The following is a 68,207-nucleotide window of genomic DNA, read 5'->3' as shown; positions in this document are numbered from 1 at the left end:
GGGCTCAATAGAGGGGGGTGAAATTCCATGGCTTGTTTGCAATGCAGGAGATCAGACTACTACATGAATCTATGAAACATACAATATTAAAAATGTACGGAAAGTCACAGATCAGCCTCCTCCTCGTCTTTCTGCCCTTTTTCATTGCTATTTTTGCTATGGTTGTGGGGCATTATTTTGTGTGACTCTAACAGGCTTCCACGGGGACCTTGGGATCTGTCCTCTGATCCAGGAGCAGGATCCAAGACTGGACCCACAACAGACCTAATTGGACTTCATCAATAACAGCATGTTGTTGAGAAATAAAACCAGCCCGCCTTCCTTACGTTGCTGCAGAGAGCCCTGGAACCCAGTTCATCAGACTCTGAGCAAACAGCAACCTGTCAAATAAAATAGAATAATAATTCACAGCATCAAAAGCTTTAGCCAAGCCAGCAAAGGGGGATACCCAGCTTGCTGCTTACTGACAGCATGGATAATACCTTCAAGAAAAGCTGAAACAGAGCCATGATGCCTGGAATCATGGCTGATGGACAGCAAGAACAACAGCCTAAAAAGCCAACATGCCTGTTATTGACTAATCTTTCCGTAATACAGGAACAGGCTGAGAGAACATATCGGAATCTGAAGCATTCCCACTTCAGAACAATGCTACATACTGCTGCAATAGCCTGGGTTCCACTCTAAAATGGCGAAGTAACCAATGAAGTGGAGCAAAAAGAATGTATATGCTAGTAATTTTATAAAAAGCCTAAGGGTGGACAGTGGAAGGGGAAAGAGTAAGTTGAATCACACCCAGGTGATTTTCCTGAAACTAAGACCAGCAGTCAACAAGATGAACTTCAATAAAGACCATTGCAAAGGACTATACTTAGGAAGGAAAAAATCAAATGAAAAACTACAAAATGGGGTATAACAGTCTAGGCAGGAGTACTAATGAAAAGGATCTAGGGGTTACGGTGGATCCCAAACTGAATATAAAAGTCAACAATATGATGCAGTTGTGAAAAAAACATTCTGGGGTATATTAATGAAAGTGTATGTGAAACACAGGAGGTAACTGTCCTGCTCTACTCCACACGGGTGAAGCCTCAGCTGGCGTACTCTTTCCCATCCTGGGCACCACGCTTTAAGAAAGATATGGACAAATTGGAGATACTCCAGAGGACAGCAACAAAGATTTTAAAAAGCTTTAGAAAACCTGACGTATGAGGAAAGGTTAAAAAGAAACAGGGTATGTTTTGTCTGGAGAAAAGAAGACTGCAGGGCGGGGAGGAACCTGATGATAGTCTTCAAATATGTTAGGGCAGTGGTAGGCAAACTACGGCCCGTGGGCCACATCTGGTCCGCGGGACCGTCCTGCCTGGCCCTGGAGCTCCCTGCTGGGGAGGCTAGCTCCCTCCCCCACAGCCACACCGCTGTGCGGGCAGTGTTGTGTGCGGCGGGGCTGCGCGCTCCTGCAGGGCAGTGTGGCAGGCTCTGGCCAGGCGGCGCAGCTGCCAGACATGCTGTTCTGAGCAGCACGGTAAGGAGGCCAGGGGCCCTGGGGGGCAGTCAGGGGACAGGGAGCAGGGGGTAGTTGGATAGGTGTGGGAGTCCCGGGGGGGCCTGTCAGGGGGCAGTGGGATGGGGAGGAGGTTCTGGAGGGAGAGAGGGGGGCGGTCAGGGACAGAGAGGGTTGGATAAGCATGGGAGGGCCTGTCAAGGGGAAGGGGGGGTGGATAGGGGTTGGGGCAGTCAGGGAGCGGGACAGGGGGTTGGATGGGGGGGGTCCCGGGGGGAAGAGGTCAGGGGACCAGGAGCAAGGGGGGTTGAATGGGTCGGGGATTCTGGAGGGACCGTCAGGGGACAGGGAACAGGGTGGGTTGGATAGGCGTGGGAGTCCCGGGGGACCTGTCGGGGGGCAGGGGGTTGGATAGGGGGTGGGGTCCTGGGGGGGAGGCAGTCAGGGGACAAGGAGCATGGGGGGTTGGATGGGTCGGGAATTCTGAGGGGGGCAGTCCAGGGGCGGGAAGTGGGAGGGGTCGGATAGGAGGAGGGAGTCAGGCTGTTTGGGGAGGCACAGCCTTCCCTACCCTACCCTACCCTCCATACAGTTTTGCAGCCCCAGTGTGGCCCTCGGACCAAAAAGTTTGCCCACCCCTGTGTTAGGGCCTATCATAGAGGTCAGTGATCAACTGTTCTCTGTGTTCACTGAAGTCGGACAAAAAGTAATGGGTATAATCTGCAGCTAGGAAGATTTAGGTTAGATATTAGGAAAAACTTTCTAACTATAAGAAAATTAAGATCTGGAACAGGCTTCCAAAGGAGGTTCTGGAATCCCCATCACTGGAAGTTGTTTTGTTTTTGTTTTTAACTATTCATTTATTTAGGAAGTTTCAACAAGTTTACAAATCCTTGCCATGTAAATAACAGAAACAAAACAAGCATTACAACAGTTCTCTTTTGTGTAAAGAGACATTGCACAAAAATACGGTCATCAGATCTTCCTGTTTAACAGTGTTACCATATTATAGAGTGAGTATCATTACAACACATGTCATATCGAGTGGTTTTATTAAAGCAAGTGACATCTCTACATACATATATTTAGCAGAGCCAGGCATGTCTATCAAATGTTAATATCCAAAATAATTGGACAGGTGTGCTGGTTTTATTGCAGGTTAATGTACTCTGAGTATTGAATAAAAGGTAACCAGATACCTAAGTATCTGTCTGTCCTCTGTCTATTTTGATGTGGACGTAATTGGCGTGTTTACTTTTCCAAAACCACAACCTCCCATATTTGTTTGGAACCATTCCTCTGTGGCTAAGGAATTCCCTGACTTCTCCACACGCAACATGGATTGTGGCTCATTTAAACTTCGCATTCCATCAAGGAAAACGACCTGGTAAATCCCTTCTTTCAAAAACTTTAGAACCTAATACCAGAAGATGAATTTCTCTGGAGTTCTTTGAAATGGAAAGGAAATAGAATTAAACTGAGCAACACTCTCTCTCTCTCTCTCTCTCTCGTCTCAGCCTTTGGACTTAATACAGAGATAAGAGAGGCACCCTTGCCCAGCCCAGCCCAGCCCAGCCCAGCCCAGCCCTAGCTGCCACAGTCTGGGGAGAGGCGCCCCTCCCCAGGCCCGGCACAGCCCAGAGCTGCCATGGCCATGGAGAGGCACCTCCCCCCAGTCCCGAGCTGCTGTTGCAAGAGAGGGCTGGAGGGAGTCCTCGCTCCCCGCCGCAGCCCCAGGGCAGCCTGTATGCCAAACCCCACATCTCTGACCCCACCAGAGAGCCCACACCCCCATCCCGAGCCCTCACTCCCGTACACCCAACCCTCTGTCCCCTCCCGCACCCTGAACCTCTCATCCCCAGCCCCACCCCAGAGCCTTCACCCCTAGCTGGAGCGCTCACCCCCTGCACCAGCCCTGAACCACCTCCCGCACCCCGAACCCCTGATCCCTAGCCCCACCTCACAGCCCACACCCCCAGCCAGAGCCCTCACCCCCCCCCACCCCAACCTTTTGCCCTAGCGCTCAGCCCCCTCCTGCACCCAATCCCCTTGGCCCCAAACCCCACACATCACCTCCATGTTGTTGCACATAACAAAATTCATTCTGCACATGGACATAAAACATTAGAGGGAACACTGGCTGTAGCCCAGTGAAGTTCCCTGGTGCTCAGACATTTCCCCCATTCTAATCACTCAAAGAAGCCCACTCACCTGTCAGGACATCCAGACAGAGCACATTGCCTTCCAAGGCTCTTTAGAGAATAAAAACTGAAGTGTTGGTCGGTGACACAGAAAACAACACTTCTCTCTCTGTCTGAGCTGTGGGGTGGATGCGCCCTGGCAGGCAGAGGGTTAAAGCCGGGATCTTGGGGACTCAGGAACAGCCACCTGAGGCTTGGGCTTCCTGCAAAACCAGTAGCCAGCCGAAGAGAACAGCCAGAGTTTAGTGTCGGGAATGTTAATGAGCCGAACCGGCCGTGAAGATGGTACCTGGTTCCCAGAGGGCAGAAGGATAGAAGTTGGCAATGAGGGGGGAAAAGCAGAAGGGGGAAGGGAGAAGAGGAGCGGAGTGTGGAACCTAATGTGAACCTTTGGTTTCAGGCTGCTTTAGACTGCGAGAAAGCATTGGTGGCCAGGGAATAAGCCTTTGCTCTCAAATGCTGTCGTGCCAGCCAGGTTAACACTGGGTGTCAGTATCCCCCGCCCCCTCGCCGGGCGGTGACACCTCTCAGAGCCACCGAAGAACATCAACACAAGCAATTTCTCCTTCTTCTCCCCCCTCTCCCCCCCCAAGCCTGGACTCTTTCCATTTTGGGCACAGGGCCGGTCGTGCCACTTTAGCAACTGAAAGAACAGCCCCCATGGGGCAGGCTCCTCTCGCAGTGCAAATAGCTGCTGTCCCGACCAGACTGTCACAGTCCACCAGGACAGGCCAGTCAAAAGGAGGCAAATCAGATTAAACAGTTCAGAGGTTCCCGCCTACTGCAAAGCAGTTTTAAAAGAAACACAAATTACTTTCCTTTCAGAAATCTGCTGCCAGGAGCCATTCCTGACTCCTTCCTCCTGTGGAGGAGAGAGGTCTTGGGATGATTACGACCTCGTGACATTAGCAGGTCTGATGTCCTGACTGTGATGTTATTGACTTGAACTGGTACTGTATAGAACATTGTTGCAACCAAGGTCCTGTAGTGGCACCAAATGTTGTACAAAGGGGGTCAAATAAGGTGTCTAAGACAAGGTTATGGTCAGGGGTGAAAATAAGTCTAGGGACTTACCGGTATGGGGCTGGGCTGGGGCCGGCTCTGGCTTTGGCCCCTGGAAGGGGCGGGGCCTCAGGTGGAAGGGGCGCGGCTGGGGGAGGTCAGAGCCAGCCCCAGCCCACCCTGTACCGGCAAGTGCCTCGTTCCCCCTCCCCGGGGTAACAGCGACAGCCGGGGGCTCTGGTAGCGGTTTAAAGGGCCCTGGGCAGTAGTGGCGGCCGGAGCCCTGGGCCCTTTAAATCGTCCCCGGAGTCCCACCGCTGCTTCCCCAGGGCTCTGGCTGCCACTACCGCCCCGGGCTCTTTAAATCGTCCCTGGAGCCTGCTGGAGCCCTGGGGAAGCAGCGGCAGGGCTCCGGGGACGATTTAAAGGGCCCGGGGCTCGGCCACCTCTACTGCCCTGGGCCCTTTTAATCGCCGTCCCCACCGCGCCACCACTACCCCAGGGCTCCAGCAGGGGGGCTCTGGCAGCAATTTAAAGGCCTGGGGGCTCCAGCCACAGCTGGGAGCCGCAGGCCCTTTATATTGCGCCTGGGGAAGCCGATCCACTGTGGTACGGCGCACCGGCTCTTGCCAGTCGCCGTGCTGGGGCGTACCGGCTTACTTTCACCTCTGGTTACGGTTTGCTGGCTATGGTTATGCTATCTGTATATGTGTATCATTTTTGTAGTTGAAGTTATGAATATTGGCTCTATACTGTCTGTATTTGAAACTTGTGCTATGCTTCTGGGTGACACCCCAGACAAGTTGGTGTCAGCTCTGCCTCGCCTGCTTGATGGCTATTAAGGACTATCAGCCATACAAGTGACCCATTGAGAGAAGGCAGACATGCCTTGGGACTCAGCAAGGTATGCAGGGACATGCCCATGGACAGAAGTCTGAGGTTTTTCCAGGCCATGTGATGGACAGCTTGTCTTTGGGACAAAGAAAGAAAGACCACATGGCAAGAGACTATACAAAGCTGCTGCAGCTCCTCCATCTGGTCTTTAACCTTGCTTCATACCTCTGGAGGGACTTTACTACAAATGGAAGCTCTACACAAAGGACTGATGACCCATCCCAGCTGTGGATGTTCTCCAGAGACTTGAATTGAACCTGCAGTTTATTCCATCACAGCTACAAGCCTGAACCAAGAACTTTGTCATCACTGTATGTAATTGATTCCATTTAACCAATTCTAGTTCTCATCTATATCTTTTTCCTTTTATGAATAAACCTTTAGATTTTAGATTCTAAAGGATTGGCAACAGCATGATTTGTGAGTAAGATCCGATTTGTATATTGACCTGGGTCTGGGGCTTGGTCCTTTGGGATCGAGAGAACCTTTTGTCTTTTACTGGGGTATTGGTTTTCATAACCATTTGTCCCCATAACGAGTGGCACTGGTGGTGATACTGGGAAACTGGAGCATCTAAGGGAATTGCTTGTGTGACTTGTGGTTAGCCAGTGGGGTAAAACCAAAGTCCTATCTGTCTGGCTGGTCTGGTTTGCCTTAGAGGTGGAAAAACCCCAGCCTTAGGCTGTAACAGCCCTACTTCAAGCAATTTGTCCTGAATTGGCACTCTCAGTTGGGTCCCGCCAGAACCAGCATTGTTACACTGACTCACCTGTTTATACCCATTGGGCTAGTCACATGCCATAACTCAGTAAGAAACTGGAGTGTACTGATTAGGAGGTTTATGTATGACCGCCCCCTGATAACTGACCATATAGGGGGGGTTTAGAAGCACAGTGAACGAACATGGGATCAATGCTCTTAAATAATCCCTTTGACATGTCTCAATTCCCCCATATGGCCAGTTGTGAGGGGACAATTCCTATTGTTTCAGGACACCCCTTGATAGATCAGCGGCAGCAGGAATGCGAGACCTCTGTATCTAAAAGCATTAATCTCACTCTATTTGCCTTTACTAGAAGGCCCACCTGTTAGCTCAAAGTCAGTAGCCAACTCACAAACTTCTCTACACAGGTCCAGCCACTAGAGGGGAACAGAGCCACACTGTGTGAGTGTGAGTTACCCTACCATATGCTCATGGACTGTAGCTGACAATGTGATGCCTGGATATAAGCCAAGCTGTGCTGCCAAGTGGCATCTGTAGGTCATGGAGGATTGATGAACTAAACAAGGAAAAACCTGGTGTACCTGTTTATGATTCTCAATGGGTGGTTTGTGGTCATTGTACGGTCTGTAGTCCATCATGTACAAGCTCTTGTACATGTCCAAAGATGCAGGTGGCTGAACAGAGAGAAGAAAACACAATCTGTTACTCACTCCAAGAGTATAGCACCATATCACCCGGTCACACGGCTGAATTATGTGGAGGGGGAAGAGCTTTGGAAAGAATCAGCTCTCATTACCCAAAAGCTGCTAAATGCTTTATCAAACCCAATTTCAGACAACCACACAAGAGCACAGCTCCTCTTCTGGGCCCCGTCTGTGTCTCCCTGGGTTGCTGTGTGTTCAGCCCATGTAAGATTGCAGCTCTAGATGCTGGGAATATTCTTGGGATAGCTGGACAGTCCCACAGCCTCTGTGCCAGCCTTGTTGTGGAGCAGTGTACATCAGGCCATTGGCAATGGAGCCTCTTCCATTCTAATTCTGGGGGTTTCTTTTGAACAGCTTCCTCATTATCATGTCAAACATGTTCTGAGTAGGGAAGAAATTCACCCTGGTGCAAAGGGTCAGTACCAGGCCCATTCACCACAAGGTCCCACTTAAGCCTTCAAGATATAATGCAAGTGGTTCATCAGCCTCTGAATTTCACTCTATGGGCAGATCTTCAGCCGGCAGTCCTATTGATTTCAGTGGAGCTATGCCAACTTACACCAGCTGAGGATCTGGGATGTATTTAGAACATCATTCACATGGGGTTTGACCAGTGTAGGGTGACTGATTAAGATGGATCTAAACATGAGATCAATATCCAGTTGGAAAAGTGGCTGCTCCTAGACACCGAAGCCGGTGGGAGTGACACATTCTGCTCAGAAGAAAGCAGCTGTTGGCCCCAGATCAGACCTGTTCTTGACAAGATGCTAGATTTTGTATGGCCGTTTTCCAGGATTATGTGATGGGGTGGCCTGCAATAACCAGGGACTGGACTTGATGACTCAGGAGTTACCTTCCATGGATGCCTATGTCCTATTTTGTAATGACAGTTTTTCATTAGCAAAATAAAAGGTGATCTTCCATTTAAAATTACCATTGTCAAGCAATTTGGATCTCAGTTCAGATAGATCGTCATGTTCCCATTGCTTTGTCATTGAACCGCTGTGGCCAGCTCCTGCAGACATTACTCATGCTAACTTCCTGTGGGAGCCAAGAGACTCCTTATTTTGTGTGAATAAGGTTAGTTTGTTCAGATCCAATGTTAATATAGGCCCAGATTACGCAATGCACTCAGGCACATGCTGAAATCCAGCCCTACTCAGCAAAGCACACCCTTCAATGTGTATGTGTGTATCCTGATTCATGAAAGTACTTAAAATGTACTTAAATGTAAGCATGTGCTAAAGGCTCTTTGAAGTCAGTGGGAGTTAAGCACATGCTTAAGTGCTTTTAATTATTCAACTACATTTTAAAAAGAGAAAGGTAAAGCTTAACTATTTCAAACCGTTTTGTTTTTCCTTAACCATTCCATTAAAAGAAGCCAGGAACTATATCCTCACATCGGATCATACAAAACATTGCTTGTGGTAGAAGGATATATATATATTTTTATGGGTGTAGAATATATTTTATGGGTAAGAATATATTTTATACATCCCATTCACTTGTCCCAAGATTTCACCTATTTCCCTGACTGCCTTACAGACAACTGATTTAGACATGAAAGAAAACTAGGAATCTTGCTGTCCTTAGATGCACGTTTTTTTTTCAGTTTGACGAACAACAGGAGCTCATGATTCACTTTCACCATCATGCAGTGGGCAAATGCCAATGAGAAAGAGATCCCAGTATGGGCGTCACCTTGGAAATGGATATTTTCCGTATCACATCCACCATGGTGCACCAAGAGCCTGGAATGAGGGAAGAGAGCGATGGGTTAGTAAAACAACAAACCAACCACTCCTGCTTACCCTAGTCTGGATCAAGGGCTCCCATGGTCTTCAGTGGGGCTGTTGCTCCTGGTGAGTAAGTGGGGCAGGATTGCGGGCCAGATCCTAGGGGGTGCTTGGCATTGAGCATATAGGGCCATTCGCCCATTAGTTCCATCAGGGGGGAGGAGACTTCTCAGTCTTTTGAGGGCAACTGTACTAATATACCAGATTAAGCCCTCAGCTGTGCCAGCCCACATCTGCTCCCTCCCACTGAATGACCCAAGCAAGCGTAGCGCTCTGCACCCCATGGGATGGCAGCAGGCAGGATACAACAGTGCCCTGCGGCACAGCAGAGAGGCTCCTTCACGTGGCATGTCTGGGTACCAAGAACAGCCCAAAGCTCTGTGGCGACACAGACGGGCCACTGTGCACCAAAGGTGGCCACTGGCCACAGGAGGTGGGACTGGGGCAGGCAGGTGTGGTGTGTGTATGCCTTGGCATCCCGCTATGATCCCCTCACTCTGGTACCTGTGAGGCTAGGTCTGCGGGTGGGAGAAGTGGCTGGGTGGTTCTGGCCCCAGGGTGCTGCCTGGCTGGGCTGGGCGGTCGGTGTGGGGCTGGAGCGTTCCCAGGGCAGGCAGGAGAACATTCCGCCCTTTGTGAGGTGCCTGGCTCCAGAACCTGGGGGCAGAGGGGGCCTACTGCAGGGAGATGGGGGTGGGGTCCAGACCCACACGCCCCCTTGGACACCCCGCCACGCAACGGGCATGGCTGCTGCTGGGAAGCCTGCAGTCCTGATCCCTTCCAACCCTGCCAAGCGATATACATGGTGTGGAGAGATCCACATCTGCCCAACATGCCCACAACTGTTCTTCACACCCAATATCACCGTGCCCAAATACCTCCACTGCCCTTCACCCCATACCCCCTCACTGCCCTTCACCCCATTGGGGGTTCCTCACTGCCCCCACCCCAATACTCCTACTGTCCTTCAGCCCATACCACCCCTCACTGCTCCCACTCACAATACCTCCACTTCCCTTCAGCCCATAGCCCCCTCAGTGCCCCCACCCCTCAATAATCCACTGTCCCTCTCCCCATACCCCCTCAGTACCCCCACCCCAATAACCCTCTCTGCCCCCTCCCCATTCCCCTCTCATTCCTCCCACTGCCCCCACCCCCAATTCCCCTACTGCTCTTCACCCCATACCCCCTCACTACCGTCACCTTCACTACCCCCACTGCCTCCTCCCCATACCCCCCTCGCCCCTTCCCTTTATCCCCTCACTACCCTGACACCAATATACCCACTGACCCCTCCCCATATCCCCTCACTGCCCCCACCCCAGTACCCTCCACTGCCCTTCAGCCCACACCTTGTCACTGCCTGTCACCCTCAATACCTCCCATTGTCTCCTCACTCAGTGGAGCACGGGGGACAGAAGCCAGGTTGGAGGGGATCCACAAGGCAAATCAAGGCAGCCTTTGTAAACAGCCCATTCAAGGAGCTCAGAGAGAAGGGAGATGGGGTGGTGGCTGGAGCTGTGGGCTGGGTTTTGAAGAGAGGGAAAGTGCTTGAGCAGTGAGGAGAGGGAGGCAGAGGGAGAAGAGCAGATGAAAACAGGATCAAAGTGAGGGGAACAATCTTCAGGAAGACACAGAGTGATGTGGACAGGCGGAAGGGTTGGAGTGAGAGTATGAGAGATGCCTCACAGTCAGTATCTAGAGTAGAGGAGGACAGGGTATGGGAGCGGGAAGAGCACAGGGGAGAGGAAGGGGACAGACTGGAGGAATCTCATACCAGATCTTGTCAATCAGCTCCTGGAAGAGGTCAGTGAGGCCCAGGGCAGGGTGGGAGTGGGCAACAGCGAGTCTCATGCATTATGCCAGGCCTGGAGCACATGACATAGGCTTGCACCAGGGAGAGAGGGCTGGAGGAGGAGTCCAGGATGGGTTATAATAAATGGGCCTACAAATTTACTCCAGGTGTGAGCTAAAGTGTGGAAAAGCCGATGAAAGTTTATGAAATGTTCCAATTACGTAGAACAATAAACGCCAGTGGGAAAAGGGAGACAAAAAGATTGAATTTGTTCAAACAAAGAGGCCTCCTGATATAACCCAAGGACTGTGTTAAAGTCCTATCTGGTGAACAAAACAAGTGTGGGACCAGAAATTAATGAACTAAAATTGGTGTGTTGGAAATTAGGCCTAATTGGTGGACACAGTAATAAAAGGACAGACTATTCCATCCATCTCTCCCTTTTGGGGTCCTTAAAAGAAAAGATTTGGGGGAGAAAATTAGTGAAGTGTGAGTGCAACAACTGCTGACTGAAAGAAGGGAAAGGAGCTTCATCTCCTCCTGGGACTCTAGGATCCACTGTGACATCATTGGACCTTGGTCATCCTGATCCTGAGAGATTCTGTGACCAGAGCAGGCCAAGAGAGGGACACAGATGACATCATCACCTCCTCTGGCTTTGACTAATCCCAAAAACCACGTGGGATGGAAGACTGTCTCCCACCCTATTCCTCCATGTGTCCTTTTCCTTCCCTGCCTTATTTCTTCTCTTTCCTCTCTCTCTCTCTCTCTCTCTCTCTCTCACCCTGCTGTTTAATAAGAGTCTGGCTTGGCCAGCCAAGAAAGTATATTTTCCCATAATGCTGTGAGCCTGTGACTAAAGTGGGAGCTAAAGACAGTTTCCTAAACAGCCCATTGCTGGTTCAAGTTTGCCAAGTCTCAGAGCAGCTAATAAAACCATGTGCCGTCTGTGTTGCTCCAGCAGTGAGGTTGCAATTGAAAGTCGACACCAAAGACAGAAGCTGCATTTTCTATCTTTGTTGTTCTCCTTTCCCCTTTGTGGATTTTTCTTGTTTTGTCGTAAAAAATAAAACGGGATCCAATTTTGACAGCAACAATGACAGCTTCAGCCAATCTCAACTAACCTTTTTCTTCCATCCCTCCACCCCCCCAAAAAACCCAAAACAATTATTTGACAGTCTAAAAGACTGTCAAAAAAGGGGATTTTTCCTCTAAAAACTCTCTCCAGCTAAAGAGAAGGGGAACAAGGGATGTTGTTAAAATAAAAGCCTTATTTAACACCTTGCCTTTCAAACGCTTTTTACTATGTTTCCTTCTTTTTCTGTATCTGCAATAAAAAATTTAAAGGATGTTTAATAGCGTGTTTGCCGTGGTACTAAGCAGGCTGAGATCTCTGTATACCAAATCCCACACCTTGTTTAAAACTGTTAAATGTTGGACACTTTCAGGCTCATGTAAAGAGCTTTAACTCTTTGGGCCCATGCACCCAAGTTAATACAACAGATGGTGTGGTGATGGACTATTAGCATGGGACTGTACGAGAGAAGGGCAAAAGAGCTGTTTGGTGAGAAAGATGGCAGAACTAAAGAAGAAGATAACCTATTTGTAGGTTTCAGAGTAGCAGCCGTGTTAGTCTGTATTCGCAAAAAGAAAAGGAGGACTTGTGGCACCTTAGAAACTAACAAATTTATTTGAGCATAAGCGTTTGTGAGCTACAGCTCACTTCATCGGATGCATTCAGTGGAAAATACAGTGGGGAGATTTATGTACGTAGAGAATGAGCTGTAGCTCACGAACGCTTATGCTCAAATAAATTGGTCAGTCTCTAAGGTGCCACAAGTCCTCCTAGCCTATTTGTAGTAGAGTTGCATGTTGCGTGTTCTCTGGATTGTCTCCATAGATTCCAACAGGGCAGGTCAGAAAGAGAAGTGGAGGAAGCAGGTGTGAGGCATTAGACAGGACTGCGGCTCAGTAGAATGACTAGAGCAGTAGAAGAACAGTGAAGTCCAGGATGGAGAAGAGAGTGGATCTAAATGTCGCATCACAGGTCAAGACATCACACTTGGAGCCAGTATATATCACTTGTTTTAAAACCACTCCTCCCACCCTCTTAGCTCCAGTGGGGGTTCTAGGCAGCTCTAGGAAGTCAGTTGGTTTCATGACCACAGTATTCGGTGTATATATTCCTTGTGAGACCAGCTCATGTTTAAATGCTCCTAAAACAGACAGGTTTTGTGGTGGGGTTTTCTATGACCCTGTACTGAACTGCTCAAATTTAGTAATCTGCCTGAAGAACAAAGACACAGGTGCTCTCCATATCAAATGTATGGAAAAGACAGAAGAGGCTGCTCATTACAGAGAGTTTCAAGTATTATGTTAGGTGGCTAGTTTTTGTAGCGTCCTCTGACTTCCAGGACCTTTATTATTGGCACATGAGCTGGAAAGACACCAGATTGACTTTCTGGTCCTGGGCTGAGTTTGCAGAACCAACCAGGAGAAAAAACATCTGTTTGTCTTGGTCACTGCACCACTGTCAGTATAGACCCCTGCCAGGCCATTTGTAGGAAGAAACTTTTCTAGCTATAACCTGATGGCAGGGACTTTTTGTTCTCTATGCAGCACATAGCACAATAGGGTCCTGGTTCATGACTGGAGTTCCTAGGCACCACAGAAATATAAATAATAATATAATTGCAGTTTAATATGTGCACTTTTGTAACACGCTGCTAATACTCCAGCATAAACGGAGCCATGCACTTCTAATAGGCCAGCACTAAAATTAGGTACAATTAGGACTGCCTGGTCTCCATTCATACTTTATGTAAGTTACCATTAGAGTAGATGTTACACCCAGGAAAGAAATTACTCCCAGAAATGTGAAAGGATCATGTTCTCCTGTGCTTAGATTAAAGGGATTACAATCCATTTCCTTCTTAATACAGCTAATACTCTATGGGAAACCCTCAGGCCAGGGATTAAAGTACTTATTCAATTAATTAGGACCAAACCCCTGCCTTAAAGTCATACACAGAAGCATCAGGTAAACATTACAAAGGTCTCTTCCTTCCAAGGCTGGGAATATTGAGCGCATTCCCAGTATAAATAAAACACAGACCGCTCTCTACAATTACCTGGGATAATATAAATTAAAGTCATTCCATTTCTAAAATACAGCACCTTGAAGCACTGTCACTAAAGGAACAATCCTGCTCCATTGAAATCAATAGCAAAACTCCCATCAATGGGAAGAGGAGTGGGATCTAATAAGCATTAGAGACAGCCTTATGCCGTAAAATTAGCCTCCAAATTTGAATTTTAAGCACACCAAAGTTTGGTATGTTTGTACCTGGGGGTGAAATCCTTGCTCTGTTAAAGTCAATAGCAAAACTCTCATTGACTTCAATGGGGTTAGGATTCCACCTGAGTGTTTACTTCAGTTCATTATAAAGATAAGAGCTATGTGCAAAAGTTTGGACCCAAATCCAGGTCTTCCGTCATTATGGAATACTTCAGTCTTTTCACAGGCAAAACTCACATTAACGCCAACAAGAGTTTCTGTGTTTGCCAGCACAATTAGCACAGGATCAGGCCCCTAGTGCTCTTCCACTCTCTATAAAAACATGTCTCCCTAAAGAATAAACAACAGGGGAGGTAATTAATATTATTCAAATTAGGCATGGGCCACAACCCCAATTCCAGTTTAGATCATCCCTTAATTCTGGGAGCCTTTGCCTCCAGACTCATTTCTGATTCAAATACAGAAAAGAGAACAAAACAACATCTACTTCTCATGTATTAGTGTATTTTATGTATAGGCATTTCCTTAGCCACTATCACTAGAGCTGTAGCCCACGAAAGCTTATGCTCTAATAAAAACTTTGTTAATCTCTAAGGTGCCACAAGCACTCCTGTTCTTTTTACTATAGCATTTGAGCACCTCTGAGCATGTCCAGTGCTACTAGTTTTCATTAATTGCAATTCACAAGTCTCACAAACCTGTGTGTGCGTGGAAGGCTCAGCAGGAGACACGGTTGTGCACTGGAGCATGACCCTAATTACACACAAGAAGAGGCAACAACAGAGCAAGAGTTCTGACAACTGCTGCTCAGAAGTAGTTCTCAAACTGCTCTTCTGTAGACCTTTTCCTCCAGACAACCATCATTAATGGAGCACAGCTGAAGGTTTCCACATCAGCTGCAACAACCTATCACCTTCTACTATTCCCACATAGTACTGGTCAGGAGGAACACAGCAACTTAGTGAGGGACTGATCCAAAGCTTACTGAAGTCAATGGAAAGACTCGCAACAAATTCAGCTCAGCTCCCAGATACCATCTTGTCCCCTGTGCATCATATCCTGCGAGACAATTCATACTTTAGTTATTGGTCTAAAATATCACACTGTGCCGAGCGACTTCTGCAACAGTCCCCTCAGGTGTGGCTTGTGAATGATCCTGCAGTGGTTTGTTTCCTCAGCTTCTGCTGGATCTGATCAGAATACACAACTGAACAATTACAGGGGGAGGGATAGCTCAGTGGTTTGAGCATTGGCCTGCTAAACCCAGGGTTGTGAGCTCAATCCTTGAGGGGGCCATTTAGGGATGGGGCAAAAAGCAGGGTTTGGTCCTGCTTTGAGCAGGGGGTTGGACTAGATGACCTCCAGAGGTCCCTTCCAACCCTGATATTCTATGAATTCCCTCAACACACTGGGTGTGGTCCCTATATTTGCCCCAGTAGCTTTTCCTGTGCTCTACCTTCTCCTTTCCCTTCCCCAGCCATCTTTACACTGAAACATCCATATCCGAGCCTAACGTTTCCCTGGTCTTTTCTTTCAATAAGTCCCCTGAAGAGGATTCCTTGTGAATATTGTCTGATAGAAGTGCACGTTTTATTCGCAATGCTAATATCGCTTCATACTTTTCACCTCCAAGGTTTTCACCAACATTATCAGCCAATCAACCTTCATGACATTTTGGCAGGCAACTGTTAGCATCCCCATTTAAATCCAGCAGCGAGGCTCAGGCTGAAATTTTCACACTGGGGAACCTAAAGTTAGACACCTAAATAAAAGCACTCCAGAGTTCTCTAAGGTGCTGATCATCCCTCAACTCCCACTGTCATCAAAGAAGGAGCTGTGAAAATCGGGCCACGGATTTAGGTGTCTTACTATGGCTGCAAGGGGGCCAGAAATAGTCTATGCATCACTCAGAGACGAAGTGGGATTTATATGGTAGGTCAGCCTTGTGCTGACCCTCTGCACAGGAGTGAATTTCACCCTGAGGTGCCTAAATTTGGCTTTACCTCCCTGCCTCAGTTTCCCCCACTTGTAAATTGGAGACCGTATTCTCCTTGCAGGGTTTGAAATTCATAGAGTGCTATGGAAGTTTCATTTATTACCAAACTGATGACAATTTATTACAGTAAAACATTGGCAGTGTTTATAATACCTCCCTGGTGACCCAACTCTTTACGCGTGCCCTTTGGGATGGCAACAGGGGTCATTGCCCTGCTGGCGTATGTGAATGATGAAAGAGAATAGTGATCAATAAGTAACACTGCTATTCTGTGTCTGAGCGATGGAGCGTAATCTGTGAGAAGATCTCCATTCATGTTATCACCGAAAGAATAAAGAGCAAAGGGGGGGAATCTTTTTCCAGGAATAAGTGCTGACAGGTTATTTAGTCAGTGCAGGGTCAGCCACCTATTAGGCTCTAACAACAGACACTTTCAAGGAGGTGCTGTAGTGGGGTGGCTTCTGGATAAACACTTTTGATGGAGCTTATTTCATGTTTCTATCTATTTTTCTTTGGGCGGGGGAACTTATGGAGGCAGATTGTCAGAAATGGTCAGCACTCTGCAGCTGCCATTGTCCTCGCTTTGGAAAAGCTGACCCTTGACCTTGGTGACTAAATAGTTGCACCTGAGTTCTGAGTGCCTTTGAAACCCCAGCCCTTAATGGTAACATCGCAGGCAACTTCATCAAACTAGTGAACGTCTGTATCCCTTAACACCGTTTTTAGCAGATGTTCAGCAAACTGTTCCAAACCACATTTATGAGCAATTGGATGCCAGGAATCTTTTTTACTACTTAGTCACTACCAATTCTCTTTTATGTTTCTATCCATCTTTCAGGATCCCAAAGCACTTGATACTGGGCCAGTCCCTGCATTTCTTGCAAAGCCCAAACACCAATGGAAGTCAACAGGATCTGTGATGCAAGCAGAATTCAGATTCTATGCCTTTATACACCACTTCAGTGCATGCCCTTCCAGGTAGAAGCCAGCATCCTGGCAGACAGAACACTGCACAAAACAGCGGGTGAGAAAGGGAAATTTTGGCCAGCTACCCCTGCTTTTGTAAATAGTGCCTTTTGATTGTGCCTCTGCTGTACAGATATGGAAATAGGGGAAAGGCCACAAGCAGCCTTCCTTCCTACATGCACCCCTGCACATGGGTTGGGCACTGTCATGGATCTAGCCCTGAGAAACCACAGTGGCGTTATACCAGGGACGTATTTTTACTAGAGCCAGTCAGAAAATGGGGAGTATTTGCAGTGAAAAATGCTCAGTTATTTGTAAATTGGTCACTACATTTTTCTGTTTTTCTTTCACAGTGGTTTTCAGTTTTTGAAAAACACATTTTAGGGCTTTGTTTTTGTTTCTTTTTTCATTCTAAAACCCCAGAAAATTTGGAAAGAAATGAACATTTTCATTGTGAAAAAGGGCCATTTTCCATACAAATACACAAATAAATTAAATTGACCAGCTCTCACTTTTACTATAACATTTAAAATAAAAAAAGAAAAACCAAAATGTTTTATTTCTTCAAAACAGAACACAGCATTCCACTATCATTATTCTAACACATAATCCTCTCTGCTCCAGAGAACAATTATTGACCTAGTGTAAGTGACTGAGGCCCCTCCGATCCTCAAAGGTATTTAGTTGCCTTTAGGTATTTAGTTGCCTTTAGGCACCTAAATATCTTTGAGGATCTGGGCCTGGGAGAAAGACACTTGACTTCTGTTACAACCTCTGCTGCTGACTCGCTGTGCAAACTTGGAGGAGTTATTTAACTTCTCTGTGACTCACCTTCCCTACTTGTAAAGTGGTTATACAAATATCCAAAGAGCCACTTGAGTATTTTCTTGCAAGGCTCTCAAATACCAGAGTAATAGTGTGGGACAGGCAGATCTACCTCACAGGGATGTTACAAGGTAGCCTAATTAATAAATAACAGAAGGCACTAAACCATTGCTGTATATTATTATTGTTATTAAAATTAAAGGCAACTAAACTGTAACTAGCCTAGGGAAGGATGGCATTGCAGGTAAGGCACTGGACTGGGCTCAGGAGATTTTGATTTGATTCCTGGCTCTGCCACAAACTTGGGATATGACCTTGGACAAGTCACTTTAGGGTCAGAGTCTCTTCTGCTCCAAAGCTCTGCTCTGCATAGTAGATACATGGGCTGTTGAAATGAGTATGACTCCCTGATTCTCTGGTAGTTCTGCCCCCGACCGGGCGTCTCTTCTAAACTGCCAGCTGCTAATGGTTACAAAGAGACTATCTGCCAGCCGATAACTGCCCTACTGCAGCCATACTATACCCGAGCCAGTCCTAGGCTGGCTGAGGGAATTCCCAGCTGGGAAGGCAAAGCCAGTCTCTGCTCCCTATGCCCTGCCAGGAAGGAGTGGGAACAGATTGTAGGTGTGTATCTGTTCCCCATCTGGAAAATGGAGATTGTAATATTTCTCTCCACACAGGAGGATTGTGAGGATAAATTCATTCATGTTTGTGAGGTTCCCAGATACAATGTGTCTGGGAGACAGGGAGAGATGGAAACCTAGAATGACATAAACTTTAGGTACAGAAATGCATTCTTCACAGCTTTCTTCCTTACTAGTTGTACCTCTTACCAGACTGTAGAGTTGGCATTTTAATATATTAGTATTGCATATATTGTATTAACAGTAGGTGGCTTTGCTATGTCAACATATCATTTGGGAATTTGGGAAGCAAATGCATATGTATATTTAAATGCTTAGATTCCATGAAACTGTTGTTTAAATGGTCCGTTAACCACATCACTTTTCTCCTCATTAGGCTAAACTGCTTGAGGTGAAAAAGCCCTTCTAAAATGGATTTCACTCACTCAGTCCAAGGTAAACATGCCTCTGGGACCATTACCTCTTGTATCAAATATCCAAGGCTTTGTTAAGCGCCTGAGGGTTTGATAAATTGTACCATTATTCTTCTTTGGAAGATGAAGGTTATAATCAGAGATGGGCCCACACTGGAACAGCAGATCTGAGCCTGGTCCACAGGCCTGTCTGTGTAACAAAGCAAACCAGAACACCAAATCCAAACACCCTGAACCATGGGGAAGCTCCTGTTCTGATCATTCCAGAGACAAAAGTTGTGACTTGGGTTTGTCTCTAGTGATAATGAGGCATAAGGCTGACTCAGCAACATGGACTTCAGCCCAACACCTGAGTTCAAGGAGGTCCAGATTCTGCCATCCTAACTCATGTTGATTGGAGCCAGTACACACCAGCTGAGAGTCTGTCCCAACAAGTGCTAAGCATTACTAGCAGTAAATATACCAAGATTTTACTCTCACTAAATACAACAGAAAATCCCAGCCATTTGGCTAACATCTCTACATGGGGTGACGGACCCGAACTTGCTGGACTTTCCCTGGGACAATTCCTTTGTGGCGTCTAGTTCTTAAAAGCAACCTGGGCTGAGCAATCATCATTCGGAGTTGACTCAGGCAGGATCCAAAACCCAGTCAAGACAGTGTGAGTCTTTCCCTGGATTTTAATGGGCTTTGGCCCAGGCCTACAGCAAGGAGATTTCCTAGTTTTAGCCAGTTAGCTGTTTGGCTGGTGTAAACTTGTCAAGGAGAATAAAGCAAGCTTAAAACAACCCCCTGTTTACAGTGACAGGAAAAGTAAAGTGAGATCCAGCTCTTGCAGGAGGAGAGAATTTAAACAATGCAAGAGGTGGTTTCATGTCATTTCATCAGTTGCCCTTTCTCTTTGATCTGCGCTTAAGAACTTGGAACATCACGGATCATATGGTCATTAGAGAAGTGTGCCACTGACTTTATTCCACCTTGAAGTCTGAAGTGTTTGCCTTTCCCTAGAAGTCTCCTCCTACTTCCTTCTCAGTGTAAATCCACCCTCTGGATTCCTTTAGCAGAATCAATTCCTCCATATTGCAGAATAGGAACCATTTGCATTTCTGAGCAGTAACCTTCTCTGAGTTTGGAACAATTTATTGCAAGAAAGTTCAGGCTGCTTCTTTACTATTTGAATTTCAGTAGAGCATCGAGGCTCCTACTTCAGAGCCTCATTGCATTTGGTGTGGTACAAACACATACTAAGAACCAGCTCCTGCCCTGAAGAACTTACACTCTGAATAGACAAGATGGGTAAAGGAAATTTAGAGATGGGGAACTGAGGCACTGAGAGAGCATGTGACTTGTCCCAGGTCACACAGAAAGTCTGTGACAAGATCAGGTTTGAGCCCAGCTTTCCTGAATCCCAGCTCTGTGCCTGAGCCGCATCTCTGTCCTTCCTGGAGCACTGCCTGTTTACACCAATGAAGAATTTGGCATAGGAATAAGTACCGGGGAAGCAAAATAGCATATTGGTTCAACGTGGGGAATGTGTGTCCTTTAAAAGCAGAGTTCTCGTCCCCTGTCAGATTTTAGAGGGGGTGTGTGCAGAAAAATTGCCAAACCTCTCTGGCCATGTCAATAAAACCAACTCTTTTCATTTCTTTGAATTTAGAAAGGTGCTTCCACGCTGTTACATTGAGCTCTAGTTTGTTGATACCTTTAGCAAGTATTAACAAGAGGTAACGTCATGGGGAAGTGAGACCCGTATCTCAGGTTACCCTAGAAATTGATGAAGGCTTCAGAAAGGATTACAGGCCCAGGTCCCTCCTAAGTACAGGGATGCCATTACAGCTAAATCAAAGGTAACCATGGGGCTTGGCAGGTAACTGTCAACATCTAAGGGAAGGAGCAGGCCCGTGAAGGAGTTCTGTGTCAGGATTAAATTCGGCCAGCTTTATTTTTATTTCAGGTGAAGGGGTCAGGCAGAAAAGCTATCCCTAGTGACCTTTATTTACAGTTAGCGGGGGACAGCTGATGAAGCATTTAGAGGAAGAAGGATGAGGCAGTTGCTCCTGAGTCAGATCATCCCGATGACAGACTGAGGATGTCGAACTGACATAAAAGCTAGGAAGGTACACTGACTCTGGAGCCTTTTATGAATGAAATGTAGGGTTAAACCCTGGTCCTAATAAAGTCAGACAGTGGCAAAACTCCCACTGATTTCAATAGGGACAGGACTTCACCTGTAATCTTTACAGGTGCAACTCTTTGTACTGTTAATAGAGGAATCAGCCCCAACCTGCACGAAGTAAAAGTATATTACCTTTCTACTCTCTGCAGCTCCTTTAAAGCTCCTATATTGATAATACTTAGCCCTTATGGAGCAGTTTCCACCTGTAGCTCTCCAGGCAATTTACAGAGGAAGTTACTAGAATTATTCCCACTTTATAGCTGGAAAAACTGAGGGATGGTACAATGACGTGACTTGCTCAAAGTCAGATAGGAAGTCAATGGCAGAGGCAGGACAGGACAGTCAGATCTCCTGACCGGTACTCTGTTGCTTTATCTACTGCATCTGCTATCCGGCTGCAACCCTTCTCCCAACAGGACACAAAAGTAACTTGCACACTATAGAAACAGATGTTGCATGTTCTCCCAACCCATTTAGGTCTAGCCTGTTAAATGCCCACCTATGAAATCTGACACTTTAAGATTTTGCTATTTTTTGAAGTTATAAAAGAGTTACCCAGGGTAACCTCTGGGGGAACACATGTGTGTCTGTTCTACAACATCACAATTTAAAGCTGATCTCCATTGGAAGGGGCCAAGGGGAAATACTGGATTTGTGGCCTAGTGGCTTGAGGACTGGACTGGGACTCAGGAGAGTTGGGCTTTTTACCTGGCTCTGACCTAGCCTGTTGGGTAATCTTAGGCAAGTCATTTTATGTCTATGTGCCTCAGTTTCCCCATCTGTAAAATGGGGATAATGATACTGACCTCCTTTGTAAAGCTCTTTGAGATCTATGGATGAAAAGTGCTATACAAGAGGTAGGTATTATTAATTATTATATTATTATTATTATTATTATTAATTGCTTCTTTTTTAGGTAAGATGTAAAAGGGACCTGAAAGGACTTTTTCCCACCTCCAAACACACATGTTTTTTCTGCTTATTTTTTTTAACATTAGAAATTCAGGTATTTTCTGCCCTATTTTTTGCTGGAAGACTCTATGGGCAATTAGACAACTGATAGAACTATGATATTGAATATACCATAATGCAAGTAAAACCTGATTAGTTGAGATGAGAAGTGATTTTATTTTTGTATTCAAAGGTTTAAAATGCCCTGACTTTTGCGACTATTTCATTCATACACCTGAGAATTATTTGAGAGAAAAGAGGTTTCTGTTAAAGATGCAACACCACTGTCTCCTACCGTGAGGGTTTGAGAAAAAACCCTATCCATATCTGAGCCCCCTGTGGCTGAATTCATTCCACCACCTTGTTCTCTCACGAGTCCCCCTGCAAAACTAGGGAAGAGCAGACTAGACATTCCTAATACATCCAGGTGAAAAACAAGAAGAAAACCCCCTAACTTGCTATGCTCACTTTATAAATCATAAAGAAACAAACAAGAAAAAAACACATCCTCCTTTTTTACTTCTTTGCAGGAAAGTTTTAAGGACGATTGAGCAGTTGATTTCACTCTCCATGATGCTGATGGGAATTTGGAGTAACTCAGCTGAAGTCAGTGGCTCTAACCAATTTGAGGCAAAGTCAACTGAAAAAACACCTTCCCAGACAGCAACAGAGTCAGGCTGAAGCCCGTGAAAACAGATAGGCTTTGCCAGGTGCCCTGAAGAGCAACCTGGTGCCTGCTGTGAGGTCCCGAGCATCCTCAGATCCCACTGAGCACTTCACAAGGAAGACAGATACAAAATAAAAGTCCTGCTGCCTTTGCCTCCCCGATGCGGGAAATCCTCACACATCCCTAGTACAGCAAGCCCTTCTGAAAACCTTGCAAGGAGCCAGACGTATAAGGGTTAACCAGCAGTGACTGAAATTGAAGAGACAGTCCTGGATCATATGCACTTATTATGTGTCAGGCAATATGCTTTATCTCCTGCTAATCTCCTCATCTGCAGATATGCTCACTTCAGACCGGAGTCAGATTATCATTGATGATGGGGTGCTATGGACTACTGGCTGCAAGGGATGGAGGCCAGACTCTGGAGGATACTTTAATTATGCCATGAACTGTGGTCCAGTAAACTGAAAGGCCATTGTTTAATCTATTAGAAATCATCTATTTGAACAGGTAAAGGGATTAAAGTTTAGATCCACCCTCTCCCCGAACAGTGTGCTTTTCCAGTTGCTAATGAATGAAACAGCATTGAATGAAACAGAAAACCCAGAGAGAAGGATCTGAGGAATCAACATCACTTCTTGGGAAATTCACATTGGTTGTCCCCCTTTGATGCTGTTTAATCATCTCCATCTCACTCACCTTCCCAGAACACAGCATAAATCATCTTGTTCCCCCTCCCTTCCCACCTTTGATTTTTAGAGCTTCAGTCCAAGGATTTCAGAATAGGTAATGTGAATTCTTGACTCCACCAAAACCAGTTTACTTCCACGGGGGGGTGGGGGGGAGATTATCTCACACCTGCCTAATGCCAGGTATTCTGCAATTTCCTCTGAAGCATCTGGTGTTGGTGAGTATCAGAGACAGTGTACTGGACTAAATGGACCACGAGTCAGTTTCATTATGACAGCTCCTATGTTGCTGAATTCAGAATGGTTTGATCTCTCAGGCCCTGATCCTCCAGCCCTCTCTCAGGCAAGACTCCCATTATCAAAGCTTGACAATTAATTATTATATTATTATTTATTATTTGTATTATCGTGGTGCCTGGGAGCCCCAGTCATGGACCAGGAGCCCATTGTGTTAGGTGCTGTACAAATACAGGACTAAAAGTCAGTCCTTTTGTCTTATCTGTTTGTAGTTGTTGGTTTTTAGTATGCATTAAAATTTGCCTGTAGCCACGCGAGGGACCAGTCAAAGTCAGATGCCTACTCAATATGGTCTCCAACTAACAATCTAACAAAATTGTACTGCAGACCTCAGGGATGGTTAAAGTGGTTGCCTACCTTGAGGAGTGCCTTTAGTCTATCTGTCTACTGTATCTAACTACTTATACTGAGATATGGTAGACCTTAGACCCAATTAATCTGAGCATTTCTGAGGTGAGATCCTTAGTTCAGGTTCCAGTGCATTCTTTTGAATTATGTGTGTCAGAATTTTGGGAGGTGTCTTAATTACTGCGCAAACGTTAATGGGTGCTATTGGGTGCTCAGTGCATTTGAAAACCAGGCCATTTATTTCTATTTGGATTTCTGAGCACATCACTTAGGGCTCCAGTTTTTTAAGCATAGCCCACTAGTCAAGGATCTTTGGGTATTAAAAACATGGGGCTTTCCTGAGACATCCTGGAGCTTTTAAAAGAGTTCAGCACCCATAACAGGAGCCAGAGTTTCAGAAGAGTTCCGTTCCCAAATCGGTGCCCAGAATTGCAAAAGAGCTCCGTACCGCGGAGACTGAAAACCTGGCCAGAAGGGTCACGATGGGAGCGGCTGGGAGCGGAGCTCTGTTGACAGTCTGGTGCCAATTGTATATATTCAGCACTTGAAAATCTGTCCCTTGGTTATTAATTATTATTATTATTTATTTCTATTACTGTAGTGCCTAGGCACACTAGTCATGGACCTGTTGCTGTATGAACACAGAACAAACCATTCCTGCCCCAGAGAGCTTACAATCTAAGTATAAGACAAGAGACAACAGATGAATCCAGACAGACAGGGGAGAACAAGGAAACAATGAGGCAATATTGGTCAGCATGATGGACAGTGGCCTCAGCATCCCAGCAGCCCAACCATTGTCAAGATGTTTGTAGCCACCCCAGCAAAGGGGAGTATTAAGGAGGGTTTTGCATAGGGTGACCAGACAGCAAGTGTGAAAAATTGGGTCGGGGGGTGAAGGCTAATAGGACTCTACACAAGACCAAGCCCCAAATATCAGGACTGTCCCTATAAAATCGGGCCATCTGGTCACCCTGGTTTTGCAAGAGGACAATGTGTTCATTTTGGAGATATTTACAGGGAGCTTCTCCCCAGTGTGATGTAAAGTTCAGCAGTGTGATGCTTATATGTCAGGGCTACCAGCCCCAAATGCATGGAGGTATTTAAAACACCATAGTCTATATTGTCACCCCTGCTTATGGTAGTGGAGGAGACCTAACATGCACTGACTTCCCCCTTTGAATATGGATAGGGGCAGTACCATTTCCATAGCATTGTCTCTTACTCAGACCTTGCACAAGTACTCCATGCAGGAGGAGCCTGGTGGAGTGCTGGGGACAGCAGGACAGTTCCCTGCCAATGTGGGGTTGACCCCCGCTATACCTGTTCCAGGATTTGTGAAAGCTTTAAAATGGCCTTTTTGGTAAATAGATTTTTATCAGTAAATTAAATGTAGTAACTTGAATTCAAATCCAGGAACCCCCAAAGAATCAGGCCCAAGGGTATCCCAAGTGTATACTCCAGGACAGCAACTGCCCCTCTTGGCCTGCTCCCAGGAATGAAGCGTGCAGGACTGAGCCCTTTTAACTTAAACCACAAAGGCTGTTATGATAGCTTTGCTAGAAAGGACAGAACAAAATCCTTCCCATCCCTGAGCTACCAGCTCCATTTAAAATTCCACATGGTGCTTCCAAAAGAGAGGAATTATCACAACGCTAACAGTAGCTTGGTTTGATCTTGATCATCAGTTTCCAGACTTGATTGGGAGAGAGAAAGCCCCCTGCTTAACATCCCTCACAGGAAAGGAGGCTTCGCATACAGAGTTAGCCACATGCAATTAGCAGCTGGACTTTATTATTGTTACCAAACAAAATGAAGTGGGATTATGTTTATGGGCTCAGCGGTGGGGATTCTTCATATGAATCTGCTTAAGCCAGAAGCGACAGTTTTTTGAGAGCTGCAGGAAGGAATGCAGAGATCTGAGTGCTTCTGGAAACTTGTTTCCAAACATTTGGAGTGTGTGCTTAATCCATCCTCAAACAGCTGACTTCCTTCTGTTTCCTTACAACAGAATCTCTCCCCCACCACCCCTTGCTAACTCCCCTGACACTCCAGGCTTCTCTTCCAGCTTGCTAAAATCTGTTCCAAACTGTAAAGCCATTCAGATCTATCCTGAAAAACCCAATTTTTCTGTGACACTTGCAACTGCTTACCCATGTCAGCTTCTGCTGCCATGGCCTGGTTTATATTTAGTCACACTTTATGTATAGGGCACATTTATTGGTTGTTTATAAAGGATTGATCAGTGGTTAACCATTTATTAAAACATCTATTAATAACTGGTTGTTAGGCTCCAATTCAGGAAGGTACTTAAGCATGTGCCCAACTTGCAGCATGGGAGCAGTCCCATTGACTTAAAGGTAAGTCAGAGAGAGAAGGCTAGTGGTTCTGTTCTCTCTGTGTGTGTTTTGGGGGACACTGAAGAAGTTTATACAAGCCTGAGATGTATTATTAGTATTATTTGTATTGCAGAAAGCATCTAGGGTCCCCAGTCATGGAACAGCACCCCTTTGTGCTAAGTTCTATACAAACACAGAACAAAATGATGGTCCCTACCCGGAAGACCTTGCAATCTAAGTACTGTAACATATGATTGGGAGGCAAAGTTAAGTGATCACACAGGACTAGGACTAATAGATACTGGGCGGAAGGGAAATGCTCAATTTCTCCTTAGGTAAAGGGTAAAAACGTTTTCAACACAGACACACACGTACACGGTGCCTTCCCACATTCATGCCAATAAACCTTTGAGACCACACTATCAGATATTCTCTCTATTACCTATATACAGAACATACCAAAGGGGGCATGAAAAACAACTCCCTAGAGCAGATTAATGGGAACTTGGGCCCTGATCCAGAACAGCACATAAGCACATACTTAACTTAAAGCATGGGAGTAGTCCCATACTCATGTGTTTAAAGTTTAACTTGGGACCCAAATGTATGGCCCTATTATCCCCGCCTGCTGATTTTCCTGCAGCAAGAGGGGAGAGAAAACAAAACTGTGCTCGGTTATTCTTGCATGGTGGGATCTGTTCCCAACTGTCCTGTCCAGGGAGCAGCAGAAGGGTGAGAGCTGCATGCAAAAGATTCCCCCCGCCCTCCCGATATGTGGATCATGAGGGGACCCCATCAGGCCATTGTTGGCTTGCCTCTGTAGCCCCTGGGGAAGAAAGGAGGCTTATATCCACCAACCACAGCCAAAAGGAACCAAAATGCGACTGTGAAGTAATAAAATGACATGCACAGTCATGGGTGACGGGATTTGCTTACTGCCAGTTTTTGTCAGTGTAGAGCCAGATCCAACTCCCACTGAAGTCAATGGTGTCTGACTCAGACCCCGAGGCTCTGAACCTGCAGTGTGATCCATGAAGCCAATAAGCCTCCCTGTGCAGTAGTCCACCCCAGTGCACCACATACAGGACTGAGAGGTCAGATCCCAATCCTGCAAACATGTACTCACATGCTTAACTTTAGTTGTGTAAGGTATGTCTACACTGCAATTAAAAACCCTTGGCTGGCGCATGTCAGCTGACTCAGCTCAGGCAAAAGGGCTCTTTAATTGCGCTTTAGATGTTCAGGGTTGGGCTGTAGCCCAAGCTCCAGGACCCTGCAAGGTGGGAGGGTCCCAGAGCTCGGGGTTCAGCCTGAGCCAAACGTCTACATTGTACTTAAACAGCCCCTTTGCCTGAGCCCAAGTCAGCTGGCACAAGCCAACCACGGGTTTGTAATTGCAGTGTAGACATACCTCCAGTGTCCTCAATGCACTATTCACATATGTAAAATTAAGCACGCATCCAAATGTCTGGAGGGACAGGTCCTTAGATCATAAGCCCTTTGAAGCCGAGACATTGTCTTCCTACTAGTCAATACAGCACCTAGCAAGCAGTGTAATATGAACTACAAACAAGAAAAAAAATACAGTGCCAAAAAATGAATGATGCCATCAATACAATACAATAATAATACCTAGCTCTTATATCACACTTTTCATCTGTAGATCTCAAAGCACTTTACAAAGGTCAATAGCATTATCCCCATTTTACAGAGGGGGAAACTGAGGCACCGAACAGTGAAGTGACTTGTGCAAAGTCACCCAGCTGGCCAATAGCAGAGCCAAAGGTGAAACCCAGGTCTCCTGAGTCTCAGTCCAGTGCTCTAACCACTATTTATCAAGGCCTCCATAACACAATTACTAATATTTAATGAGACTCCTCATGGGATAAATGTCATAAAAATGCTTTGGTGCAACACAGTGGCTTGTGGGTACTTTTAAAACCTTAACTCTGTATCTCCTTGCTTTTGTTAATTTTATTCACACTTGTTTGGGCATGTTTTCGTGGGCTATAACCCACTTCATCAAACCTTTATTCAGACTGTTATGTTGAAGATGTTTTTATTTTTGTATTTCAATACCTCACTTACCTCATTCCTTCATATATTTCTACGGTATGAACTTCTCTCAGGCCAGTCTTAAAAATAGAAAGAATAAGGATGCTAACAAATGGGGATGAAAATTCTGGATCCTTTAATTTTTTATTCTAGATAAGGATTTGTTTTGGCAAAAATTAAAAGCAGTAATATCTTTATCATGTGGTGACAATCTACCTATATAATATACTAATTTAGTACATTCTATCCTAAAGCTATAACAAGAACAGATAAAATAAAAGTATTTTCAAGTCCACACACTATAAAGATTTCAATCACTTCCACTATCTGTATGGAAAATAGGTGTTTAATTTAGGTGACACAAAAGCAATTTCATAATGTTATAAAGCTTTTTATTTGTTTTCCATTTCATATTGTTTAGTTAAACAAGGATGATTTTAAAAACTCATATTCTTTGCTAGATCTAAATCGGCACTAATTTTTAGCCCAGGTCCTTTGATCCAGAAATTAACTAAGGAGAACTTAAAAGAGAAATGGGCCATCTTGATTATCACTACAAAAGTTTTTTTCCTCCTGCTGATAATAGCTCATCTTAACTAATTAGCCTCTTACAGTTTGTATGGCAACTTCCAACTTCTCTGTATGTGTATATATATATATATATATTCTTACTATATCTTCCATTCTATGCATCCGATGAAGTGGGCTGTAGCCCATGAAAGCTTATGCTCTAATAAATGTATTCGTCTCAAGTACTCCTGTTCTTTTTACATTCCTTTTGACTATCCTTTCTCAGTCCTAGGTTGCAATAGCCGGGATATTCCTGTAGGTGGCTCTGCAATTTCCCAAATAAAACAAGACCCCGAAGCAGAATTTGTAAAGCGATGTAATGATTTTCTTCCTAGCGGGATGATCACAGACTTTTTGAACTAACGGATAAACACAGATTCGCTGTAATTTTACAGGCTACATCTATCAACTGAGATCTTCAAACACAGAAGGAACTTCCTTTTAAAATCCAGCCTCTTCTTGTTCATCAGACGTCCCTATTATGCCAGGATTGAGCCAGAAACTTGTCTGAATTTTTTTTTTAAATAATTTCCCTATCGTCTACTTCAACTTTTAATTTGTCAGTTTCTAGCACAATAGTTGTGGGGCTGTTATAAATAACGAACGTTGAAGAAGAGTCAGAGTCAGACTCAGACAATGCAAACCATGAAACAAGTCATCGCATTTCGGTTGAGGCTTGGACTAAAAAAATAAATGTTAGCAGCAAATTCTTTTCCGCAAGGAAAAATGCACAACACAGGGCACAATGAGAAAAGGAAACACAGGGCTCCTATTTCACGGGAGCTACCGGGGAGAATATTATGTTCAAAAAGGGTTTTAAACAAATCGATAACTCTGTTGGAGTTGTTACGTTCCCTGTTCGATACACTGTGAATAACAATTTGGGGATTTGAGCCAGCACCGCCAAGCGTGTCTGACACTTTGCCTTAATGTTTATAGAAATACTTTATCGAATGAAGCAAAGACATTTTATGACAGATTTATTTGGGGATTTTTTCCCCCTCCTAGATGTCAATTTAGTCTCTAACTGTGCAGCCCTAATCGCTGTGTAGAGCGCGCAATCGATTGATGTCAGTGTTTTTACACATTTTATCAACAGCAAACGTGATTAAATAATAATAATTAGGCTTTAGAAAACGATTTACATCTTGAAAGCGATTAACAGAGATGATCTACATTCGTCTAAGCAACCTGCTATCGATTGTATTCGTTTGTATCATCGTATGAAAATGAAAGCATTTTATCCTAAAGAGTAGGATTTCTCTGGGTTCATTTCCCTGCTGCTTTCCTGTTTACAAACCTGTATACCCAGGCGTGTCCTTACATCCAGAGAAGCTTTGATTTTAATCGAAGATCGCTTCGAAAACAAAACGTCGCAAAGACAAATATTTGGCCTCCATAGTAGCCAAAATTAAACTTGTATTTGGTCATCACTTGTGTATGTCTAAGGAAAACTTGCAAGGCGTTTCCTCTTGCAACGTTTCAGAGTAGCAGCCGTGTTAGTCTGTATCCGCAAAAAGAAAAGGAGGACTTGTGGCACCTTAGAGACTAACCAATTTAGTCTCTAAGGTGCCACAATTCCTCCTGTTCTTTTTCCTCTTGAAATGTACATGAAAGCAGAGCAGTTTCGTTTCTTTCATTTCAGGTAATTTCTTACCCAAAGTTATTTAAGTGTGATCTACCCCTGTTAAATTACACAAAATATGGAAGTTAGCCACATGCTGCTTTCAAATTCCAGTCCGTTGCTGGATTTTAATTGGATTGCACATAATTTAGCGTAGAATTTGGAACCCCGATTATTCCACTTTGTTATTCGTTTAATCCATTTTTAAATGAGATCCATTATTTGATGTTAACAAATCTGCTTTGTTTATGTACGAAGCTTAGGGGTCTTCTTCGAACAGCCTTTAAAGTATTTTTATTATTTTATGGGGGTTATTTTAGAAACGATACATAGATATCAGTGAATAAATATGCACACGGTATGTACGAGTGAGCAGACAAGAGGGCATTTTCTTGCATGGAAAGGGAGTTAAAATATAACAAATTTGATCTTCACGTGGGGATTTTTTTACAATTATTATAATTATGATTTTTTAAAGAGCTGAGTGCCCGTCTCACAGTTGAAGATACAGTTGGTGTGACCTTGGAAATTCCCGAAGCCGGGGCGGCTTTCAAATAAACGCCACGTTCATTTTAAAGTTTTTAAAGTTAGTTTAAAGTGGGATTTTTCTTTTTTTGGCGGATGCAAATATCTGAAACGATCCTTTCCTTGGCGATTCCCAAAGAGAGGGAGAAAAACAAAACCTCGACCTGTTTCAAAATGAATAAAATAGTAGGATCTTTTTTCAAGTATCCTAAACTTTGCACAAAAAATAAAATAAAATAAAAACGAATGGATTTCTCCCGCATACACCTAACTAGAACCGGGTTAAAAATCGATTTCGATGGCGTTTTTTTCGTTCGCGCGCATGGGAGCAGCTCCCGACTCTCTTAATCCGGGAGCTGGGGAAGTCTGAAGCCCACAATCACAGGCCTGATCCAAACCCGGGGAAGCCAACGGGGAAACTCGTGTCGACTCGTACCGGGGGCTTTGGCTCGGGCTCTCAGTGCTGCGCCTCCCGGAGGCGCAGTGGGTTGCCGCGGCAGCAGTGCCCAAGTCCCTTGCACGGAGCGGGGACGGGGCGGGGGCGGGGATGTGACCGGCGACAGGCTCAACACCACTTCTGTCCCGGCTCGCTCGCATCATCCCGGCAGGGCGGGCTGAGCGATGGTCCCCAGAGCGGAGGGCCGGTCGGGAGAACTCCAGTATCCCCGGACCGGCTTCTCTTCCTCCTCCAGCCTCCCTCCGCCCCCCAAACTCCCGTCTGGCCTGCAAGTGGCAGACAGCTCGGAGCGGGAGGGGGCAGGAGACAGACAGACATCGCCTCCCGGTGGGGAGGGGGGCAGGAGACAGACAGACATCGCCTCCCGGTGGGGAGGGGGGCAGGAGACAGACAGACAGACAGACATCGCCTCCCGGTGGGGAGGGGGCAGGAGACAGACAGACAGACAGGTCGCCTCCCAGTGGGGAGGGGGGCAGGAGACAGAATGAAAGACATCGCCTCCCGGTGGGGAGGGGGGCAGGAGACAGACAGACAGACAGACAGACATCGCCTCCCGGTGGGGAGGGGGGCAGGAGACAGACAGACAGACAGACAGACATCGCCTCCCGGTGGGGAGGGGGCCAGGAGACAGACAGACAGGTCGCCTCCCGGTGGGGAGGGGGGCAGGAGAGAGACAGACAGACATCGCCTCCCGGTGGGGAGGGGGGCAGGAGACAGACAGACAGACAGGTCGCCTCCCGGTGGGGAGGAGCTGCCTTCTTTCTTTCTTTCTTTCTTTCTTTCTTTCTTTCTTTCTTTCTTTCTGTCTTGGGGGGTGTGGGGGGGAATCTACCCAGCCCCGCGTGGCCTGCCTCCCGCCCGCCCCCGGAAGGGACCCTCCCACTGGCTGCGGCGAGGAACGCGGCCCCTGCCCGCCCAGCCCTGGCCCCGGGCGGGGAGGCTGGGCAGAGATTAAGGCGCTATAAGGAGCTTGTCGGCACGGAGGGAGGGGGCAGCGCAGCCGGCCGCCCCGCATGGCCCGGGACCATGAGCGCCGGTGACTTGCAGCCCAGCTCCCCCGCCAGCCCGCAGCCCCGCCGGGCCCGGGAGGCGCCCGAGATGGCCGTGTACTGCGGCGAGACCTTCAGCGTGTACCCGCCGCCCGGCGCCGCCTCGGGGCAGCGCCCGGCCGCCTACGCCCTGGGCGACTACGGGGCGCCGGCCAACGCGGGCTACCTGTGGGGCGTGAGCGGCCCGGCCCCGTACCTGCAGGGCGCCCCCGGGCCGGCCGCCCCCTTCCTGCCGCCCGCCTCCTACGGCTGCTCGCGGGGCGGCCAGCTGGGGGGCGCCCCCGCCGCGCCCGGCTCGCCCTCGCCGGCGGCGGCCGAGCTGAGCTGGCTGAGCCTGGCCGGGCAGGAGGAGCTGCTGCGCCTGGTGCGGCCGCCCTACTCCTACTCGGCGCTGATCGCCATGGCCATCCAGAGCGCGCCCGGCCGCAAGCTCACGCTGAGCCACATCTACCAGTACGTGGCCGAGAACTTCCCCTTCTACAAGCGCAGCAAGGCCGGCTGGCAGAACAGCATCCGCCACAACCTCAGCCTCAACGACTGCTTCCGCAAGGTGCCCCGCGACGAGGACGACCCGGGTGAGCGCCAGGGAGTGGGAGGTTGAGCGGACCTGGGGGGGGGGGGGGGGGGTCAGAGGCACGGGGGTCCCCAGGGGGTGGGGGCGGGGGCGAGTGGGACCGGGGAGGGGGTGCCCGGGGCCTGGGATTAGAGGCACTGGGGTCCCAGGGGGCTGGAGAGGAGTGGGGCTGGGGTGGTGCCCGGGAGCAGAGGGATGGGGTGCCCAGGAGGCTGGTGGCAGAGGGGGTTGTTGGATGGAGGGGTGCCCAGGAGGCAGGGGGGTGTTGGATGGAGGGGTGCCCACAAGCCCGGTGGCAGAGGGGGGTGTTGGATGGAGGGGTGCCCAGGAGGCAGAGGGGGATGTTGGATGGAGGGGTGCCCACAAGCCCGGTGGCAGAGGGGGGTGTTGGATGGAAGGGTGCCCAGGAGGCAGGGGGGTGTTGGATGGGGGGGTGCCCACAAGCCCGGTGGCAGAGGGCGGGTGTTGGATGGAAGGGTGCCCAGGAGGCAGGGGGGTGTTGGATGCAGGGGTGCCCACAAGCCCGGTGGCAGAGGGGGGTGTTGGATGGAAGGGTGCCCAGGAGGCAGGGGGGTGTTGGATGGAGGGGTGCCCAGAAGCCCGGTGGCAGAGGGATAGGAGATACCCAGGATGCTGGGGGCGGGGAGGTTAAACGGACCGAGGGGCTGGGGTGGGGAGAGGAACCCGGGGGACCCGCGGGGAGCTCCATACAGGACAGGACCCGCCGCTGCCGTGCAAGCAGCTCTGCGGTCAGGCCCAGCCCGGCCAGCCCCGAGCGGAGAGGGGACCCGACCAAGAAGCAGCACCCGCCCCTTGCACGGCTCTGTACCGGGCCCCCGCCGGGACACCGGAGGGGTAGGGCAGGGAGCCGGTGGGACGCGGACGCCAGGAGCCCCTGCGCTGGAACACCCGCGAGCGGCCCCCGGCCGGCTCGGAGCTGGGGACCGGGAGCGGTCGAGCCCCGCGCCGATCCCAGGGAAGCTTGGCCAGGGAGACAGGACCCCGGGATGTGGATCCTGGTCGGTCCCACTGAGCCAGCCTGGGCGGGGGAGCCGCGCGGGGCAAGGGGCGCCTGCACCCAGGGTACGGGCAGGGACCGGCAGGTGGGGCGGGCCGGGCAGAGCTCCGTGCAGGCGGGGGGCTGCAGAGAGGGGGTGCGATGGACAGTGTAAGCCGGGGTGTCGGACGGCCTCCACCGCGGCTGCTCCGCCCAGCTGGGGACACTCTCTACTGTCACCTGGGCCGGAGGGGCACCGGGGGGCAGATCCTGTGAGGGGGGCCGGGGGTGGGAGATTGGCCCAAAAAGGGAGCAGCTGGATCCAGGGCCCCAGGTTCACTTCCTAGCAGGGCAGGGCCCTTCCGGGGATGGATGCCCATGATGAGGTGCCTGCCCTCTAGGGCAAGGGGTGGGGCTCTTAGTGCCCAGTCTATGTGTCCCAGCCCCAGGATGTACCTCCAGTCTGCTCTCTGGGTGTGGGGGGTGTTTTAGAGATGCAGGGTCCCGCCTACCCTGCAGGATGGTGTGGCTCAGACATGTGCATTGGGTGCAGAGGCCCTTGTGTGTGGTGGTGGTGGGGGGGGTGCATTAGTGATGTAGCCAGGTGGAGTGGGGGGTGCATGTCCTGCTCAGGGAAAAGGTTTAATGCCAGTGCAGATTCTGCACACGGGCCCCCTTGGTGCAAAGGGATTCAGGACCTTCCCTGCACAGAAATCTGTGGCATGGTGTGTGCATGACTGTGCCCAGGCAGCAAGGGGGCCGCCAGGGGTGTGCTGTATTTATGTATATGCACCCCAATCCCCCCGGCACATGTGCAGCCCTGAAAAGGATCCCACCAGTAGACGCTCCCTCCCCCGTAATCTGCCCTGAACCACAACATGGGGCGAGATGGCCCCAGACATGCCCAGCATTGCTAATGTACCCCTCTATTTCATCCTACCCCAGCTGAGCTGTATCAGGATGAAAGAGTAAGTGCAGGCATACACTGCAATGCAGGTCTCCCTGGGATTAGGGTGCCAACGGGTGAGTGTGGGTTACGCATCCCTCTGTGCCTGATCCACAGAGGAGATGGGGCTGTTACAGCCCCAGCCAGCTTAAGATGGAGCAATTTGTGCTTTTAGCGCTTGGGGTCCCCTGTTCAATCCGTGGTGCATTGGCCAAGATGGTGGCCATCACGCACACTTAAATGACAAGGGTGTAGTACGGGAAGCGTTAGAAGTTCTGCCTGCAGGGCCCTTTTACTCCATTTGGGGAGGGGCTGTAGGCTCCAAGGGGCGGTTCTGATCCTGCGAAGTGGCTGCAAGATTGATTCCGGGTGCGTGGTCTGTCGGGCAGATTCTGAATTCCTGTACCTAAGTCAGTTAAATTGTACCAGTGCGAGAGGAGGATCCGCTCTGGTCAGCAAGTCTGGAGTGGGTGTTTGGTGGGTGCAGATTGTGCAAATGTGGGGGGGGGGGGAAGAGGGGTAGAAGGAGGGTGCAGATCCTGCTCAGAGGGTGTCGGGCATCTGTTGGAGGAGTTCCCTGTCTGACTCTTTCTCTGTCCCCTTCAGGGAAGGGGAACTACTGGACCTTAGACCCAAACTGTGAGAAGATGTTTGACAACGGGAATTTCCGGCGCAAGCGCAAGCGGCGCTCCGAGCCTAACACCCCCACCGTGGTGTCCTCTGGGGGGGCGCTGAAGGCTGAGGAAGGGCGTCCCATCCCGGCGGCTGCAGGCAAGCCCTGTGGAAACAGCCCCTCCCCCGAGCTGGAACTATTACCTGCCAGGGACCATCCGAAAAGCTCCTCTTCTCCAGGCATCATCTCAGCCACCCCTGGCTGCCTGAGCACCTTCTTCAGCGGCATGAGCTCACTAAGCAGTGGCGGGAGCCGCCTGGCGCACCATCGGAACTTCCCTGCTGGGCAGATGAGCGGTGGTACCTTCACCGCCCCCTCCAGCGGCTCCTCCCAGGACCTGCTCCCACCAGACCAGCTGCAGCGAGTTCCGGGGTCCACTGCTGCCTATTACAGCTCCTTCCACCCCAGCAGCAGCAGCAGCCAGGGCGCCCAGTACAACCATTACTACAACTTCACAGTCAACAGCCTCATCTACGCCCGGGATGGCACTGAGGTGTAGGGCATGGAATGCAACTCAAGGGACCAGACAGGGAGGTTCATTCAGCAAGAAGGAAGACCGCATGCTTTTGCAAACTGCATCTGAAGCAGGACACTTGCAGTATGTTTTATGTTTTCCCAGGAAGAAAAACTTACAATCTATTAAATATATGCGTACACACAGAGTGTGGAGTATTTCTCTTACTCATCCCTGCAAAATCACTGATCCACACAGGATGCCTGTTTGCCACTAAATGCTGCAAATGCGAACCAGAACTCGATTAGTGACTTCAGAGGTTTTTTATCTGGAATGTAGAGTTAAAAAAATAACTGCAAAGAGAAAACAGCAAGGACCAAATATAGACATATAGCAGGGGAGTATTGACTGTTGGTCATTTATTTGTGAACCTCTGTTTACAAGTGCTTTGGTCTTGGAAGAGAAAAAAATGAAGAGATTTCTAATGAAGTGCCTTGTAAAAATCCCTGTGTCAGTGATTGCCTGTTTAGGTAATTGTTTTAGGCCTCGATCCTGCCGTGTACAATGCCCGGGCAGATTCTGTGCCCACACAGAACCCCTTTAGATACAGAGCAGCTCCATGCAGGTTCGTCAGTCTGCCTGTGCTTTGTATATTGAAGAATCAGGGCTTTATTTTGTAAAATAATCATTTTACTTAAGCTTAGTACCAAAGACACACAATCTAGCCATCCAGCTTTTAGCAAGAGAATAAACACAGTGAATATTTTTATACATATTTGTATGTAATGTACTACTCTGTAAATACATTTCGGTGGGATTTTATATTTGTAAATTATGCTCTGGAGTTGTACTTATTTATAATGTGTTTGAAATTTGGGGAAGTTTATTTTGCCCATCCTTTCCCCCACCCCCATTCCCTCCCCCACCCCCTTTTTTTTTTAATTGTAGTGTATGAATGAAACTTTTCAAACTGAACAACATTTTGGGGAATAAAATATTTACAGTTAGATTTTTGCTTGTTTGTTCATCAACAGATTTTATTTTATTTTACTTTTTTAAATGGTTAGGGACACTGGTTGGGACAAAAGATACAGGGACTCATTAACACTTTCTCTGTGCCAAGAAAACAATGTTGCTTTCAGCCCAAAGGAGAAGTGTGTGGTTTGATTTACAACCTCCTGATGGGTAATTGTGAAAGGTGGACTGAAGCTTTTGCTGGTTTTAGACAGTAAATTGCTCATTTTCAGCTTTGGTTGGTTAATATATAGTAATTGCTTGCAAAGTTAATTGGAGCAGGGCTGACCCATGTCCAGCTGTTGTTTACAATGCAGTGGAAGTAGGATCAAGCCCATGCAGCCAAATTCAGACCCTGGAGTAACTGGAGTCAAAGGAGTTACACCCATTTAAGGTTCTTCAGCAGAGTAATCCAGTGAAGGTCAGTGGGCCAAAATGTGCTCTTATACATTGGTTTAAATCTGGAGAAACCCCATTAACTTCAGTGAAGTTTCTTCTGATTTACAGTTGTGAAAGAATCAGTCCCATAGTACATAATATCCGTGATGTAAAAAATCCTCACATTTCTGAGGTTTACATCAGTTGTTGGCAGGGATTTGATGTAATCAGCTAGCTGGTATAAATGCTTTTTAAAGGCATGTAACATATACAGTAAAAACAAAAGAAAAGCACAAAACTGAAATGGTAGTACAATTGCAGAACTGTATTTAACAACAAATCGCATGCATCCAACTTATTAGAATGCCACACAAGCAGGTAACATTTGTCTCTCTAAAACTCAAAACAATATTTCATCCAATGCAATCCAGCTCCTATAGGGACAACCCTGCACTGTGATAACCATGCACTGTACCAGTGCAAGACCGATCTAGAGCCTGATACTACTCCCCTCACTTAGGGCCTGATCCAAAATGCATTGAAGCCATGGAAAAACTGTTGACTTCAATAGGCATTGGATCAGGCTCGTAGGCATAGCTCAGGAATACTGTGTCTGCACAAGCCTTTTTCCTCTAAAGTCTCTTACCCCTGCTAACAGTGGTTCAGCTCCATTTGTGGAAGCTGGGGGTGGAGAACTGGTGTAGATGGCTCCATGTGGCTGTCAACATTTTAACCCTCATGCTCAGAGCAGATCCACACAAGACGGTGCTTAAAATGCAATCAGTCCCCTGAAGGTGCAGGCTCAGGAGGCCTGGCTTGGTCCTAGTTTGTGAAATGCTGAACACCCTCATTTGTCATTGAGGGCTCAGTGGCTTCCAAGGGACAGATTCTGTGGGAGACAGTGAGAATTTGGGGTCTGCTGTCAGCAGGGCATAGAAGGTGGTGCTGGCTTTGGTGTTTCCCTGCTTAATGCTTCTTCCTCCCCAAGAAAGAGACATAGGATTCACCCTCAACAATCTCAGCTACCCAATAGAGGCATGTGAGTTTCACAAGCGATATCTTGAAATTAAGTCCTTTCAACATTTGTTTCTAAATATCCCGAGAGAATGTGGACCCTGTATTTTTAAAAAATGCATGAAGAGAAGAAAAACGTGATCAAATGATCAAAAAGTGCAAGCGCATTTCTTTGGCAAACATATGGGCCTTCAGAAAGGCCCACCCATCATTTGCTACATGCAGCGTAGCTGTAGCTGTGTTGATCCCAGTAAATTAGGGAGACAAGGTGGGTGAGGTGATATCTTTTATTGGACCAACTTCTGTTGGTAAGAAAGACCAGCTTTGGGAGCATATAGCTTCTAAGGACTGGGAAAGGTACTCCCAGCATTGCAGCTAAAATGCAAGGTTGCTCTGTGTAGCTGGAAAGCTGGTCTCTCTCATCAACAGAAATTGATCCAATAAAAGATATTATCTCACCCACCTTGTCTCCCTAACAGGCCTGTGCTCACAGTTCTGATTAATTCTCATCAGATATCCCCCAGAGAAGAGGCCATGGGCCTGATTTACCAGAGGGAATGAATCAGACTCTTTGTACAAGAATAAGCTGATCCCATAGGCTTGATTCTGATTTCACACCAGTTTAACTCCACTGACTTCAGTTGAGTTATTTAAAATTTGCACTGCTGTCACTTGGAGCGTAATCAGGCATTTTTGTGTAGGGAATCTTTGTTTTCATTTGGTAGAGGGCCACAATGAAAGAAAGATTCCTCTGTGTTTGGAAAAATCGCCTTTCTTGAGTAGTTTGAGAATCTCAGTAGGAGCAAGCTTCCAGAACTCACTTAATTCTTTATTTTATTATTATTGGGGGATGGGTGAGGAGAATGAAGGAAAGTCATCAAATTACTGTATTAGTGATTGCATCATCAGGACCAGGGACATCACTGAAATTCCTTTGTTTCATCAACTTGTGGAGTTAAATTTAAATAAGGCTCATTCTTGTGAGTCAGGGCTGTAGGACTGGGTCCACAATGTAGAGCTTTATTAAGATCCTGATCCTGCAGTCTTTACTCAGTGAAACTCCCAATGGCACCTTTGAAACATGAATGTACCCTGTTAGTACGGGCCTGATCTTGCAATGTGCCAAAGGCCCCAGTGAAGTCAGCGAGGTATGACTGTGACCCAAACCTTGCTGGGTCAGGGCATATAGTTACATTGCTCATCTCTGCAACCCTTACAAGTCAATGGAACAATTCTCATGAGCAAGGGTTTCAGGATTGGGCTGTTAATAGACTCAAATATTCTACCCACATTTACAATTTTTCTCCTCTTGGTGTTAAGGTTAAATCCTGCTCCCCTCCTGCAGAGTGGATGGAAGCCCTTGCCTGAGGTAGGTAAGCACGGGCTTTGCCCCCAGCCTGAGTATGTGAATATAAATGCTTGGGTGTTCATGATAAAACAACCTGCCAAAGGGGCCCCTTGATACTAGCATTCCAACTAATAGACACCTCGTCTGTGCTGAGGGGAGTTGAGTGAATGAGTCTTAATGGCAGCCTTGAGCTTTTCCTTTTGTTATTAAAAATGACTCCTCATTTAAAACCATTTAGCAACACCCAAGTCATGGGAGAATGAGGGCGGCAGGATTGGGCTTAATGAAAGACACTCAAAAAAACAACAGGGCTATTGTCATGGGCCGCCTTCATTTAAAATGAGCTCCCCAGGAGCAAGGGGGAAAAGGACAACAGGGACAAAAGACAATGAGTCCCACCCCTGAATCCCTCTGCCTCTCCTGCAGCCCCAAGAAGCCAGCAAGGCCTGTCTTTTTGGCCTGTGTTTGTACAATACCTAGCGTAGTGGGGTTCTGGTCCGTGACTGGGGCTTCAGCACTACGATAATACAAATAATAGGTAATAATACTAACCCAATGTGACCAGCAGATCAGCACAACAGTAGTCCTGCTCCCAGTCTGGGTATGTCTACACTGGAGTTTAGATGAGCATTCTGAGGCCAGATCCTGAGCCTATTGAAGTCAATGGGAAAGGCCCAAACTGACTTCTGTTGGAGCAGAATCAAGCCCCTGGACTCCACTCCTCTCCACCAAAGCCAGGCAAAGCCCCTGAATTTGGTTATTACTTCACTGAGCTAGCTAGTAATTTATTTTTATTTCTGAACTTTCTGGAAGTTGGGGTGAAGTGGAAGCCACAAAAACTCTTGCATTTGCAGACTCAGCTAAATAGTACATCTGATATTTGTGCTACTAATTGATTGTTTCTTTTATGGTAGCTACACCAGGGCTCCATTTTGCCTGGCACTATATGCATGTATAATAAATAAATATACTTCTTGCCCTAAGGAGCTTACAGTCTAAACACATGGCGAGAGGCAATGTTGGGTGCTGTAGTGTAGATGGCCATAAAAATGCTGGCAGCCCCCATCTGCAGGTCCGTTCTGAGCCTCCCAGTGTTTCTAGCATGGATGAAGGGAAACCAACATGAGCAAATCTTTAGAAAATGTCCCTAGTGGGGATAAGGCCTGAATATCTATCATATATGTTATCTCACACTGCCTTAAATCGGGGATTTATTATGTGCCAGTGGACGAGAAGCTGGATAGGAGTCAACAGTGTGCCCTTGTTGCCAAGAAAGCTAACAGCATTTTGGTCTGTATAAGTAGAAGCATTGCCAGCAGATCGAGGGACGTGATCGTTCCCCTCTATTGGGCATTGGTGAGGCCTCATCTGGAGTACTGTGTCCAGCTTTGGGCCCCACACTACAAGATGGATGTGGAAAAATTGGAAAGAGTCCAGCAGAGGGCACCAAAAATGATTAGGGGGCTGGAACACATGATTTATGAGGAGAGGCTGAGGGAAATGGGATTATTTACTCTGCAGAAGAGAAGAATGAGGGGAGATTTGATAGCAGCCTTCAACTACCTGAAAGGGGGTTCCAAAGAGGATGGATCTAGACTGTTCTCAGTGGTAGCAGATGACAGAACAAGGAGTAATGGTCTCAAGTTGCAGTGGGGGAGGCTTAGGCTCGATATTAGGAAAAACTTTTTCACTAGGAGGGTGGTGAGGCACTGAAATTTCCTTCTTTAGAGGTTTTTAAGGTCTGGCTTGACAAAGCCCTGACTGGGATGGTTTAGTTGGGGATTGGTCCTGCTTTGAGCAGGGGGTTGGACTAGATGACCTCCTGAGGTCCCTTCCAACCCTGATATTCTATTATTCTAGGGTCTGGATCCTGCTTGATTTATTCACGTGATTAATCAGGCCCCATTGGGCCTGATTCTGATGTCACAGTAGTTTAAAAGTGGTGTAATTTCATTCAGTGGATTTACACCAATCTGCACGATCAGATTCAGATCCATTCACTACAACTGGTGACTTATGGTGATGAGCCAACTGAAAATACAGTACCTAGCCTGGTAAATAGAGAGTGGGGCTGGTTGGGAAATGATTTTCTTCCTACCTGAAAAGTTTTGACAAAAATTAATTTTGTTTTTATTCAAAAAGCCCCCTAAGCTTTCATCAAAAAACAAAATCCCTTAACACTGAATGGTTTTCAGGTTTTGGCAACCCTATTTTTGTTTCAGTTTTCAGCCAATCAAAACAAAAATAATTGTGTTTTTTCTTCCAGAAATTCCATTTAGTTGAAAAAACATTTTTTGTGTGTGGGGGGAGGGGGAATGATTGAAAAAAAAATTTTTTGACCAAATCTAATAGATTGACGCTCTAATTGATTGGAATCATAAACGAAATATGATTTGCCTCTGCAGGAATAACATGATTGTAATGTAAAACATCAAAGGTATTCGTTCATTTTATACTTGCACTATCTCTTAATCATATCAAATAATCTTGCCACTTCATCACACAATACAAGGTATGATAAAAGTGCATGTGAGCTTCATATACTGCTGAGTAGACTATTAGAAGATCTATCCTAAAGGATCTTCATTTAGGGCCTGATCCCAGCACAATGGAGTTAATCGAAAGACTCCCATTGGCTCCAGTGGGCTTATCAGGCCGATAGTCAGCTTGTCTATAGCATATTTCGGATGGTCTAATCTCGTGCCCCAGAGAGAGCTGAAAGAAGTAAAATAATGACACATTTGTGAGCTGCATGTCATGGGCCCGATCCTGGCAAAACTCTCATTGGCTGCTGTGTATAAGGAGAAGCAGGCCCCATGTGATCATTTTCCTCTTTCCTGCAGTCCATTGTGTCAGGATTTATTGACAAAGCAAATATCTCACCATGTAGCCAATCTATGGTAGCAAATAAACAATGACAGACCAGCTCCAGATTGATGGTTAACCTGCCCTTAGCCCCCTTGGGCACCACTGATTTTATGTCTAATGAAAGGAAATAGTGGAAATGTTCTGTCTTTCTCCAAATCCGCTTGGATGGTGGCAGAGATCAAGCTTTGCCCTGTTACTTTGGCACTCCTGCACTTCATATTGACTTGACTGCTGCATTTACAAGCAGTAAGATACCATCAAAAGGCTCTTTAAAACATATAAGTTTAGATCCTCAGCTAGTACAGATGCAGCATCCGATGAAGTGATTTGTAGCTCACGAAAGCTTATGCTCAAATAAATTGGTTAGTCTCTAAGGTGCCACAAGTACTCCTTTTCTTTTTGACTCATAATTGTTACCCACCCAATGGAACCCGATTCTGACCTCACTTACCCCTGCTTTGCAGTGGGGTATGATTAAGGCTACATTTAGTCATGGCTATTTTTAGTAAAAGTCATGGACAGGTCATGAGCAGGAAACAAAAATTCACAGCCCGAGACCTGCCCATAACTTGTACTATATACCCCTGACTAAATCTTGGGTGCTGGGGGGGGGGGGCCTGGGGCACTGCGGGTGCTCTGGTGATACTGGGGGGCACTGTGGGTGCTGGAGGGTCAGCACGCAGCCCAGGGGTGCTGTGGGTGCTCGGGGATGGGGGGGGGAGTAGCTCGTGCCCCCGGGACCCCTGCCAGTACCTAGGAGCAGGGGGGCCCGGAAGGCAGCCTGGGATCTCCGCCAGTGCTTGGGGAACAGCAGTGGCCGGGACCCCCGCTGCTGCTGCTGCTGGGTGGCGCGGCGGCCCAAGACCCATGCTGCTGCTGCTGGGACGGCACAGGGCGGCGGCCCGAGACTACCCCAGCAGCAGCTGGTGCGGCTGGCCCAGGGGCTGCTGGAGCTGCTCAGGCAGACCAGGGGGCCAGCCGCACCAGCCGCTGAAAAAGTCACAGAATCATAGAATATCAGGGTTGGAAGAGACCTCAGGAGGTCATCTAGTCCAACCCCCTGCTCAAAGCAGGACCAACCCCAACTAAATCATCCCAGCCAGGGCTTTGTCAAGCCAGGCCTTAAAAACCTCTAAGGATGGAGATTCCACCACCTCCCTAGGTAACGCATTCCAGTGCTTCACCACCCTCCAAGTGAAATAGTTTTTCCTAATATCCAACCTAGACCTCCCTGACTGCAACTTGAGATCATTGCTCCATGTTCGGTCATCTGCCACCACTGCAAACAGCCTAGCTCCATCCTCTTTGGAACCTCCTTCAAGAAGTTAAAGGCTGCTATCAAATCTCCCCCTCACTCTTCTCTTCTGCAGACTAAGCAAGCCCAGTTCCCTCAGCCTCTCCTGGTAAGTCATGTGCCCCACCCCCCTAATCATTTTTGTTGCCCTCTGCTGGACTCTCTCCAATTTGTCCACATCCTTTCTGTAGTGGGGGGCCCAAAACTGGATGCAGTACTCCAGATGTGGCCTCACCAGTACCGAATAGAGGGGAATAATCACTTCCCTCGATCTGCTGGCAATGCTCCTACTAATGCAATTAGTCCCAATATGCTGTTAGCCTTCTTGGCAACAAGGGCACACTGTTGACTCCTATCCAGCTTCTCGTCCACTGTAATCCCCAGATCCTTTTCTGCAGAACTGCCGCTTAGCCAGTCGGTCCCCAGCCTGTAGCGGTACATGGGATTCTTTCGTCCTAAGTTCAGGACTCTGCACTTGTCCTTGTTGACCCTCATCAGATTTCTTTTGGCCCAATCCTCCAATTTGTCTAGGTCACTCTGGACCCTATCCCTACATTCTAGTGTATCTACCTGTCCCCGCAGCTTAGTGTCACCTGCAAACTTGCTGAGGCTGCAATCCATCCCATCCTCCAGATCATTAATGAAGACGTTGAACAAAACCGGCCCTAGGACTGACCCTTGGGGCACTCCGCCTGATACCGGCTGCCAACTAGACATGGAACCATTGATCACTACCCATTGAGCCTGATGATCTAGCCAGCTTTCTATCCACCTGATAGTCCATTCATCCAGCCCATACTTTTTAAACCTGTGTCTTCCATGATCTCCGTGACAGACTGGCAGCCTTAGGTATGATTTCACTACCTGCAGTGGAGTCACTCCTGAGTAACACCCATTATTCAAAGTGGGCCAGATACTACTCTCATTTGCATCTCTGTAAATCTGGAATAACTCCACTAACTTCAGTGTAGTTGCTCTGAATTTATACTAGTGTCATTGAAAGCAGAATTTTGGCTCATTTTGATTCTGGTCCTGCAAAATGCTGAGCATCCTTCAGTCCCATTGATTTAAATAGGCATTGAGGATGTTCATCACCTTGCAAGCTCTGGCCCTATTATTGAAGACATGGGAGCCTGGGGGCCACAAGGAACGTGGGGCATGCCTATAATATGTGCACATCCCTGTCTGTAAAATGGGGATACTTATTCCTCTAAGGGTGGAGTAATTCATGGACTCAGATCTGCATCCCTTATCTTCCACCGTCTCCCATTGACTCTGGAAGGACTTTTGAATATGCAAGAAATGCAGGAATCAGATTAGGGTTTGACAAATGCACTGCATACATGCTAAATATAATTATGATAATTTTAGGATATACCTGAACCTCCCCCTGCCTGGGAAGCATCTTGATTTCTCATCGTACGATTGAAGGGTTTGAATCTACTTAGCTCTTTAATTAGTCCATTCAGCGTAATATCTAAGCACATCCCAATATCTCAAAATATAATCCATCTGTCTCTCTTCCTTCTTAGCCTTTGGGAGACATGGCTTGGTTAGTGGTGTGTGTGTACTTGAGGGAAAGTTAAGTTGAAGAGATAAGGTTTGTACTCTTTCTGAATGCAGTGGTGGTCATCCTTATCTCCTCTGGTTCTTTCTGCTGCAGCCATAAACATCCCCCACATTAATCAATAGTTTCATTGTTCTGGTGGAATGTAGCTGTCATGAGAGGTCATGGTCATGGAGGGGGAGATGATCTCCTAAGTAACTACAGTCAACTCCATGGAGGGTTTTGAATACCGGGACAGAGACTTAGATTTGGACCAGCAGAGAGAGTGTGGCACTGGGGTGCTGTGTTCATGATGACCTGTGTTGTTAAGCAGACAGACTGCTGTGTTTGTACCAGCTGTAGCTCTTTCTGCATGTGTGCTATTATTCCTAAACAAATAGAGTTGCAGTAACCAAAGCAGGAGGTTGGGAATGTGTAGATCACTGTGGTAAGGTCTGTATCCCATAGGATGGGGCTCAGTCTTCTAGCCAGTCATAGATGGAACTTGGCATTTTTACCACTCTGACTGTTGGGCATCCACTAGCATTGAAGAGTCCAGAAAACTGGAATGCTACAGACTGACTTAATCTGTAAGCAGACACTCTGGACAATGGGAGATGTCACAGAGCAGACAAGTTCTCCAACACTTCCTGCCAGCATCCCCCCAGTCTTGTCTGGGTTCCTCTTTATCCAGCTGCTCTTCATTTTGACTAGGCCTTGGGAGCAGAGGCATTGGAACGATTTGTATCATGGAGGTGCTGAGAGCCATTGAACAAAACGGTAAACCCTGGGTATGATGTAAACCATGTAAACCATGCACCGCCAGCACCCCTAGTTCCAGCAGCCCTGCTTGAGAGAGACGGTGTGGTTTATGTTTGATTCAAAGGAGATACAGAGCTGGCTGTTTTCTGCGTCCTGCTGGCTCCTTAGCTTGTTTTTCTTCGTTTGCTTCTCAGCCCGCGTGCTCAAAGGGAGGTTAGGCGTTGGGCAGTTAGCGCTGAGCAATGGTTTCTTTAATACTGGTCAGAGAGCTGCACATTTTAGGGCAGGTGCTAGATTCCCCTCTTCAAAGGAAGTGTTGACAGTACCTGTCAGCAGGGTTCCCAGGTGGTGTTACCTGTTTGCTCTTCCCACCTGAGGAGGGCAGGGGTCACAGTCTCACATGTGCAGGTGATAGCTCCGGTTGCTTCCACCACAATTTCTTGTGTAAACAGAGGTGGGCTGGCTTTCTGCAGCAGGCTGAACGTTAGCTGGAGTGAGTTAAGTTGATCCAGTATGGACATGACAACTGCTTTCTAGAGCTTGTTAGCCTGGGAGGCCCTGGGTAAATGCTGCATTCTAGACCCTAAGCAGATTTTAAACTTCTTGTTATACGTTTAAAAGAACACTGTCAGGTCGAAGTTGCCCCCCTCCCAAACTGAACATTGTGCGTCAAAACAAGCTTTGACAAAACCTAAGTCCAACAGAAGTATTCCTGTGACATTATGAATCTCGAAGGGAAAACAAACAAACATTCGCCTGCAGCATTTGCAATAGAAGCTTTCCTGCTTGCTGCTAGCTAGTGCCTGGGAAGTCAAACCGACAAGAAGCCAAAATGAACTAGCTGGTGTATTTTCACTGTCCCAGCTGAGGAAAATATTAAAAAGTCAGTAACAGGAATATTAAAATGACAACTAGATTGTAAATGATGTTAAAATAATTCCTAATTTTAGGTAAATTAGGTAAATGGATTCCTCTTTGTCCAGCTGCTCTTCATGTTGGGTAGGCCTTGAGAACAGTGTCACTGGAACAATTTGTATCATGGGGGTGCTGTGATTTCTCTCTAGGAATAGCAGCTCTTCTCACAGCACTGCGTGCCATTCCCTGCCCTGAAGAATTTCCAGTCTAAATAGACAAGAATGCCAAAGGAAGTCTTATAATCCCGGTTTTACTAATGTGGACCTGAAGCACAGACAGATCAAGGGTATATTTACTCGGCAATTGGGAGGTGCATTTGCAGCACATGTAGGCATACCCACACTAGCTTACTAGAAAACAGCATCTTTGACACAGGGCCCTGGGGTAGCTTTTCAAGCAGCAGGGTTTTTATTCACACCTCTCAGGTGCAGCGAGGATGAACCCTAAGCGGCTTGCCAAAGGACACCCAGGAAGTCCTGTAGCAGAATCATAGAATCATAGAATATCAGGGTTGGAAGGGATCTCAGGAGGTCATCTAGTCCAACCCCCTGCTCAAAGCAGGACCAATCCCCAACTAAATCGTCCCAGCCAGGGCTTTGTCAAGCCTGACCTTAAAAATATCTAAGGAAGGAGATTCCACCACCTCCCCAGAGTCAGGAACTGATCGGATATTGTCTCAGCACTGTTTTATTGCCTTAACCACAAGGCTGTCCTTCCTCACCGTGCCCCTTAGAATGGTTTCTCCCATGGGGCTGGCCAGCCAGCTAGCCAGACTAACCCATATTTGAAAAATGTACACTAGATGAGGCTCCTTGTTTTACAGCTCCTTGGTCTCAGTGGGTATATCTGCACTGCAGCTGGGAGCAAGCCTCCCAGCCCGAGTAGACAGGTTTGCAGAGCAGGGCTTGAGCTAGCCTGCAAGAAACACCAGCGGCGACATTGCAGTTCAGGCCGTCAAGCCCAGGGCGGCCTGAGAGCCCAAACCCCAGCCTGAGCCGCAGCAGCCACACTGCTATTTTTGACACGCTGGCTCGAGTCCAGCTCGTGCAAGTCAGTCTCCCTGAGCTGCCGTGTAGACATGCCCATGGAGAATGACTGCACCAGAGACAAAGGACTAGGAACCCCAGTGCAGCTTCATCTGTCTTCCTTTCTGAACACCCCATGCGGGAACTGGACAGTCAGAAGCTGGTTCCACACCAAGGAATTTTTATAATGTGAAAACCTTGTTCTTTCAAGGGATTAACTGCAGGACAACTAGAAATGGGTTAAACTTGCCAGAAATAACCCTGGCAGTTGGAAATTACAGAGCCTGCTGATACACTGAGCCATGTGACCAGCCTCCATTTGTTAGAATCAATTCAGGTTTTGATTGATTATTTATTATTTCGATTGGACCCAAGGAGTTCCCCAACCCCCAGTGAGGTTTAAATGCATCCATGGTCTCTGCTGGGCCCCTCATACTTGGCTTCTCTTCTGTGAGGTCTGTAGGCACCACTAGGCTTCTAGAGCTCAGCTGCCACTCGGCAGAGGGGCTCAGGTGCCCCACTGGCCTTTTCTGAGCTCCTTGGGCTTGGCTGCATCTTGACTATGGCTGAAGAGAGGAGGTGGTAACTCCAGTGCCCCCCTGGTGCTAAAGTGAGTGGTCACTCAGAGGATTGTGGAGATCTTCATCCTGTGACCCTCTATCCCCTTTCCTACATGCTTTGATGGGCAGTGGAGTTGTGAACAAACTTGAATTTGAGGATCTGAGTTAGCCCCCACGGAGGTGCGCTTCTCAGAGCTAATTGTCTCAGGTGCTGCAAATTCACACAAGCATCACTGTATCAGTTACAGCTGGGTCACTTTTCTGAGGCTCTCTCAGCAACCCTGAAAACGAAAGACTTCCTTTTTATTTTAAAATGGAAGCTTGGAGAACAATGCAGAACAAGTGGCAGCATGAAGGAGGTGCCAAGCCACTATATGCCAGCTTAACCCAGGCCCTGTCTGCAACAGTTCCAACTCCTAGTGTAGACAAGGCAAGAATACCTCAGGAGAGGATGCACTCAGAGCAGTGCCAGCAGCCTACCACCCCGTGAGTTGGGAGGAGGGAAGAATGGCCAATGTCATTAGATTGGCATGGTGAGGGGGTCCTGTCCCCATTATTAAAGAGTGTGGCCAATCTGTACAGGCAGAAAAATGTATTCCAGCCTAGGCCACTTGAAAAAGCAATCATAATTAGCTCCCAGGGTAATGAGATGAGTTGTTACTAGAGTTGGGTGGCATTTTTTCAGAGAATAGTAAATTCACTGAAATATGCAGTTGCGGGCAACAGAAACCATTTGTGAATTTGGGTCACATGTTATGAAAAGTTTCGGTCAAAGGAAAAAAAATGAAGACAAAGTTTCAAAAAAGTGTAAATGGCTCTTTGGGCATTTGTTAGAGGAATCATTTTGACACTTTGTTTTAAAATCATAGAATCATAGAGGATTAGGGTTGGAAGAGACCTCAAGAGGTCATCTAGTCCATCCCCCTGCTCAAAGCAGGACCAACCCCAACTAAATCATCCCAGCCAGGGCTTTGTCAAGCTGGGCCTTAAAAACCTCTAAGGATGGAGATTCCACCACCTCCCTAGGTAACCCATTCCAGTGTTTCACTGGAAATAGTGTTTCCTAATATCTAACCTAGACCTCCCTCACTGCAACTTGAGGCCATTACTCCTTGTTCTGTCATCTGCCACCACTGAGACCAGTCTAGATCCATCCTCTTTGGAACCCCCTGTTCAGCTCTAGTGCTTAACCATGTTGTGTGGACACAACCCACGTTTAGAGGCAAAACACTAACCAGTGACAAACTCAGTGCCAGATTTTGTGCTGAATCTCCTGAGACACAATCAGGGTCCAGCCCAGATGGCAAAGGTGGGTTTATATCTCATTTGTACTGACCAAATCCCAGGCTGCTGTGGGGCCTGAAACTGCCCCTGGCATAAGTTAGAGCAGAGGTGGGCAAACTACGGGACCACATCTGGCCACATCTGTCCCACGGGACCATCCTGCCCAGCCCTTGAGCTCCCGGCCGGGGAGGCTAGCCCCCGGCCCCTCCCCTGCTGTCCCCCCTCCACTGTAGCCTCAGCTCACGGCACTGCCTGCACTCTGGTCCACCGCTCCTACTGGGCTGCAAGCTCCTGCTGCTCTGAGTGGCATGGTAAGGGGACAGGGAGCTGGGGGGGGGTTGAATGGGGGGGCAGTTAGGGGCGGGAAGTCCTGGGAGGGGGAAGTCAGAGGACAAGAAGCGGGGGGGGGGGGGTGGATGGTTCGGGGGTTCTGAGGGGGGCAGTCAGGGGACAGGGAACAGGAGGGGTTGGATAGGCATGGGAGTCCCGGGGGCCTGTCAGGGGAAGCGGGTGTGGATAGGGGTCAGGGCAGTCAGGGGACAGGGAGCTGGGGGAGTTGGATGGGGGTGGCATCCCGGGGGACAGTTAGGGGTCGGGGGGTCCTGGGAGGGGGCGGTCAGGGGACAAGGAGCGGGGGGGTTGGATGGTTTGGGGGTTCTGGGGGCCGTCAGGGGACGGGGAATGGGGGGGGGGTTGGATAGGTGTGGGAGTTCCAGGGGGCCTGTCAGGGGACAGGGGTGTGGATAGGGGTTGGGGCAGTCAGGGGACAGGGAGCAGGGGGGTTGGATAGGGGGTGCAGTCCCGGGGGGGCGGTTAAGGGTGGGGGGTCCCAGGAGGGGGCGGTCAGGGGACAAGGAGCGGGGGTGTTGGATGGGTAACGAATTCTGAGGGGGGCAGTCCAGGGGCAGGAAGTGGGAGGGGGCAGATAGGGGGCAGGGGCCAGGCTGTTTGGGGAGGAACAGCCTTCCCTACCCGGCCCTCCATACAGTTTTGCAACCTTGATGTGGCCCTCGGGCCAAAAAGTCTGCCCACCCCTGAATTAAAGCAACCTGAGGAGCATGCTTTAATTTACAGCAGCCTCTCCAGGGTGGCCTAGGGGCAGCACGGCAGCCAAGAGTCCTGCACAGCTCTGAGGGCTATAGCTGCTCCCTCTCTCACCCTGTCACTGTGGCCCGGAGACCTCCATAGTACTGAGGGTTACGACTAGTCCCAGTGCCACCCCACAACATCTGTTCCTTTCCTCAGCATACCTCCTCCACCACGGCTTATGATGGGGACAGCGTACGGCCATTTAGGCTACCTGAACACGTCTCCTGAGCTGAGGGAATTCTCCTCTAGCTCCTTGCAGCTTACTTATGGCCTGTACGCACTGACAGAGTGGTTTACAGGGATTGGGAGCAGAATTAGCCCCTCCCTTGGCTGTTGTAGTGTAAACAGCACCATGGCGTGTTTTTTTTGTTTTTTTTTTTGAAACAGAAAGGAAGTTTATTGGTAACACTTACAAAATTACCAAAGGAAACAAAACAACTATGCAACAAAACAATGCAAACAGAAGGTATAACACAGCAGCTTTCAGGAGGGAGAAGTGTTCAGGCTAGCCTGGGCCCAGAGCGGGGGGCTTCCTCGACACTCGTGGTCTTCCACCCTCCTGAGTTACCTGGTGGCCTAGAGCGGGGGGGCTTCCTCGACACTCGTGGTCTTTCACCCTCCTGAGTTACCTGGTGGCCTAGAGCAGGGGGGCTTCCTCGACACTCGTGGACCATGGCGTGTTCACCACCTTGCAGGTTCAGATCCCTAGGAAGCAACCCCCTAGGAATGCTTAGCTGGGTCTGGTGTGTTTTGTACTCCACACAGGTAATGTTAATGAAAGAGTGACCTGGAGCGGAAGAGCTCAATTAAGGCACCAAGTTGCACCTGGAGGGTGGGCCAGGCCTAATTAAAGATGGAGACAACTGGGGAGGAGCTGGGTGGTGTTATAAAGAGAGACAGCCCTGGAGCAGAAGGAAGGGAGGGAGAGAAGGAAGAACTCTTCAGTCACTGTCTTGGTGCTTGAGAGCCCCGAGAGGAACAAGAAGGCTCCTGCAGTGCCAGGAGGAAGCCTAGGGGAGAGGTAAGACCCAGGATTGGAGCAAGCAGCGCCTGTGGCTGACTCTGACACAAGTTCCAGGAACCAGACCTCTGGGGAGAAGTCCAGAAGAAAGGTTAATAGCAGGGTAGGGTCCAGAGAGGCAGTGTCTAAATGAGCAGACTGTGGCTGCTCGCTTGGGGTCCTTGGACTGGAACCAGTGTATAGGGTGGGCCTGGGCTCCCCTGCCAGCCACTGTAAGGTGGTGTGAAGTCCCTGACATAAGGGCAGAAGGATGATTCAAAAGCCGCGGCAAGGATCAAGACGAGGGGAGGACTCCAGTGTGGTGCTCTCCAAAAGTCAGCATTTTGCAGAAGAATGGATTGCTGCGAAGGACCCAGGATGGATTAAAGGTTCAAGCCTGGAGGAGAGGCAGAAGTTACTGTTGTGGTGTGTTGTTATGCTTTCAAGTTCGGTTGAGAGACTCCAAAGAGATACCCCAGAAGGGGTGGGACTAAAATGTGACTTACCTGGAGGCGCGACTCCTGAGAGGAGGCAGGGCTGGGGCGGTTGTGGCCAACAGGGGGTGCTAGAGCAGAAAGAGCTACCATGCCATGCCCTGCCCTGAGGGGGCACGCCAGCGGTGAGTTCACTCTTGAACCCTGGGTTACCCCAGGAGAAGTTCCATTACTGTTCTTTGGCCTTTCAGTAAGGGTGTTTGTTGAAACTTGAGCAGCCAGGAAAACTGACTGTGTTTCACTGGCTAATTGTTCAAGCTGAGAAGAGCTAGTGGCTGATCCTTCAGCTTTGTAGGTTGCCCTGGCTCCATCTTGCATTTATGAGTATGTGGGGGGTTATCTGTTTAAAAACACAGAGGGTGCTGCTGTGCGTTGTCCTGATTTTATATGGTCCTCCCAAGTTATCAGATTGACAAGAGGAAATACAGTTCAAAGGGTCTGATTGTTAACTGGAGCAACAGCACTTATGGACATATTTAAGTAGTTTGTTCCTTAGGCTAATCTACACTACTGAGGCTTTGCTGGTAGAGCTGCACCAATACGCTCTGTCAGCAAAGCCCCCTTATAGAGATGCAGTGTATACAGGCAGAGGAGTGCTCTGGCTGGTGTAGTCAAACTACCTCCCTGAATGACATAATCCAGACCACCAAAAGGACTCTGAGTTTTACAGCAGTGTAACTCAACTGACTATCCCAGCCACCCCAAGTCCCGGCCATCCTAGCCCCAGAAGCATGCTTCTCTGAAGAGGAGCAGCCTGGCCTGGGCAGGGGATAAGGGGGAAGGGCAAGCAGGGCTTCAGGGAGGATCGTGGGTGGGGCCACGCCGGGCTGTTTGGGGAGGCACAGCCTTCCCCAGCCTGTGCGCCATGCTGCCCATGAGCGTTGCCTGTTTTGTTCATTCCCTCTGTAGCACCTGGCATTGGGCACTGTCAGCAGACAGGATACTGGGCTAGATGGACCATTGGTCTGACCCAGTGTGGCCTTTCTGATGACGATAACTGAACTTGCTCCTGGTTTGACTCGCCTGTAATGCTGCTAAAAGGATCATTGACAGGGGGAAAGGATTCATCAGAAACTTCACCCAACATTTACACGATGGAAATTGAGCCTTGAGTGCTACTGTTTCTTGATTAAAAGGCAAATCTGTTACCCCTGTGTAAACTGGGCATGACTCCAATCATTTCATGGGCTTATACCAGTGTAAAACTGGAGTGAGACCAGGCCTAGAAACACAAGGAAGTTAAGGGTTTTTTTCCATGATGATAAAATAAACTGGGAGGGCTCCAGCTCAAGCACCCCACTGACTCCTGTGGCCCTATGGGAGAGGTGTGGTCCCTTTCCCGAAGCAACTGAGCATTTTGTAGTTCACAATCAACACCTTAAGTGCCATGCAAAGTTCAGCAGGCAGCTCGTGCAGATCCCAGAGCATGGGTGTAATGGACTCATGACAGACGCTCGTCCATGAGTTTCACCTGCCAAAGGATTTAAGATGCAGCTCCTTGTTGATATCGGCCTTGCAGCAGTCAAATCCTGAGGTGACAAAGATGTGGGATGTTGTCTGTATGGGAGAGAAAAAGCTGCAAGCTCCTGAGCAGACACAGGTGTCTATCGTAGGCCCGGTCTACACTCAAAAATTAGGCTATGTCTACACTACGGACCTTACAGCGGTATTGATGCAGGTGTGCCGCTGTAAGATCTCCCATTTGGCTGCTCTATACTGACAGGAGAGAGCTCTCCAGCCGGCATAATTAAACCACCCCCCAACGAGAGGCGGTATCTGTGTTGGCAGGAGAGCATCTCCCACCGACATAGCACTGTTCACACCGGCGCTTCTGTCAGTGTGAATTATGTCGCTCAGGGGTGTGTTTTTTTTTTTCACTCCCCTGTGTGACCAGAGTTTTACCAACAAAAGCGCTAGTGTGGAAAGATCTCACACCCCAAGTGCTGTAGTTAAGTCAACCGAATCCTGCTGTAGACATGGCTAGGTTGATGGAAAAATTCTTCCACTGGCCTAGCTACCACCTCTCAGAGAGGTGGATGCATGACATCGACAGAAAAACCCACTATGGTGCGACAGCTGAAGTGTCGTAGCTGTGCCGATGAAGTGTAGACATGGCCTTAGGTATGTCTGTGACCTCCATCATGTAGGGTCTGAGTGCCTCGGAGTCTCACGAACTTGAATGGATTTATCTTCACAACACCCCTGTGAGGCAGGCAAGTGCTACTATTCCCATTTTACAGATGGGGAAATGAGGCAGTAGAGACTAGATGCATCCTTGGGCCAGGCATAGGAAATCTGTGGCAAAGTAGGGAATAGAAGTCAGGTCTCCCAAGTCCTGTGCTAGCACCTAGCCACAGGACCAATGGAACAGAGTCTGTTCTGGTCACTGCTGCTTTATGCTTTAATGACACTGTTAATGCTATTAACTTCTGTGCAGGGGCAGCAAGGGAACCAACGCTGGTACAACCCCTCTTACTGAGGGGATGGGAAGAAGGCTGGGGAACAAGCCTGGCCTGTGGTGTCCCGAGATCCACAGCACCAGCAGCAGTATTTCATATGGATCCCTATTCTCCAAGCAATTTGAAGGTCTCCCCTCACTCTTTCCATGTGGCTGCGTACTCCACAGCCTTGAAGGAGACAACAGGGTGGAACAGCCTCTGCATTTCCCCCACTCCTTCGGGGTTTCCCCGAGAACGGGATGATTTGGCCCCAGATCAACCCTTTAACCTTGCCTCGTACTTCACGTTTCCAGCACCTGGATCGGCTAGAAAGATCAGGGCTGGGCGCAATGCCCCAGTGATGATGGCTTACACCGACTCTCTTTTAGACTTAAATCCCCTCCAGGTTTACAAAGATTTTCCAGAGCTTAACTAGATTTCTAATTGTTCCGCCACCTGTATTGAATGTACCATCTGTGTTAATCTCAAATTCTTTTCTGTGTTCATAATCTTTTCAAGTTTTCCTGCACCCAGGCAGTAAATCCAATTAGGTTCGTGGGTGTTAAAGTGGAGCCAACTTTACGTTTTTCAGTTCCAGACACCAGTATAACTGCTGGGAAGTGCTTGATTGATTTGTTTGATTTTGGGGCAGACAAATGATTGTGTGCAGTTCCCTCCTCGCAGCCCATGAGTTAAATGCTCCCAACAGTTATGTGAGTGTTGAAACTTTGATTGTTCCCTTTTACTGTGTAGGTTGGAAGTGCTATGGGAAGTGGTGGCGCTGATGTTCAGTCTTGTTGCAAGTTGAGACTCTGCTCGACAAGGGATAAATTCTGACACCCCAACTTACCTTGGCTAGAGCCTTACTCCAGTTGCGGTCCCATTGGAATGAATGGGATTGCTTGTGCAGTAAGGGGTGCAACAGGATCACTAGAGGAGTAAAGTGCTACTCATTATAAATTGGGATGGCAGGATCCGGACTCAATCGTTTTGTGTGATACAAGATATTGTCTTCCTCTGGTCCCATAAAGCATGGGGCCACCTCAAAGATAAAGCTGGACCTCAAGAAGTTGCTTTCAGAGTCTGGATGTGTCAGTCACTTTGATATTTCTTCCATTAAAGCTCTCAGAGCAGACTTTGGGTGAAATCTTAGCCCCAGTCAACAGCAAAACTTCACGGGGCCCAGGATTTTATTCTTTTGTCTCTGAGTAAAATTTTCAAAAATTCTGGGTGCTTCCTCTGAAATCAGTTACCATGAGAGCAGAATTAGGCCATTGCTGAGCACCTTTGCAAATCCCCCCCCTGTGTGTTTTGTACAGAAAATACAAAATACTATACAATGTGTGCATTCACCTTGGATTAATATCATATAGATCATGATTCAGATCATAGAGATTTATGTAGACATGAAGAGGAATAGGGCAGCCATGCATGACAAAGGATCGATTCTGTACGGCATTGATAGAGAGATGGGTTGGTTGATCCCTCTCTCTGTGGTTTGTCTAAAGCACCACTCAGCGTGGTTTCTAAACAGGTCTCGTTCTATTTTACAACAATATAATAGCTTTCCCCCCCCATTTTTTCTCAATACCAATAAATATAAAATGTGGTACATGGTGCAGTGCATCTGCTCAGCAGCACGTGAGCACATCACACCTGTCCTCCGATCTCAGTTGGCTTCCCATAGAATGTCTGGTCAAGGTCAAGGTCTGAGTCCTTATCTTCAAGGTACTCAATGGCCTGGGCCGAGGATACCAAAAACGATTGTTGAAAGCTCTAGCATGGGGACTGTGGTCGACAGCTAAGCTCTTCTGACACAATGGAACTGTCTAGCACAAGGATAAAGTTGGTCTGTGGAGGAGAAAGAACATTCTCAGGGACCAGTCCAAGCCTGCGGAACAAACTCCCTCAGAACTAAGGACCATCACTAACCTCCATCTTCTGCTCCAAGCGCCAGATGCACTTTTCTGACCTACCTTCTCCAATATAAACATGGAGCAGCATGGACATTGAAAAGAAAAGAAAACCCTACCAAAACAAACCTGTCCACTGTGCGCACCCCCCAGCGAGAGGACAAGAGAAAGAACAAACCTCACGAGATGAACGTTAGTCATGTTGCTTAATGCATGAAAGTTGTTCAGATTCTGTGCTGAGGAGAATGGTATAAGAATCTCTACGGATTAGGTCAGCACATGGTGGGAATACTTTAGTATTAGCAAGCAAAACTACAGGACACTGAAACTACAGGACACTGAATATGTTGAATGCTGGTATTAATGAATGTGTGGGCACACATCTGGTTACAGAGAAGAAAAGCGATAGTACCTTTCTGCACAGCTCCAATTAGGAAACAGTGAGCTAAGGGGTTGTTTTCACATGAGCTGGGAGACAGAATGCTCCGCCCCTGCCAATGACAAGAAGGACCAAGGCACATATGCAGTTGGATTGTGTCTGGCTACAGCTAGGTACGGGCTTGTTCTTATGGCCCTGGCAGGCCAACATGATGATTCCTTGCAAAAACACACTGTGGAGGTCTTATCCATGGTGTTTGTGGGTCCAAACTCCCCCAATGGGGATCTCTGTTCCAGTGGCCACCAAGGCAATCAAAACACTATTGGCATGATTTTTCAGCAGTTCTGAGCACCCCTCTGAAAATCAGGCCTTATGTTTCCATGTCTTTTGGCCGGAACATATCTGGATAAGCAGGCTCATGGCTTGTCCCATAGAGTACTACTACAGCCAAGAAATGCAAGACGCAGCAAATTCAGAGATGACCCACAAAAATGCTTAGGAGGGTGGCAGGACTAAATTAAAAAAAAATTAAAAGTGGGTAAATAGGAATAGTGCAGCTGAGCAAGAATAGCAGGGAATATGATTACCCTCTACAAGTATATGAAGGGTAGGGATAGGGAGAGGAATTGTGCAGGGAGATACCAGTGGTATAAAAAATCCAGGAGCAATGAGATAAAATGAAGAAGAATTCAGAGTAGGCTGAATATCAGGGGGGAGGGGAGAAATCTGCCAAATCTGAGATCTGTTGAACTGTGGAATAGTCTCCCAAGGGAAGTGGCAGAAGCCTCATTGTTTGAGACATTTAAAACTAGACAAGACAATGCACTGGAAATAGACTGGCATAAGCAACATTCTACTGGCAGAATGGGTGACCTAATTCTAGGGAAGGAAAATAACCCTATCTCTATCTGCTATGATTAATTTCAATATCAGCGCTGCCCTGAGACCCCTAATGGGTCACAAACATGTTTCTAAAGCTCTCACTAGTGCATTTCACACCAGCCTGGCTTTATCCAACAGCTGATTTCAGCCAGCCTTGAGAAAGTTGGTGTCAGAACTGGGAGGCTTGGCTATAAGGGGGACTCTGAGCTCGGTGTCATACATGTGCCATTGTCACTTCCATCTCAAGAGTTTCAGAGCCTTGTTGAGCAAGGCAAAGGAGAGGTGTGAGCCTTGTGGGAGAGAGCTTTAAAAACATAGAAACTGCCATACTGGATCAGACATTGCCCTAGTCTTGGACCAGGACCCCATACAGACACAGAACAGCTTAGTTCGATACCCTATATCCCATAGTGGCTAGCATCAGCTGCTTCAGAGGCAGGGGCAAGAAACCCCACAGGCTAGGGCAGAGTTGATGCTAGGCATAAGCAGACTAAGCAATTGCTCAGGCCCCCGAGCAGCTCAAGGGGGGGCCCTATTTACTTTCTATTATGTGTGTGGGGGGAAAACATTCCTGCTTAGGGCCCCCAATGGACTTGCACTGCCGCTGGGCTAGGAAATAACCGTCCCCAAGGAGAGTTCCCTCCTACTTCCAACAATTAGAGAGATTGGCTTCTGCCCTGAAACAGGAGGGTTTAGATTCCTTCTAAAGCAATTTTAAAAATCTCTGTTAAAAGTGGATATTCTTGTTATCCATAGAAATGTCCAACCTTTCCTTCGTATCCTGCTAAGCTTCAGGCCCCCGTGATATCTTGTGATGATGAGACTCACAGGTGAACTGTATGTTATGTAGGAAGATATTTCCTTCTCTGAGTTTTACATGGATACCTTTTTAATTTCTTGGAACATGCCTTTTATTCTTATATTATAAGAGGGTGATTAGTAATGCACGGCCTACCTTCTCTATCCCATTCATTACTGATGCCTTTATCGCATCCTCTCTTATTGGAGGTGGAAGGATACTTGCCTATTACTACTCCCTGGGCTTGGCCTGAAAGGAAGAGTCTGAGCCATTTCAAGGGATTTCCATTCAGTCCTAAAGCTTCTTAGAGGGGGGGCAGTAATATATGATGGTCGGTGGTGTCCAAAGCTGCAGAAAGGTACAGTTGGAGGAGAGCAATTTGCCTTTATGTGTAATGCAGGTCTCTCTCTGTGACACTATGCAGAGGATATAAATCTGCTCCATCCCCCAGCTAAGAGTTCATCTTGTTAACTCAACCCATAGCAGTTCACACTTTTTAGCTCTATAAGTGCTTAGGTCAATGGCTGGTGTGTCAGCCCAGAAGTAGCCATCACATATAGACAGAAGGAGGTTACCAGCTCAGCCAGTGCGTCTCCTCACCAGATCATGGCCTGACGCCTGGCTGAAGCAGATCCAGGCCACCGATGGATGGCGCTGGAGACTGGTTTTTGTTAAGACTCCAACCCGTAATGCTCCATTTTGAGGCCACTCCAGTCAGGACAGAGCATCACATACTGGTACTGTCTCCACAGGCTGCCTCCTCTACCACAAGGGTGGCTATGACCTGATCCATTTTTCACAAACTAGGGTTGGCCATCAGGCTGTTGGCAAGTTGCCAATGGGTTGTCCTCAGTTTCCACGGTGGCCCTTGGTTGGGCAAAGTTTGGCCACCCCCAATTCAGAGTGGGCACTTGTGCCTTGTCTCTAAAGTACCCATTTGTGCACAAACCACAACAAACTTTGATAATCCCCTGCTCACCCTCAAACTGGCCTGCTGAAAGAGCTTCCTGGGCCTGAATTTATATGTTGTGTTATGACCAGAGGAGCGCAATCCTTGCAAAGCCCCGGTAATGATAATACGCAGCGGCAGAATTGATACATCTGGGCTTTTTCTGTCACTCAATTAAATGGTTAGTTTATGCAACATGCCGTCTTTTTGAATCAAAGCTGGGTCACTGTTAGGCTGAGGTAACATTAATTATTTTTCCGCTTGTCGGATCCCATGAAAAGGATGTGAAAATGGCCTGTTTATGAAAGAGTGCGGGCAAAGGCTGTGAGCTGATTATGTCAAACATATTCAAAGCTTCCTCTGCAAAAGGGATTGTGATCAACAAAGCATAGCCCACACCTGCACCCGTTTCACAATGAAAGCTGTTTGGGCCATGAGGCTACTGGAGAAAGAGAGAGCTTCCATTAACCCTTTTTGTGAATAGCGCTCTTTTCAGTGTTACAGTGAGATTGAAGGGGGTTCTCACACACACACACTTCTCAACTGGTTTCCCAAAGCCTTGCCCCCCGATGAAGAGATTTCCCATTGTATTTTTTCATGTATGAGTTTCACTGAAAGTTGGACCAAAATATTTCCTACATTTCTTCACTGATTTTTCAAGAGAAGCCCCCAAAGATTGTGCCAAATACTTCCGCAAGGGCAGAAGAGTGATAGGTGTTTAGGCCCCAATCCTGTAATCAGCTCTGCACAGGCAGGTTCCTGTACCTTCATGGTATGCTCACACAGAGCTCATAGCATAGATCAGGGTCATTGTCCTTACAAAGTTCTTTGAGATGCAATGTGTATGAAAGATGCTATTAAGTTGCCTCCACATCTATGGGGCAGCAACTCATTTTATCTCAGTCCTCTGACTTGTGGTACAGCTTCTGGGCTGGTGTATGCAGCTGTCTCGCTGTGCTCCAAAACATTGGTACCTCACGCGCATCATCTTGTCTGGCACTATATGGATACATAAGGTGTGGGAGAGGGCAGAAGGGGCCATTTTAAAGATGACGATTACGCTGAACCATTTGATACCATCCTGGCAAAAATGGTTACGTTTCCAAGCACTAGCCATCTTCAGAATGATATTTAAAAAAACAATTGAGCAAGTGTAACTATTAATGATGATAAAAAACCTTTTAAAAATGACTTTTTAAATGTTCTTAGGTTTGGTTGGGCTTTAGAATTTCTTAAGAGAAAAGGCTACAAAGGACATTGAGAGCTGTGTAATCTGTCATTGGTAAATTGCTTTGATAAGGTTGTAGTCTAATCATTAGGCAGTATTGATTGGAAATGAATAATCAAGTAAGATATACTATAGAGACATTGTAGTGATGCCAGAGTTAAGATTGTGACCGAGTCATTTTCCATTATAAACCAGATTTTTTTTTTGCACTCTTCCTTAACTTTCTTTAAACAAAACCTTCTTTTTAATCTGATATTCTTTTTAGTTAGCATCAGACTTGAGCAGGGTGGTTTGAAAAGTGTGAAGTCACTCTGAGAAGCCATTCTTGAGTTAGGGGGTTTAGAATAATTAGTTTCGTTTTTTTCTTTAAAAAAATCATTCTCACCATTTTTGTCAGCCAGTTTAAGTCATGGTCTCAAAAGTTTAAAATCCATTCAAGTAGATAAAGTTGTTAAGGAAGAGTGAGAAATCTTTAATATTGGAAATGGTATGAAATCTCTTGAAATACTCTATGAATGGTGGATGACCGGTAATCTCTTGATGATCATTGGAAATAAATATAGTAGGTCCCTCAGTAGTGCTTGCATGTGTCATTGCCAAGAATTAGACTATGTTTTCTGCACAATAGCTAGTTCACAGTCCTAAATAGAGCTGTTTGGACAACAGCATTTCCATCCCACAAGAAATGCTGATATTTTGACATCCTAAAATGAGACAAAGTCAAAATATTGTAAATTTTCACAGAAGGAAAAGTTTAGAAAAAATTTTATTTGAAAACATAAAGAAAACTATCAACAGTTTGGATTGACACAAAGGGTTTCATTTCAACATCTCGTCATTTTGGACAATTTAAATGTTGATTAACAAAATGTTTTGTTAAGCATTTTCCTGTAGAAAAAGCAGAAAATTTCATTGAAATTGACATTTGCCCATGTTCAGTTATGACACAACCCCATATTTTGTCTGGAAAATGTTTCCATCAAAGGAATTCCAGCTTGCTCTGATTGCTCCCTCTCCTGAATTTGTAATAGCACTTAATGACCTTTATAAACTCAATTCATGGGCAGGTCACAATCTAGCCAAAAGTCATTCTCCTGCCCTCCTGGCAAGTTGGACTTCAACAGGTGTTTTGTCTGATCAAGGGCTGCAGGACTGTGCTATTCTAGGAACTATTCCAACTTTGCCAGCCAGGCCAGAGGGACCTTGGAGCATGCCTCCCTTAGTTATCTCCCGCTATTTCCATTCCAGTCTCCATTGCTCTGTACATGAGCTACACCAGCATCTGGCAAAGCATTTCTGCAGCTGGGAGCACCAGCATGAGTGTAGCATGGCTGTGGGTTGTCCACACCCATAATAGCCTTGGCGATGCCCTTTTCTGCTAATATCCACTGAGACGGATGCAAAACCTGTGTCCTGTTCCAAGGGTTTGACTGCCTTCCATAATAGGAAACGTCTGGGACGTTTGCACTGTGTCCTGCATCTTCTCAAGCTTTCCCTTTTTTGCATAGAACTCAAGTGAGAATTTGGCCCAGCAGTGATTAAAAACAGGTGGCCTGATCTTCACAGGTGTGACTGAATCCCAGTGACATCAACAAGCGCGGCAGGTGCTCGGTACCTCTGAAAAATCAGACTTAAGTAAATGTTTCATCTATGTAAATTTGTCTAAGCTGGACCATTCATAGCATATGTTTTTAGGCTTATGTCGCATGGACTCTGTATGTCTTGTAGCCCTGACATCCTGTGCAGTGAGCAGTGCAGAATAATGAAAAATGCTAATCATGTAAAAAGCAAATACGTAAAGGAGACGTAGTTAAAGTAGGAAGAAAAGAAAGCAAAGGAAAATATACTTACAAATCCAAATCGCTTTCAAAGAGAGGAAGAATGGTCTTGTGGCTAATGTGCATTGGTGGGCTCAGGGGAGCGGGGTTAAATTACTAAGGGTTTGTCTTCGTGTACAGTGCTACAGCTGGGCAGGTACTATACTTCTCCCGCTGTTGTAGTTAATCCACCTCCCCAAGAGGCAGTAGCTATGTCGACGGGAGAAGCTCTCAGACATAGCACTGTCTGTACGAGGGGTTAAGTAGTTGTACTGATAGAGGTCTGTAGAGTAGACCTGGCCTCACGCTGCTACATACTTCCTATATGACCTTAGGCAAGCCACTGACTCTCAATGGGCCGGTTTCCCATCTGTGAAATGGAGATTGTAATAGTCCTTCTTTTGTTTTTCTTCTCTATATAGATTGTAAACTCTTGGGGGCAGGGACTATCTCTTACTATGTGTAAATACAGCATCTAGCACAATGCAGCCTTAGTCTTGGTTGGAGCCTCTAAATAATTTTTAACTCTAGTCCAAATCTATTTAAAGCTGTGTGAGTCATTCCATTTTTAACAACAAAACACAGCATTTTAAGTGAAGGGAGTGGTGGTGGAAGATTGACAGCCCTGAAATGAAGTCCTGTAGTTATCTACAGGACAGGTGCAGAATGGGCAGTGGCCAAAGCAATTTCCCTTCACTCCCATGCCCAAATGCCTGGCATGGATCATCCAAGGAATGCTGCCTGGACTCTTCATCCTTGGTCTCCCTGCGATCCCCTACCACCAGAAACTCTAATTAGTGCCAGCTGTGGGGGTGGTTCTGTGATGTGGGCATTAAATCACTGGTTCATTAAGGACACTGTGGCAAACTCATCTTCTTACAATAAGTGCCAAAGGGAGTTGGAAATGCATAAGATTTGTGTTCCTGGGTTTCTTAGATACACCCAAAAGTCACATCTGAAGCCATCTGTCATTAGGAATTTATTTCATTTTATGATTCCAGGATCTCCATACCATGGACTTTTGATATAATATTCTGGTCTCGCCCTTGATTACTATTGCCAGGATGTTCCTCTTCTCTGAATAGAAAAAATCTAACAGTATCACAGCTAAATAGATCTGTGGTAGGTCCTTTGAAAAGCTGTTATTTCATAGGAGTTTCTTTTGCCTAGTGTTGGGGTTGTCCAAAGTCTTTCAGTTCATCTAGACTCTTAGGGCCCGATTCTGCCCTCAGTTTTGCCCATGAAACTCTGCTGAAATAGATGTGGAGAGGTGTAATGGGGGCCAGAATCTGACTCATGACTTTTATTCCCTAGCTCAGTTGCGTGTTGTCCTGGCATTGATCTTTGCACAGGCTCATTTAGTTCTATTTGACTTTGGTGGTCGTTCCACAGAGCATGGAGGCAGGCTAGGATGCTCTGTGTGTGTGTGTTTGTACGTCCTGTCAAAGGGACATTCATAGATGTTGTGACATAGTGGGGAAAGAAGCACGGTTATAGGATACAATTCTAACAGTCTGCAATAAAAATTCCCAGTCAAAACCCTGACACTGTCTCAGAAGTCCCATGAATGCCTCTTCTCGTGGTTCCCTTTGGTTTCTTCTCCCATCCTCAGCCTTACATCTTCTTTCATGACATTCCTTTCACCTGGACCAGCCTTCCACTTCCACTTCACCATGTGCCATCCCTGTCCTGCATCAAATCCTTCCCACCTCCTCTGTCTTCTGCAAGGCCTTCTAACACTGATTTCCCACCAGTGACGTCTCTGATTCTTGTCTTTCATATATAGGGCCAGCCTCTCCTCTGCTTTGTACCTTGTTCGGTCATTGGCATGTGCGTGTGTAAAATGCTGCCAAATAAAGATGGTAGTGTTTTACCCCCCACGTTGCACAGGTAAAAGGCAGTGGAGACTCAGACCCAGTGCCTGTCAGTTATGTTAACTTTTTCAAGCAGGGACCCTGGTTTATTTCATGTGCTGTCATGTACCACTAGAAAAATGGAAATAAAACGTGACTCTTTGAATTCTCCCTGACGTCACATGTGGAATTGTATTTAAGTCCTAGTGGAGGGGAAAATACCCTGGCCTCAGTCATGGATGAGTGAAATCACAGGGCCAGATCCTCGGCTGATATAAACTAGCACAGCTCAGATGAGCGAGCTCACAAACGTAATCTATTCCAGAAAAGGATTAGCAAGAATCTGGGGCAGGGTCTAGTGAACCTTCACAGTGCTGCTGAGCGCCTCACAGAACTGGAGTGAAACAAGCCTGGCAAGGCCTCAGTGCACAGGAGCATTTGGATCTTGTCCCTAGGAAATGAAGCTGCATGTGACATTCCTGCTTCTAAGCGGTCTGGTTTGAGACGTTTTGATCTGAAAACTGAAAGCGGTGGTTTGCAGGGCTGTCGCTGACAGAAATTGGCTCAGGCCAGGATTGCATGCTTCAGCAGACTTGAGCAATTCACAGTCAGAGCTATCAAAGCAATGATCTAGTGCCTCTAACATGCTGTCCGGAATCATACTTGGAAACTTTAACCTCAAGTTTTTAATGCTCCACTGTATTATTATTAATGAAGTCATAATGCTATTTTCCACTTGATATAGCACCTTTCCCTCCAAAGGCTCCTATACGTGTGGTTTGTAAAGTACTGCGGGAGGAAAGGTGCTGTATAAAATGTCCATACACACATGCAGTACACAGCTTGGGTGAAAACCTGGCTCCCATTGAAATCTATGGGAGTTTTGCTATTGACTTCAGTGGGGACGGGTATAGATGTGTGTTCACACACTACTGCCACTGAAATGCAGCCCATCTAACGTAGTTTACAGTCCCCATTACTGCAGTGTCTGAGTGCCTCAAAGTCTTTAATGGATTTATCCCCCCAAGACACCTGAGAGCAAGACCACTTCTATTATCCCCATTGTACGGAGCGGGAACTGAGGCACGAAGAGACTAACTGATCACACTGGAAGTCTGGCAGAGCAAGGAATTGAACCACTGTACCATCCTTCCCTTCAGCAGCAACTTCCCTCTCGTGTGGAAAGTGGCAAGTGACTGGTGTAGAAGATACAGAATGAGAAGAGAGGGACATATTGGCCAAAGAGCCCAGGGCAAACCCAGGGAAAGGGATTCAGGGCAGGTGGGAAGACACAGACAGGCAGCCAAGCGCAAGGAGAGACTTCTGGTGTAGTTTCTGGAGCAGAAACATCGGCTGAGGGACAGAGTGCAGCAGAAAGACCTGTTGGAAGGGCTGCTTGCGCTAATGGCTGCTAGCCTTCAGGTTCCTGCTGCACCATGTTCTGAGTCGCTCTACCATGTCCTACAGACCAGAAATGCATGGGACACTGTGTAGCCCATGCAAATGGGACTGAATGCTAGCTGGACAGGGCAAATGCAACGCTGCAGCCCTTTACCATGCTGCTGTCCTCCACTCTGTGCGGTGATGCCAAGTGTTTGCTAAATGTGCCGGAAAGGGAAGGAAGAAGGGAGCCAGGGAAGATATTTGTTTGCACTGGTTTCACTGTTTCGCACTGTTCAGAGTTGGTGTTATGCACTGTATTTTATTACTGGTTCTGGTGCTTGTTTATTACTGGCATTTTGGAGTTGTAACGGCAGCTTGCCTGCCTGACAATGCTTTGATATGTATTTGTAATGCAGCCCTGTTCACAAAGAAAGGCTTTTATTTTATTTTCAAAATCACTGCATCCCATGAGAAAATGTGTATTTCAAAGAATAAAGCTAAAGACATGATAAGGCACAGCTGGGAAGTGGTATCCAAACACCATTGCTCAATACAGCTCTTCAGATCAACCCGTAACGAAAATCCACAATTCACATCACACATACCACCATTCCCCCCTGCCCCAACATACACACTGTATAAGCACTCATCTCATCCACATAACAATTCTTGATCATCACCACCCCCATTCATAGCGTACAGTCACAGTACTTCATTCATTCTAAAAAGTGTGGAGCAAATACATCCATAACCCTACGATTCTCCCTCTTCCATTGGCCCATGCAAGTCCATAATGTGTGTGCACAAAGCAGCCACAATTTCTGTTGCCTCTGTGCATCCTGCTCCAGCCTTGCACTTCCTGGCTGAGAGTATTGGTTCAAGAGTCGAGCGCTGTCATAGGTCCATTCAGGGGCAAGTGGCTCTGACCTTTGGAGTCACAAGAAGGATGTGGATAAATTGGAGAGAGTCCAGCGAAGGGCAACAAAAATGTTTGGGGTCTAGAACACATGACTTATGAGGAGAGGCTGAGGGAGCTGGGATTGTTTAGCCTGCAGAAGAGAAGAATGAGGGGGGATTTGATAGCTGCTTTCAACTACCTGAAAGGGGGTTCCAAAGAGGATGGCTCTAGACTGTTCTCAATGGTAGCAGATGACAGAACGAGGAGTAATGGTCTCAAGTTGCAGTGGGGGAGGTTTAGATTGGATATTAGGAAAAACTTTTTCACTATGAGGGTGGTGAAACACTGGAATGCGTTACCTAGGGAGGTGGTAGAATCTCCTTCCTTAGAGGTTTTTAAGGTCAGGCTTGACAAAGCCCTGGCTGGGATGATTTAACTGGGATTTGGTCCTGCTTCGAGCAGGGGGTTGGACTAGATGACCTTCAGGGGTCCCTTCCAACCCTGATATTCTATGATTCTATGATTCACCAAGATGGTGACGAACACAGCACGCCATAATAGTGCGGACAGCATTGATGACGCTGGAATCCAAAAGCTTCTGGAAACAGCGTCAGTGGGATTCCAGTCTGGCTAGTGCACTTTCCACCCCATTCTACACCTGCAGAGAGTATCATTAACTGTCTTTTGCCAGAGTATCTGAGATCAGGATACGGCTTCATAAACCAAGGCAAAAGGACTATGAGGAGTCCCCTAGAAAAACAGTGGGGACGGTTACTCCATTATAACAATGTCATTTGGTAGGAATTCTGTCCCAGCCTATCCAGGAAGGAAGACTTCTGATCATGGTAGACTCCGGGCATTGTGAACTTTTCTGGTGCAGCCCACGTTGGAATCCATGAATCAGCCTCTGTGGTCCGCAAGGGC

At 47.3% G+C, this 68,207-nt stretch overlaps 1 protein-coding gene across 1 annotated transcript; it reads left to right on the top strand.

The window, feature by feature from the left end:
• Window positions 1-32,388: 32,388 nt before the first annotated feature.
• FOXI3 (forkhead box I3) lies at window positions 32,389-37,121 on the top strand. Its single transcript, XM_048848574.2, has 2 exons — window positions 32,389-33,084; window positions 35,633-37,121. Exons 1-2 carry the CDS (start codon window positions 32,487-32,489, stop codon window positions 36,196-36,198), a joined length of 1,164 nt encoding a protein of 387 aa, XP_048704531.2. The 5' UTR covers window positions 32,389-32,486; the 3' UTR covers window positions 36,199-37,121.
• The last annotated feature ends 31,086 nt before the right edge of the window (window positions 37,122-68,207 follow it).

The sequence above is a fragment of the Caretta caretta genome, chromosome 4 (assembly GCF_965140235.1).
Source record: "Caretta caretta isolate rCarCar2 chromosome 4, rCarCar1.hap1, whole genome shotgun sequence".
In the NCBI taxonomy this organism is placed as follows: domain Eukaryota; kingdom Metazoa; phylum Chordata; order Testudines; family Cheloniidae; genus Caretta; species Caretta caretta.
The sequence above is the reverse complement of the archived record's forward strand: the minus strand, read 5'-3'. Positions and strand labels throughout refer to the sequence as shown.

Excerpts from the sequence above, each read along its gene's own strand:
- FOXI3 (XM_048848574.2), top strand. The coding sequence starts at position 32,487 with ATGAGCGCCGGTGACTTGCAGCCCAGCTCCCCCGCCAGCCCGCAGCCC. Across the intron at positions 33,085-35,632 it reads CCGCGACGAGGACGACCCGG|GGAAGGGGAACTACTGGACC; the intron begins GTGAGCGCCAGG and ends TGTCCCCTTCAG.